General features: G+C 35.0%; 5 protein-coding genes across 12 annotated transcripts; 3 read left to right on the top strand and 2 right to left on the bottom strand.

Annotated features, from left to right (window-relative positions):
• Positions 1-12,767: 12,767 nt before the first annotated feature.
• On the top strand, positions 12,768-15,684 carry LOC107813004 (uncharacterized). Of its 2 annotated transcripts, none has more exons than XM_075234663.1 (8): positions 12,768-12,904; positions 13,196-13,260; positions 14,319-14,366; positions 14,445-14,491; positions 14,829-14,895; positions 14,975-15,018; positions 15,124-15,181; positions 15,266-15,684. In XM_075234663.1, the coding sequence occupies exons 2-8, from the start codon at positions 13,216-13,218 to the stop codon at positions 15,314-15,316; spliced, it is 360 nt and encodes a 119-aa protein (XP_075090764.1). In that variant the 5' UTR covers positions 12,768-12,904; positions 13,196-13,215; the 3' UTR covers positions 15,317-15,684. The 2 variants fall into 2 exon arrangements, with proteins under 2 accessions (XP_075090764.1, XP_016493689.2); XM_016638203.2 differs by having other exon boundaries at positions 12,901-13,118.
• Positions 15,685-16,498: 814 nt separating this feature from the next.
• Positions 16,499-34,983, bottom strand: LOC107813008 (uncharacterized). Of its 5 annotated transcripts, XM_075234661.1 has the most exons (22): positions 34,656-34,982; positions 32,313-32,543; positions 32,183-32,228; positions 31,894-32,099; positions 22,422-22,546; positions 22,251-22,295; positions 22,086-22,167; positions 21,917-21,985; positions 21,680-21,850; positions 21,510-21,575; positions 21,151-21,219; positions 20,920-21,042; positions 20,637-20,710; positions 19,566-19,832; positions 18,816-18,892; positions 18,601-18,677; positions 17,956-18,072; positions 17,844-17,886; positions 17,639-17,685; positions 17,202-17,260; positions 17,075-17,126; positions 16,499-16,890 (listed from the first exon to the last, which is right to left on the bottom strand). In XM_075234661.1, exons 4-22 carry the CDS (start codon positions 32,059-32,061, stop codon positions 16,852-16,854), a joined length of 1,770 nt encoding a protein of 589 aa, XP_075090762.1. In that variant the 5' UTR covers positions 32,062-32,099; positions 32,183-32,228; positions 32,313-32,543; positions 34,656-34,982; the 3' UTR covers positions 16,499-16,851. The 5 variants fall into 5 exon arrangements, 4 of the variants coding, with proteins under 4 accessions (XP_075090762.1, XP_075090760.1, XP_075090761.1 ...); XM_075234659.1 differs by having other exon boundaries at positions 31,894-32,228; XM_075234660.1 differs by having other exon boundaries at positions 31,894-32,228; positions 34,826-34,981.
• Positions 34,984-39,137: 4,154 nt separating this feature from the next.
• LOC107800219 (putative phospholipid-transporting ATPase 8) lies at positions 39,138-47,044 on the top strand. 3 transcript variants are annotated; one of them, XM_016623369.2, is made up of 12 exons: positions 39,138-39,479; positions 39,965-40,378; positions 41,370-42,733; positions 42,973-43,083; positions 43,218-43,494; positions 43,622-43,710; positions 43,793-43,901; positions 43,975-44,184; positions 44,310-44,435; positions 45,320-45,418; positions 45,854-46,045; positions 46,221-47,044. In XM_016623369.2, exons 2-12 carry the CDS (start codon positions 39,989-39,991, stop codon positions 46,776-46,778), a joined length of 3,525 nt encoding a protein of 1,174 aa, XP_016478855.2. In that variant the 5' UTR covers positions 39,138-39,479; positions 39,965-39,988; the 3' UTR covers positions 46,779-47,044. The 3 variants fall into 3 exon arrangements, with proteins under 3 accessions (XP_016478855.2, XP_016478854.2, XP_016478856.2); XM_016623368.2 differs by lacking the exon at positions 39,138-39,479 and adding an exon at positions 39,608-39,740; XM_016623370.2 differs by lacking the exon at positions 39,138-39,479 and having other exon boundaries at positions 39,854-40,378; positions 41,370-41,579; positions 42,138-42,733.
• Positions 47,045-62,430: 15,386 nt separating this feature from the next.
• LOC107800218 (uncharacterized) lies at positions 62,431-63,270 on the top strand. Its single transcript, XM_016623366.2, has one exon. The coding sequence runs from the start codon at positions 62,431-62,433 to the stop codon at positions 63,268-63,270; it is 840 nt and encodes a 279-aa protein (XP_016478852.1).
• A 6,989-nt stretch (positions 63,271-70,259) lies between these two features.
• Positions 70,260-71,045, bottom strand: LOC142171976 (uncharacterized). The gene is made up of 2 exons (XM_075235714.1): positions 70,788-71,045; positions 70,260-70,721 (listed from the first exon to the last, which is right to left on the bottom strand). Exons 1-2 carry the CDS (start codon positions 71,043-71,045, stop codon positions 70,260-70,262), a joined length of 720 nt encoding a protein of 239 aa, XP_075091815.1.
• Positions 71,046-72,089: the final 1,044 nt, after the last annotated feature.

Below are 72,089 nucleotides of genomic sequence, written 5' to 3'. Positions count from 1 at the left end.
AATAATAGCAGTATGGAGCCAACCAATCCGGCTCGGTGTAGAATACACATCCTAATTGGGCCTAGGAATGGGCCCCAATTCAACTTTGGTCAACCACCAATAGATAAATAACCTCCGAAAGTCTACAATGACTGAATCATAACACATTCTATCACCTGGTTAGATCCGGCCACAACTTCACAGTCCACAACTATGAAACAATCTGCTACTGAGGACTCCCAATCCCCAATTCCATAGAACACACGAATCACCATATTTAATTCCACCTCTACCGGCCGAATGACTAATATCTCTCTCATACACAATCATCCCATGAGAAATATTTTAAAAATTCTTCTGTGCCACCTGGAAAAAATTTGAATATTAGCAGTCGATCAACCGGGAGAGTGCCGCAATACCAGTGAAGTACCCATAAATCAAAACACACTGCCCCTTCTGAAATGTACACTCTCATCAAGCCATACCAAATAGTAATATCATTTACCTAGTCATCTGAAACCGTCCATACTACCTAAGAATTTATGCCATTCCCTTCAAAACAGAACTGTGATCTTGTACGTGTAAATCATATTCCCACACAACACAACACATCTATTATGCCATCATATGACAAGCATAAGAATTCCATTATCAACTCTGAGTCACTAGCAAATTACATACCTTATTAGTCAGAAACCTCCTTCTTGCTTCTTTCTAGGAGGAAATCATAACACACAACACGTTCTGTACACCGGTAGAAAATATCCGGTTCAAACCATGGTAGAAACCATCATGAATACTTTGAAATCCATATGCACATAACCAAGCTATCTGAACTGAATTCCTCTAACTCCACCAAGCCACACAGGTTGCCAAATCCGAGAGCATTGCCACGAAACCCCTGTAGATACTTGCCACGTCATAAGTACCCAAAGAACCGATCATACCCATTACTGTGCTAACCCAACCTACTACCAAGTTGTCCTATTTCTCCAAGTCCTTTCCAAATTGCCTTCAAATTGCTACTTTTTCCTTGTTAGAACACTACTATTCTTAACTAAAACTTGCCCCACGAACTCTAGCATAGAATCACACCGCCCTAAGGCTTATACGCCGTTGAATTCCCTTTTTATGTATCCCAAAGGTTCCACAACCAAAATGCTTACTCCGATGAGACCTTATGTGAACCTAAAATTGTTTCCTTCACCTTCTTAATACTAAAATGCATAATTCACAATGATATAAAATGCCACGAGTCTCGACACCGGTTAATGCAACTCCTAGTTTTCTAGACATATATATAAATCTTGAATCCATTGGAACCATTCTTGAGAGTCATCCACTATACTCAAATCTCGAATTAACCGATCAAACGGACCGAAATGACCTGTGCCCCATTAGCACACTAACACCCAAGGGAAATAAAGAGTAACCCACACTCCTACGCAACCGAGTAAATTTCCGCTCCATGTACACTACATTCTTCGTGAGTAACCACTCAATTATTTTATGGTCCTCCTATAACCATAGAGTGTAATACAACTTGTGTCCAGAAATTCCCTTACTCGAGTCATCCTCGATCTCGACCTCTGCAAGTCATAACTGATTCACCAGTATACCCCGAACCGAAACTAATACGACACATAATCGTACAATCAACTCGTCGATAGCAGACTCTCCCACTTAGCCTTAAGCCAAGATCTCGCACCGTTAACCCGCCAGACTTCTCGAAATCTTTTATTAAGCTTTTCATGAACATTCTGAATCACCAGCCACAATCACACACGCGACCTCCTACCGGGTAGCAAGTAATATTCCTCGTAAAAGCTTCATCAACATCATGCCACCGCTAACTGCACGCAGGAGATAACCCACATGTGGAATTCCTTACTGATATCTCCCAATGACACTGCACTGAGTGCAACGACCACGAAATCCATAAATTCTCCTGAGTTCATGCTCACCCACCATTTGTATAAGTATGCACTTTCCCTATTGACATCAACTGTACGTTCAACAATACCTTCCAAACTTAAGTTATATTGCACCTGACACGATAATCAGATCTTCACGCCTCCCTTCATTTCAAACACACTCCTTTCTGCCATATTAAATCTTCCTTTGTACAGTAACCATCACTCCAAATAGAGTCTGCAGGACAAATCACATACTAACACAATTCCAAACCATTATACACTTTCTCAAGGCGCACGACTACCCTACAAGTGAATTCATATGCTAATCTACCACTCTTACTTCGGTTAAATCATCTCCTTTAAGAAACTTCTCAACCTCCACTTCTCCTACTTGTCCCGCTAGTACTTCAACCACCACAAAATGCTACCCGTCATGTCTTCCCTCATACTTTGATGCACAATCTCTGTCGTACCAAAACCAATAGAATGTTACCAACTCTAAGTCTCTTCGAAGATTATCTTTCTCGAGCCATCAACATCAAAATACCCATTCGCAACCACCATTACTACACAGCCACTTACTCTTCTTGAGTCCAACCCATTGACAGACATGAGAATTTAATTTGCCCCAAAATTTAACAACGTGAAAGATCCTTCAAAACATTCACGCTCGAGACCGTAGGTCATATCAAAACCAAAATCAAGCACCCAATGGCCTTCCTTTACATTTCAAAAAAACACTTCTCGTCACATTCGAATCGTCTTAACACATCCCGCGGTCATATCATACCGCCATTCCACCACTCATCGAGCCACAAATTCTACTGTAGGGCCATCACCGGACATATGATTCTAACTGTACAAGTTACAACTGAAGCTACCGAGCTTAAGCTGCGGTCTAAACCAGGCCTCAAGTCCTCCAGACTAGCCCAATACCAAAACACATAATACACATCTCGAACCTCGTTCATAGAATCACAAGCCAGCGATGCACAACTAATACTGAGCGCTCATGTGCGCATACGAATGCGTGGAAGGAATTCAAGGAGTTATGTTCCAAGCTGAATCAATTCTGCACGATAGAATATAAGAAAGTGAAATTTTCCTAAGGGTTCTGCAGCCTCTCGAAGATAAGTACAGACGTCTACGTACCGATCCGCAAGAATCTACTAAACCCGTTCATGACTCGTGAGACTTATGTAACTTAGGCTCTGATACCAATCTGTCACGACCCAAAAACCTAACATGTCGTGATGGCACCTATCGTGGAACTAGGCAAGCTGACTCAATCCAAAACAAACTGATATTTTCATTTCAAGGATATTAAGCATAAAAACCTTCGTAAAAGAGTTCAAATCAAAACAAAAATGCAGAAAAGAAAAGCCTAACATCGGGGTGTCACTAGTCATGAGCATCTACTACAATCTGTCTAATAATATCAAGACTAACTCAGCCTGAAAAAAAGCTAAATATAACTAAAGGAAGATAAGAGGGAGAAGAGCAGGGCTGCGATCGCCAGGCAGCTACCTTGCTATCCCCGGGAAAAATCTGCAACTAGAATAGTCAACAGGCGCTACCGTGTCCAAATAGGCCTGAATCTGCACACAAGGTGCAAGGAGTAACGTGGATACTCCAACTCAGTGAGTAACAACAATAAATAAAGACTGAGCAGTAGTGACGAGAAATAAGCATATAAAGTTCATATCATGAAATCTCAGTAAAATACAACATGCAAAATCAATGTTTGAATCAAATCATCTCGTTTTAAACCTAGTTCCAGTAATATCATTTAAAGATATTTTTCAACAGTTTTCAAACAGAGGCTCAATGCAAAGGTAAGCAAAAGTGATGAAATCATAAATAGCCCCTCGAGTAAAACATCACTCATATACAGCCCCTCGGGCAAACCTCACAGCTACTCATGCCTCTCGGGCATACCTCACAGTCACTCATGCCACTCGGGCATAACTCACAATCACTCGTGCCACTCGGGCATAACTCACAATCACTCATGCCTCCCAGTTAGTCAGTACTCGACACTCGACACTCGGCACTTGGCACTCGCACTCAATAGATACCTGCGCTCACTGGGGGTATGTACAGACTCCGGAGGGGCTCCTTCAGCCCAAGCGCTATATCAAGCCAAATCATGGCATAAATCACACATGCCATCGGCCTATATCAAACATGTTGCGGTGTGCAGCCCGATCCCATAAATATCCTCACAGATCAGGCCCTCAGCCTCACTCAGTCATAAATCTCTCAAGTCACTCGGGCATTTCAGTAAAAACAGGGTATGCAACCCAAAACAACATTTATGCATAAAAACCGAGTAATAAAAACTGAGTTATACAGTAAACAGGTATAACCATGACTGAGTATAGATTTTCAATCGAAAATAGTGAGAGGATAGTAAGAAAAGGCCCCTAAGGGTCCACACAGCACTGGCACAAGGCCCAAAATATGGCATTCAGCCCAATTTACAGAAACTCTTTCTAAAACATATAAGTATCATATAGTTTCAACAAAATATGCAACTTTACAATTGCTACGGGATAGACCAAGTCACAATCTCCAATAGTGCACGCCCACACGCCCGTCACCTAGCATGTGTGTCACCTTAAAATAGTAGAATGATACAAAATCCGGGGTTTCATACCCTCAGGACTAGATTTACAATCGTTACTTACCTCAAACCGATCAAATCTCTACCCCGAAATGCTCTTGCCTCTCGATTCGGCCTCCAAGTGCTCTGAATCTATTCACAATCAATACAATACCATCAATATACGCTAATGGAATGAATTCCACAAGAAAAATTATCAAATTATCCCAAAACCCAAAATTGGCTCAAACCCGGCCCTTGGCCCACATCTCAGAATCGGGTAAAAGTCACAAATTACGAACACTCATTCACTCACGAGTCCAACCATATTAGTTTTACTCAAATTCGACTTCGAATCAATATTCAAATCCCAAAAATTTATTTTATGAAGTTTTTACAATTTTCCCCAAATTTTCACCTCAAAGTACTAATCAGATGATGAAATCATTGATATATTCATGTATATTAACAAAATTCGAGTTAGAATCATTTACCTCGATGAATTTCTTGAAAATCCCACAAAAAATCACCACAAACCGAGCTCCCTAGGTCCAAAATATGAAATAATGCCCTAAACCCCGTTTATAAAGTGCACCTCTGGCCTCCCACTTCGCGGTCCGCGAAATTTTGAGCGCGGCCACGCTTTTGGTGGCCGCACTGCCAGGATTTAGTATTTTGGCCATAACTTTCTCTACAGATGTACAAATGATGACTTATTTTTCTTTCTGGAAACTAGACACAAAGGGCTACAACTTTCGTTTTTAAATCATCTCAAACTTCCTTGTAGATCAAAAGATATAGGCTTCCGAAGTTGGGCCACCGGATCTGCAGAACTTCCAAGCGCGGTCCGCGAAATTCTGCCATGGTCCGCAAAATTCCAAGCACCAGAATCATATCTGAGTTTTGGAAATGCCCGAACTCGCTCAAAACTCATCCCGAAACACACCCGAGACCCCCGCGACCTCAACCAAATATACCAACCAATCCTAAAATACCATACGAACTTAGTCGAACCTTCGAATAACTCAAAACAACATCAAAACACCCAATTACCCTCGGATTCAAGCCTAAGAACTTCTAAACTTACAAATTCGACAACCGATGCTGAAACCAACTAAACCATGTCCGAATAACCTCAAATTTTGCACACGCATCACAAATGACACTACGAACCTACTTCAGCTTTCATAATTCCATTCCGACCCTGATATCAAATTTTCCACTGCCAACCGAAATCGCCGAAATTTTAACTTTCGCCAATTCAAGCCAAATTCCACTACGGACCTCCAAATCACATTCCGGACGCGCTCCTAACTCCAAAATCACCTAAGGATGCTAATGAAACCATCGGAATTCCAATCTGATGTCAAATGCTAAAAGGTCAAACTTGGTCAACTCTCCAAATTTAAAGCTTCAACAATAAAATTTTTCCTTCCAATTCGATTCTGAAATACATGCAAACCAAAACCGACGATTCATACAAGACAAAGTACATCATACGGAGCTACTCATGCCCTCAAACAACCGAGCAAAGTGTAAATATTCAAAACGACCGGTCGGGTCGTTACAGTTGTAAGTTTCCACCTTCTTGTCGTTTGCCTCGAACTTCTTTTCCCCCAACTCAATTCGTTTTGTCAGTTCTTCGAGCATCTTCATGACTGCAGGATCGACCCCCAATTCTTTCTCGCTCGATTTCCTTGAAGCCGATTCGACCCTGTGGACAATTCCCTGGGGACGGCTCGGGCTTGCTCGGTGGGTGATTCTGGTATTTGGAGCTGGGCTATTGCTGCATGTTGAGCCTGCAATATTTCGAAGATCACCCGCAGGCTGATCTCGTCCTCTTCGCCGCCATGTGTGCTTTGAGCGGCTGATCGAACATCCCTACGGACGCTGCCCTCGAGATCGACATCCAAATTTACGTTGATGGCTACATGCGAGCTGACGTCGATTGGGTCTACAGCCGGAACTCCATCGAGGCCAACCGGAGGTACGTCGTTCTGTGACGCTATGTTATTATTTTTGCCGTGATGACCGAAATCATTATCCACATGTAGGGGTGTTGGCTGAGAGTTCGACATTTTGGTCCTATAATCAAAGATACTCCAAAGAATAAGTATAAAATAATGTGTGTTATGAAAGTTTGTACTAGATAATCACTATTATCCTTAGTCCCACGGTGGGGGCCAAACTGTTTACCCTCAAAATCTGATAACAATTGAATTTATACACGATTTTAAGGATATGTGATATAACTTGATACAAATTAAGAAAACAGATTGATATTGAAATTGACAATAAAAGAATAAATGCAAACTACACGAATTAAACAACCTTGGCCTTCGAGTTCTATCACCCTCCAACCAAGAAAAGCTTCAATTGATGTAGGAACAAAATAACAAGATGATAAGAGCTAGAAATGACAGTATATTGCTTTTTTCTATGTATTGCAATGTGTGTTACAAATGATCAGACCCTCTTTATATAGTAGGGGGTCCTACTCTTGATACAATTCTATACAAGGTAAAAAATCTCATGAATTGCTAATTAATCGGCCTCTCCTTGATACGTGTCGGGATTTCCGGCGTGATCTCCAACCGAGCGCGGATATTTCAGCCTTCTGTTATTTGGCTCAACAATTTTCCCTCGATCTTGTTAGGTCTCAATCTTGTTCGGTCCCGAGGTCACGAGCTCAACGATGTAACTTCGTACCTTGGTTCGATATAACTCGAAATCGAGATCTTGTTCGGTCCCGAGGTCATGTTTCAGTCTCGATTGGTCACACAAGAGGCGAACCCGGTTTCGACTGTATACGGTAGTATTTTTTTTATCCCTATGAGATGGTGGGATAACTAATCCTGGATAATCAATCATGAGATAACTTGTTTCCCAACCAAACGTCCCCTAAAGTATTTGGATATTGCTTACAATAATTATATTTATTAAATTACATTTTTTTATAAATGAATAACTAAAAAGTGCTGATACCATTTTTGAACAATCTTAAATTGCTACAGAATAAACTACAAATAATTGATGAAACTGTTACAAGTTCAAAGAAAAAAGATATAAAAGCGAAAACTAAGCTACGTATTTTAAGCATTTTCATGAATTTAACTTTTATTTCACCCTTGATCAACTACTTTCGTTTAAATATTCTTCAACAATTTAGAAAATTATATTTTTGTAATGTAAAAAGTGGAAGTTTAAGATGGTTCTTATATTCACACAAACAAATTTATGGGGGTATGACGTCGTTAGTAACATACACTAACAACATGGGTGGTCGTTGTGATGAAAAATTCAACTAAACGGATGCCCTTTAAATTTTAAAACTAGAAAAGTCGGTCAGTATAGTTTAACCAGAAAAGGAAAGAATTTAATAAGAGAAACTTAGTGAAGAGTTTATCAAAAACGAGACCATTAGAATCAAATCTAGAACCAAACAAAAAATGTTCATATTTATTAATACTAGTTTTAGAATACGCGTTTTGGGCGTGTACCTATATCAATCAATATATAATTTTTAAAAATTATATAAATATTATTATATAAAGTGTTTGAGTTCTTGAACAAATATTTTAAAAAATATAAGTTTCAAAAAAAAATTAATATTTATTTTTTGTTGATATTATGATGAAACCCAACCACATCCCCGTGTAAAAGTTTCCTTCATTGTCTTTTATGCTATATCATGATATAATTTATTAATTAATATACGAAAGTAGAACGCCTACGTACATAGTAATTAAACAAATCCGAATAAGGTTGTGATTCTTTTTAAAAGGGTGCTAACATAAAGTTTTAAAGGATTGTATTTTGTTTACCAATTTAGTCGTTTGTATGAATACAAAATATATTTAAAATAAAAGTAAGTTACATCTTAAATTAATTTTAATAATAAATAATTGTACTAAAATAAATGCCTTGACAAAAAATGAAAAGAAAAAAAATCACAAACAACAGAGAGACGTCATAAAAGAATACAAAAGCAAAATTTCATAAAAGCTTAAGGAAAAATAAGTAAAATCTCATTTGATTTTAAATTATAAAATATTAGGAGTTTATCATAATTCACATAAGATAAAATTTAATAGCTAAATTTTAATTAATTTCAAAATTCTAAATGTTAGAAGTATAATTAAATAAAAAAAAATTCAATATGAAATCTATATTTAAAGGAAAAAAGATTGATTACGTGCCGCTTGGAGAGATAATAAAATTTTGACATAATGCATCATAAAAATATTTATTTAACTTATGCAAAAACATCAAAGCTTATGTGAAGTGCAAGTGTACGTTCGTGTTTTTTTATGGTTGCATTATATGTTACAGCGTAATACACATGTATTGCATGTCAATCGTTATAAAATTAAAATTTTTAAAAATATATATTAAAATTATATATAAAGTCTCAATTTATATTCAAGCTTTTGTCGTCCCTGATAGCTTATTTTTATTACTTTCTGTGGATCCTTGGAAGAAAATATATAGAGGATATCTTACCTCAACTCTACTCACTTATATATCCATTAGAATGTAAAATTTCTAAATATAAGAGGATTATTAGACGATGTCATCCCAAAAGTATAAAATTATGTTTCTTACCAATATAAGCTTAAATTGCTGCAAAAAGTCTTTTTGTACAAAGGTATACATGTATATATAACCAAATACAATAAATTTATAATAAAAGCAAATACAATAAAATTAAAATAAGACCAAATACCATAAATTAAAATAAGCCAATCACGTCTTATATAAGAGTGGAAAACAAAACAGTTACCATAATTGATAACTTAGATGGACTCAATTGTTCATTTAATCAACAACATAAAAAAGTTGGAACTATAAAAGCTGATATTTGACATGTAAATCTAGAAATTTTTTTATAACTGAAATACTCACAAATATAATAAGAATAAAATTCAGATTCAAAGTGCATTAGAAACAAAGGAAGAAACTTACAAAGCAAGTTAAAGAAAAAAAAAATAAGAACTTGACCACTATTGTAGTCACCTACAACCAAATTTTTGTTTTACGGTACGCAATAAGAATATAGACATTACAGTATAGACGATGCATGATACAAAATGCAATGATCTAAAAAGTTATAAGAAAAATATTATAAATAAGTAATTGTAAACTAATAATTATACATGAGATATTATAGTCAAAATCAAAAGTGACAAGCACAAATGAATTTACCTTCGCAGAAGTTGGCACTGTCACAAGTTTATGACTAAGAACGTGGACTATTGGCTTCTTTTATAGAGGTGTTCCTCCTTATTCTAAATGGTTTTGATTTTAAAATTCGAGAAAATAAAATTGACTTTGTTTGGTAAAAGAATTATAAACCTAATATGACATTAATTACTTTCTCCTTATTCGATATTAGTAAAATAATACTAAACCTAAAGTAATAATAGTTGCTGCTCCTTATCGGTTTTGGTTCTAAAATTCTAGAAAATCAAAAATTGACTTTGTATCTTACGGAAATTATGGTAAAATAATACTAAATCTAATGACATTGATTGCTTCTTCTTATAATTGTATCATACGTCAATTATAACTAAAAAAAATACTAAACATAAACTAATATTAATTACTGAGTGAATTTGGTAAAAGAATCATAAACCTAACATGACATTAATACTATTAAACCGACCCTTTGATAAAATATAATACTAAAACCTAAGGTAACATTAATTGCTGGACAATTTAATTTTGGTTTTTCTAATTTGTGTCTATATTTATAATTTTATCCAATATAAAATACATTTACGAATGGCAAAAAAGACGAACGATATTTCGCTAAGGGCATTCGTGCTTTTAATATAACTAGTCTTTATGTTCGTGCGTTGCACGAGAAATGCGTATTGAAAATAATAAACTTTCAATCGCTTATACTGTTGAATATGCACAAAGTAGGAAGTTTAATAATCAATTCTTTAAAATAAAAATAATATAATATATAATTCAAATTAAGTTATCAATAACATTTTTGACATAATATAGGAGAAAAAAATGGAACTAATTAAATATTTTAGAATCACAATGTTATATGATTAAAATTGTAAACTCACTTTAAAATACGATATTATTCACTATTGTTTGTGAGCGATGCTGAATATGTATGAAATTCAACAACTCTTGTTATCAAAATCAACTCATTAATAAAGTTTTGACACAATCTAAAGATAAAATGAAACTGAACATTTTAAGAATTATGTTAAAAGATTTAAAATCACTTTGATAATGCAACAAACACTTATGGGAAGGTATATTCAAAATTTGTGATCACGCCACAAATTAATTTTGATAACCTGAGGCGTAAATATTGCTATTTGTGGTGAATTTTATACTTGGTTTTGTGGAGAAAAATTAAAATATATCTAATATTTGACTTGTTTTAGTTCCAACCCATAATTAATTTCCCGAACTATAGATAATATTTTCTTCACACTTGATTGTCTAATATTTATAGCAAGAACTATAGATAATGAATATAGAATTTGATTTCCATTAAAATAATGAATGGACGAATACGTTTTCTTTACGAAGTGGACTTTAAGAATGATATTTTGACTTGGAATCTACAATATTTGAATTGATTTTTTTATTTTTAGGCATTAATGTTTAAGATATAATTTAATTATGGAAGGGTATAATAGGTAGCTAATATTTTAAGAATATTTTTGTCATTCAACATTTAGCGTAGAACATTTGTGCTTTTATAATAATATAGATAGATATAGATAAGTAATTCCCTATACTTTTTTCCAAAGTTATGTCTACGCGACAAGAAGAAAATTTGTCATTTTATCTTTTCTAATTACTTCACGGGAAGAGATGTAGAAGATAACAAAGACAAATGTTTAGGTAGCTTTTATTTATAAAATGGAACCTTTTTAACACTATAACCATGAAATACTTGTTTTATACTGTCTCCGTTTAAATTAGATAATGTAATTTGACTTGGTATAAAATTTAAGAAAAAAAAAAGATTTTTGAAATATGTGTGACTATAAAAGATTTGTGTGACTATAAAAGATTCTCATTAAGGGTAAAATGGGTAAAATAAAAAATTTTAAGTTAAATTATTTTCAAATATAAAAATATGTCATTCTTTCTAGAACGGACTAAAAAAGAATGTGTATCATTTAAATTAAAACAAAGAGAGTATCAAATTAGTGAATACATGATTTGTATCATTTACAAACATTTTTATCATTTAATTATTATAAACTCATATGCTTTTTAACTCAATCTATCACTTGATTATAGTAAATTAATGCGGCCTCCCGTAAATCGTAATCACCGTACGTCATTAAAAGAAACGGTCTATAAAGCAATGGCTTTGCCAGCAAAAGAAAGTGTTTGCAATAAATTTTCAAGATATGAAAAATAAACTGCAATCATAAAATAAGAAGAAAAAAAATTTACTAATTAATTGTGAGTACAATTTTATTTTTTAATTATTCTCTCTTGATTATCTCAATGATTCGAGGGTTGTAACAACATATTTCTCGAATGTAGGATGGGCAGACCTCCTGGAATGTATTTAATTTTTAGCTTCTTGAACTATTTGATTGTCAAAAGTATTCAGTCATATTTTGATCTCTTTGTGAATATCCCAAGAGTTTATGGGAATTTTGAGACGGCTCTTCAAACGAATATGTATCCCTTTTATATAGGTGCGAGTTAAGTTTAGGGTAAAGTAACCTCCAAGCAATCCTAATAGACTCCTAGGATTTCAAGAGTCCTATAGTATCTTTAATTTAAAATTTAGCTTAATCCGTTAAAATTTTGACGTATGGAGGAAGCTCTTGAATTCATTTCAAAGCTAAGATATTTCAATGTAGATCACATCTTGTTGTTTCTCCACGTGAATTTTTTAACTGACATGATTTGCGGGTTTGCAGGTAACTTGTGTGTTTTTCTTGTTGTCTTCATTTCCACTATCTGTTAATGGCAACGCCCGCTGATCAGGAGCATCTTTTGTTTTTCCTATATCCATTTCTTTGTTTTTAAAATAATTATTCATTATCTATCAACGATTATGAATCAATTTTTTTGAAAAGAAAACAGAGGGAAGAACCATTTTCTTTTTTGTCGATCATTTGCCACCTTTTGTAATACCTCATTAAAAATAAGGGTAGTTAAGTAAATTGCAAAAAAAAAAAAAAAGAGTATGTAAATGGGCCTTGACCCATCAGCAAAGTCATAGGGCATTAGGAGAAGGAAAAAACAAAAGTTAAAAAGGATTTGGGGGGAAGGGAACGCGGCCCAACTACTTCTGTTCCCGGCCCAGCAATGGGACTCGGAACCCCTCGTCTTCGGGAACACGCCAACGGCAAAGCTCTCTTTTTAACTCCAGTTTCTGCTTAAAGCTCAATTTTTCCAGGTATTTTTGTGCTTTCTTCAATTTTTTTCTTGCAACGGCCAAGCAATGTTTTTGAATTAGAAAAATAAAAATGCAGTAGACAAGTAGAATTGTGTTAGCAGTGATCGTGCTTACTTGCAACTAACAAGCTTCTCTTCTTTTTTTTTGTTGAACAAGCATCAAATAAATAAAAAAGAATTAAGAAAAAGGAAACAAAGACATATAGAAATTGGAAGTTCGTTGCGATTTTCTTGTGCTTTTAGTTTCATTTTCTTATTGTAAACTGTAAGTAATTTGCTTTTCTTTTGTAAGGTGGAATAGTAGAGGAAGCTATGGACATACCGGTCCAGCACAAGAAGCTTGCACTTGATATTAAGGCATGTCTCGACATTTTACCCTTTTTACATTGGAATATTTATACTATCCCTTGCAATTTCTGTAATTATCTATGATGCCTTTCTTAGAATGGACTTTTTTTAAAAAAAAATTCCTGTGTGATTAAGCTATTCAAAATGAATGTCAAGTCAAAACTTCGAAGAAAGGATCATATTATGGACAACACCAACTAGTTCTGAATGATGACTGAGTTGATTGGTTGATATATGCCTCCACATTTGAAAAAAAATGGTAAAATACAACCAGAGGAAAAAGGAAAAGAGAAAAGCACAAATAGAAATCCTTCCTTTGAACATGAGAATGAGATATAGGTAAGGGAAGGCATAAAGGAGAAAGAAGAAAGGAAAATTTTGTGACTTTGTCAGTTTGCCGCTCGTCATGTTGGAAATGGAAAACTAAAAAGTTTGGTGGACAATATTTTCAGTGGTATGAGGTTTATGTACATACGCTATACTTGACAGTATGTGTTACATGTGAAGCTGAAGAATGCCCTAACTGTTGTTTATTGGTGTGTACAAGATAACAGTAATTGTGCCTCTATGCCAAGCAAGTTGGGTTCAGCTATTTTTATCGGCTTATGTGTTTGCTAATTTGGAAAATCTTGTCATTTAAACTATAATCCTTTCTACTTTTGTTCGTATGTATCAAAGATGTGTCTGCGGATCTCTGTGTGTGTGTGTGTTATTTTACTAAAAATAGTATGAAGCTTGCTTTTGATTGATTCTGTTATTTCTGGTTCCAAAATTTGTCACAGAAAGAGCTGAGGAGGATTATATTCTGTGTATTCATGAGTTGAGCATAATGTTTTTTGTTCTAAAATGACCATAGTTGGATTGTATGGAGATATATCTGGAAATCTATACTTGGAGGCAAAATAAGAAACACATTAGGTTTAGGGAGATGAAGAAACATCCTTCAAGTTTGCTTTTGCTGGAGAAAAAAAAATTAATTCAGTTGAAATGCAGCTGTAGTGGAAAAATGTTTCTAGTTTTTCTATTCTCTTGAGCTAAATTATCTTACAAACCTCTCATGTATGCAGGGAAATAAAACAGATATAGTCATCTGTGCCTATGATGACCATTTTCTGGTGAGTGGGGAACACCTGATTTAGTTTTGAAGTTGTAGTCACGTGAGAGCATTTCCGAACCTTTATTGTTGTTTTCAGGTTATAGCTACTCAAATAGGAAGTATGGGTACAATTCTGCATGCCAGGTCTGCATCTTTTTCGGAACTGTTCTTGCTTAGAAATTGCCGTTTTTCAGATTTCTTTTGATAAACGCATATTTGGTTTGGGCAGAAAATCAATTTTTAATTGAAGCCTGTCGATACTCTTTTTGTGATCTGTGCTATTTAAAATCATTGTATCTTTTTGTTCCTATTAAGTCATATTTGCTTTGGAGTTTCACTTGTTCTTCCTATTGCTGTAATGAGAATGACTCTTCAGATCTTGTAGCTGCATATTTGAGTTGTTTTCATTATTGATCTCGTCACTCAGTTGAAAAGAGTTTTTCCATACAACAGATGTAAGGTTTGTAGTTTTGCTGTGCAGGAAGGAGGAAGGGGTGTTGATCCATCCAACCTTTAGTGTTTCTGTATTACTGGGTAAACGCGATGAGGTAATTTAGAATATATTGCAACAATTTCATGTCCTCTCATGTATGGTTATCAACTTTATAAACTGCATTTTGATTGCAGCCCATGCTAGTTGCATGCGCTCGGCAGATTATTGAACACATAAGGTATGTGTGGAAAATAAAGTTTATGATTTCCATTATTTGTGAAGAAGGATGCCTGAATGAGAGATTGATTTCTCTTAACTGTTCTAAACCTTGCTTAATTTGCAGTAGCACAGGTTCTTCTAGGTCTTTGGTCTTGTCTCTTGGTCTACGAGACCACTCTCTGGTTGGTAACGTGAAGATATATTACTCTCTTTTGCACATAAAAGTGTTTCTTCCCTTTGATTCATGGTCCTCTTTTTCTATGCAGCCCACATTGAAAGGCATTGTTTCGGCTGTGACTGAGAACTGCCTTTGGTGACCTTGACTCTGTCAATTTTGGATTCCTCATATTTTACGGACCTGTTGTAGCCACAAGAGAGAAACTTAATTATTATCTCAGGCTGTGAAGTGCTTATGCTTATTCATCATTGATGTATTATTGTTCTACTACAGCAAGACTCTAAAAGTTGAGAGAAATTATTGACTTGCATTGGTTGATAGAAAATTTGTAACAAGTGTGTTTATATAGGCATCCTCATTGAAAGAGAAATAGCTTTTCATTTCTTGTTCACCTGAGAACCTATGTAATCATCGTAATATTTTGGCACCCAAGGAACTTGCCCTCTTTCCCTTGTGTCCACTTAGTGTCTTCGATTTTGCTGAAAGGACTTCGTTGAAAAATTGAAATCTATTGTTTACATTACATTTCGATGTAAGAATCTGCTCTTTTTTTCTAAAATTCTAATGACTATTATCTTGTTATGGTGCAAAATCCTCGTCCTTTTGGGAACTTGTTGAACTCTGTAACAAATTTATATATATGTCATAGAAAGGTTGGAACTTTTCAATCCATTCGTCACCGTAGCTTTTGGTGAATTATATCCAGTTGTGATGTTAGTCAAATAAAGGCTGAAGCTTAAGTATATAACAAGTTGTAGTATAGTGGTAAGTATTCCCGCCTGTCACCCGGGTGACCCGGGTTCGATCCCCGGCAACGGCGTTTCTTTTAGGAAAAAACATCTTTATTGTATTTTCTTCCGATAGATAAGTAGGAAAGAATGTCTTTTTCTTGTTAAAATTTAAAAGAAAATCCATTTTTCATTCTCTGCTACTGCCACCAGGCAAACACGTGAGCGCAAACTAGTGTATTAATCTAGATTTTAAGCTCAGAAAAATTACTATATTCTTCAATTTTGTCGTATTACGTATGATATAAAAAAAAAATCAGTTAATATGCTTAAAATCGTAATAACCCCTGCCTCATTTTAACTCCCGAGAAGTGAAAACTGGAATATTATGGGATCAGGTAGTAGGAGATAAGTCCTCTGTAGTACAGTGCAACTTCTTCTTTTTTAAATTAAGTTAAAAAATATATCTTCGTGTATTTCAGTAGCTTTTTAGAAAACCAGGGCCCTTTACTTTTCTGCATGGGAGTACCCCAATATTCAGCTATGTTTAAGAAAAAAGAGGATAGATCTGACATAACCAACAACCCAAAACATCAAAGCAAAGAATCTCAAATGCAATAGAATAGACTCTTCCATACAGGTTTATTGGTCATACTTTGAAAGGAGGACCTAGGTTTTGCGGGGTGATCAACACAAGTAGCTACTTTTGCTCCCTGATTTTCAATTAATATTGAAAGACAACTACTTAAATACTATACCAAAATGGTATATTACAATAGATCATAGATATTCTGACAATGAATAGCATCTCAAAATTTGGGTGCCTACTTTACATTCACATATGGTACACAAAAATAACATACGACACATTCGCCCAAGTAACTTAACGATGTGCCTTAGCACGAGCATGAGAGAAACTTCACCAGCCATTTTGGTGCTACCTTCTCTATTCTTTCTTTACCACTGTATTCAATTTCTTTTCCAACTGCAAGACAGAAATGACAACTTCAGACAATCATGTCGTCAACGGTTACATGGAAATTTTAATATAACGTGCAAGCAAAAAGAAGCACCACATTTTCATTTCAATTTTTCAACTACGAACTAAAAATATTCAGATCTTTGAAAGAAAATAAAGGAAAGCATTTTCTAACAATTCTGCTACATACCTGAATATTCTTCATCTTTTGTCTCTGCAACTCCTCCACAAGACTTCCAATGCTGAAAATTGATACAGTTGAACATTACAAAGCAACCAAGTTTAAATACGTCATAGACCTTAACTCTATATCATACCTTTGTTGCATTTGAATGACCATAGATTGCAGTTCTCTCTCCCTAACAGAAGGAGACATCTGCAGAGTGGCAGTGCTGATGTTAGAGGATGCAGGAGGCCATAAATCAAAATACACCACATGTTTTACCTCACACTCATGGATGGGATAGGGCACATCAACCCCCCTACCCCACCTACCCTAGTAATAAAGTTCTAACCCCTTAACCTTCAGTTGGCAAAAAAAGTTAAAACTCAACATAAACCCCACACATCATATCAACGGTCATAGGGATAATTCGTGTCTTCTTTTTTAACAGTCCTAGGGCTCAGTATCTCCACCACACTCCATTTCCCTAGTCTATTCTTCTTATCTCTTATTAATAATTAAAAAGAGTAGTTTTCTAAAATGATGTGCCACCATTTCTAGTAGCTTACTACATAAGGAACAACCAGTTACCTGCGGAAGATCACTGGTCCCAGCTTCAGCCAAGTCTGTAGGGTTGACTGCACCAGATGTAAATAACAAGCTAGTTAAGGGCAACATATAAATACAGCTAAAATCCAACATCGAAAGGAGAAGTAGCTACAATCCACATCCGACAAAGTTATGCACACCCAGTAGTGATGGTCAAAATGTGATGATTAAATGTAAATACACTTACCAGATGCTCGCTCCGCAAACTTGATCAGTTTCACTATTTCCTCCTAACAAGATGCAGAATGGATTAGCAACAGATAACAGAGATGCACACAATTTAATGTAGTAGAAATTACCCTTTGCAAAGTATTCTGTTGTAGAATGCATTGCAATGATGGAAGTAGTGAAGCAACTAGATTGCTTGGACTAGTAGAACCTCCATGACCTGGGTTAAAGAAACAGCTTGTAGGTTCCTGAACAAATGAAAGAAGGCAATGGTTACGAGGCCATCGCCCAAAGAGAGATTGTTGCCTTTGACACTAACCACGAGAACACCAAATAGGGAGGTTTATGCTGAAACTAGGAAAACCCATACACAATGCAACTCATTTGACAAATAGAAAGGAGACAGCAGCTGAAAGCACTAAAAACGAATCACATGATTAATTATTTTGTGCCCATATGTCACAAGAAGCAAAGAACTATGGCCTTACACAAAAATGCTTCACTCCTCTCAATTAAGAGTTATTTCATAGAAAAATTCAGAATCCGACAAAACCATAGAACGGATTTCTCCCACACCAACCTGGAAGGATTTTTCTTTTTTTTGTTGAAATAAGCAAGAGAAAGCATGGTGCAATGTATGTATATTTGGCATTAGCCATTTCGTGTTAATTCACATGTATTAGAGACAGAATCTGGCTGTTGAAGCAAAATCCCCTTCCACAATGCAATATTATAGCTGATCGGACAATCAATACAAGATACTACTAGATGTATACCTTGGGACTCAGATCTGCTGATGTGACTTGAAAACGTCCCTTGCGTTGGACGACAGCTCCTTCTGATGCATCTTCTCCTGCGAAAAGCATATTCAGAGATGAAGAAGAAAGGTGACAGACCAAATTCCTTTATAAAATAAGAACTCATAATAATCTGCAGGAACTTGTGTTTTTATAACATCCCCGTCTGAATACATTGTCGGAGACTGGATTACCTAAGTCTTTCTTATGTCGATACTGCAATGGACCGCTATAGTTTCGTTCGGCCTGGTACTTTGGATGTTGATATTCCCTACATATAGAATGAAACAACATAACGCAGCTTGAACCAACAATTTACTGCTTGAAATATGAAAAATATAGACTCTAAACCATCGCCAATAATTGGACATTATGTAGCCACCTATGCCTCATATTTTCCTAGATAAGGGTCTCCACGTAATCTGAAGATGATGCGGCATCCAACTAATACTTTATACATGCCGCTAACATCAAAACTCAAACCATGTAGGTCATAAGTGGAACAATTGCAGTCTAGAGAAACTATCATCTCTGACATCAAAATGTAACTAAAAAATGTGCTGGAACATGAAGCACCACACTTCTTAGAAGCAATTAAGTTGACACCACAGAACTAGAACAGTCGAAATATTCAGAACCGTCAAAGCACAAGAATCCCACTACTTCCTCGATTGCAATTATTCAGTAATCATTTTATTTTCAAGTAACTTACATTTACTTCAAGAACAAGAGTCGTTTATCTTGGGATCGCACATTGTGACTACTGACTACTCTTACTTCTTAATTGAGAAAATTTCGTGATCTACCAGCATATAAGTAGTATTACCAGCCTATTATAAGTTTATAATTACCTTCATACATATTGCAACTTCTTTTTCTTTCAGAAAACATTGACCAAGTCTAGCAGTTCAATGGTGAAAACAAATAAATATACATATATATACCTCTCGCCATCAGTAACAACTTTTTTGGGTGAAAGAGCATTATCCTGTAGCAGTGAACCACTAAAAAACTTTTTATGCCCTGGAATAACAGAACGTGGCAAGGAGCTACTCTGTCGCAGATTCTCACCATCATCTTTTCCATTGTCTTGGTCCTCAACTTTTGCCGGTGACAGCATAAGGTTCTGCTGATTAGACTCTGATTGCATAGCATCTTCCCAACTTGGACTACTACCAGTTATGTCATCTTCGCACACATCAAAACACCCCCTGCATCGAGTACAAGATGTACACATTAACTTTCACAGAGTAACATAAAACTAACAAGTCAGCAATGTAATAATTACACTCTTGCTGGACCATTTCAGGCTTAACCGACTTTCCTTTTTCCTTTGATAATCGGTCCTTTAAAAAACTTGTGCTCACTTTCTACTCAGTGAACAGGTAATTTCATTCATCTGTCAATCTGATGTAAGCATGCTTATCACAGGAGCAAGAGCTTGTCGGAAGAGATTCCAGAGAAAATAGAGGTCGGACAACATGGTTTAACTCAATGACAACCAAAAGTTTTATTACCTTTCTTTATCGAACAAAAAAAATTAGAACCAATTCTTTTAACTCTGTGAGATAAGAAAACCTGTCATAGAACGTATGTTATTCAGTAGAGGCATGCATGGCTGTCATGAGCTCCATTTAAGCAGTTGGAATGTGCATTAGAATTCGCAGGACTTTTATGCTAATTCTATACCTCAGATAATTATACACACAGCACTTACCAAGACTCCACGAGCACATCACATTCCTGAATAATTCAGTCTCAGCAAGACAAACATACAAGGCATAAACAGGGTTGTGCTTCCAAAGAATTCAGGAATGTGATGTGCTCATGGAGTCTTGGTAAGTGTTGTGTGTGTGTATAAGGTATGTATATGTGTGTGCATATATACATATCTGTATACACACACATACACATTTGAATGATGAAACCAACCAGCTCTAATTTGGTTGGTATGACGGATTTAATGTCGAGTGCCAACAGAAGTAGCAGAACAAGGAAAAACACAATATTCTTACTTGAGTGCTTGAAGAGGCTTCATAGGAAATGCAGCAAGTGAACTGTCCAAATCATGATCATCATTCAGCTCATCCTGAATGGAGATATCTACAATCATAAATCTGATAATGGAGGACACATTTGAAGATTTTATAAAAATATTCACTCTAAAAGAGATAGCAGACTGGAGGCACTTGAGTATGATAAGAGTTTGAGAAAGTTTAAAAAGAGAATTGTAAATCCGTCGAAAAGAATAGTACACACAGATAGCAACTAGTACTTCAACATGGTTAACATGAATACCTCATGAGAAACACTTGGCTGATTAGGCCTTTCTGCTATAGAACCAATATCACCATTCCCCTCCCGCAGCTTCCCACTAGTACTTGAATCTTCAGCATCTGGAATGTCGTCATAATCCGGAAGCTATGGACAGCAAAAGAAAAGGATGAACAAATTTAACAGACATTGATATGATATTGTTACGTTGTTAGCTAAATAAATGTTTTTATTGAATGGACAATAAGTACATACCAGCGCAGCTTGGCTCTTCAGATCCTCCAGGTTAAAATTCCAAGCACTGATACCACGAATATACTCTTGCTGCATCAGTGAAAGTTCAGAATTACATTAAAATTATGATTTTTATTCGCGGGGGGGGGGGGGGGGATCATTTTTTCGTTTTCATTTGACATACAAAGTTAGCTACTCTAAAAGATTGAAGCGTGTATAAATAAATAAAAAGACTCGAAACAAATGGTTAAAAAACCATAGTGACAAAATGCCTTAATTCCTGCACTACAACACAAAATGATGCTACAGCGATATGTTTGTGAATCGTGAGATTTCTCTAGCACCCTCAGATCTGCAGTTTAGGCCCATTCATTTTTCACCTGTGATAAATGATCCTTGTCCTCATACATTGCCTTGTTCTGTAAGAGATAATCTGCTTCTTTTGCCTGATAGAGCAGTTGAAATTGAAAAATTCAGAATCATAAATTACTTTCGCAGAATTGGGAAATGCCATCAGCTAGAAAAGCAAAGTATAAGATGGGCACAAGACCTTAAGCATCCTAAAACGATCACCTAGAGGTGGGAGGCCATCAAGGATTGAACGTGCCAAATAATCATTTGATCGTGCTTGTTTAAAGAAAGGGTGCTTCAAAAGCTTCTCAGAAGATGGACGCTTCTTTGGATCTTTCACTAAGCAAGCAGCAACCATTTCTTTAAAAGACTGCAAAAGCACCAAAATTCAGACCCAACCTTAATATGAGTGAAAAGTTTTGTCAAACAAACAAACCTTAGAGAATCTCTTGTCCCGTTCATAGTCAAGGCCTGGGGGTGCATTCTGTAAGGTCATCAGCAGAACCTGAATTATGAAGGAAGAAAAGATCACAAAACAACGAATTTCCAGGAAAACATGGAAACACTTCCATGACTATTTTGTATAGCAAAGAACATCCATCAACCTTCATGGGTGGGTACTTGGAGAATGGCGCATGACCATGAGCAAGTTCAAGGGCTGTTATTCCAAACGACCAAATATCTGCTCTGTTAATTTGAAACAACTTTTAGAAGGTACGGGAGGTGACCTAAAACCAACAATAGAACCATGATGCAGATCAGATACTTACTTAAAATCATATCCATGCAGTTGCTGCATCACTTCGGGAGCCATCCTGATTAAGATTTCAAAAACAAAACAAAAAAAAAAGGAATTGCAGTTACAAGTAACAGAGTCTGTGCCTATCCTGATGACACTACCAAATAAAAACCACACCTCACCACAGCCCTGGGAAACTTACCAGCATGGAGTTCCAACAAAAGTATTTCTTGAACGTTGCCTATCACCAGTATCAAACATGCAAGCTGCAACTCCAAAATCTGCCAATTTAACAGCACCATCGGAATCAATCAAAATATTCCCAGCCTGCAGAGAACATATACTAAAATAATGAGTCAAAGCTGAAAATTGGCATAAGCAAGCATGCTGGAGTCGGCAAAACGAGAGTAGCTCAGATGATTTTAGCTAAAAACTATTCCCACATGAAATTAACTTCGCCAATTTGATTAACAGTGAAGGAAGAAAATGCCATTGTCAGGGAAAAAATAATGGAGGAAGAAGAGCAAAGAGAAGAGAAACTTAAGAAATTTGATCAAGACCACATGTTTTTGCATTTGCTGTAGGACAAAATACCGAACTTTGATATTAAAGAGGCTGAAAATCCTAAATCCTACACGTACAAAAAGGAGGCATCACCTCCCCTTTTCTTCAAAAATGGCAAACAATTAGTAAAGAATGCTATGCAACTGCTTCTTTCTTTCTTTCTTTTTTTGGATGAAGTAAGAATGCCATGCAACTGTTATTACACAGAACCAGGTAACACGGTGATACCTTTACATCTCTATGTATGTGTCCATGGTAATGAAGATATACAAGGGCTTTGAGGACCTCACGCAATAATGTGGCAATTACAGGCTCCTCAAAACCATCAGGATAAGAAGATTTCATAATATGAAGGCAAGATCCTCCGGCCATGAATGGCATGACAACCCAAAGGCTGTGACCTGCAGTGAAGGTAATGCTGCTCGGTGGGCCGGGCCTGAACCGGACCGGACCGGGCCCGCGGTCCTAACGGGCCTGGTGGGCCTGGTGGGCCGGTCCTGGGTGGGCCGGTCTTGGTGGGCCTCTGAGCCCGTCACGGGCTGGTCTCCATGGTTGAGCCCACGAGCCCGGGACCGTTTGGCCCGGGACCGGCAGGCGGGCCTGGGCCGGTCCTGGCGGGCCTGGCGGGCCCAACGGCTATTTTAAAAAAAAAAAAAAAAAAAAAAAAATCAAACGGCCATATTTAAAATCTAGCCGTTTGGGCTGAAAATATGACCGTTTTTTAAGTTAAAAAAATGGCCATTTGGCCCCCAAACTTTATTTTAACCCCAAACTTTATATAATTACACTTTTCCCCATTTCTCAACTATAAATACCCCCTCATTCTTTCATTTTTATTCACCAATTCATCAATATCTCTCAATATCTCTCAATCTCTCTCAATCTCTCTACTACAATTACTTAATTTATTGTTGAAATTTCGTGAAAAATTGTGAAGTTGTTGAATTGAAGTTTTCAAGTGTTCAACGATTTTCAATTTTCAAGAAGTTGTTCGGCAATCCGGTAAACTCGTTTCAACTCTTACGTTTTTATAATATATTTTTGTGTGGTTTAGTTTGCATAATTATAATTAATATGGCATTTACTTTGAAAAAAATGTTTGGTAAAGGAAAAGATAAAACCGGTGAAAGTAGTGGCCAACCAACTACCCTTCCCCCGGCTCCCCGACCTAGAAAAGATAAGCAAGTTGAAAGTAGTCGCCAACCTAGACGTCCTCCTCCTTCCGTAATTCTTGATAGTGATCACCCTTGTTTTCAATTTACCGATAGTGAATTTTATCATAATGTTGCACCAGGTGATAGATTAGATGATGAAATTATGAATGCTCTTTATCCTAATGAAACCATCTTAGAAAATAATGAGGAAAATGAGGATGATGATGAAACTCAAGCACCGGATTTAGATGATACACCTACTAGTCCTCTTAATAACCCAAGTGATGCACCGGTCGACCCACCTGTAGAAACTCCTACTTTTAATAGAGAACCTGCTAAACGCTTAGAAACATCATTAGTTTGGAATTTTTTTACTCAAGTAAGAGAAAAAAATAAGGCTAAGTGTAAAACTTGTGGGAAATTAATGTCGCATAAATATGTAGGAGACCGTAGCGGCACAGGTAGTTTGACTAGGCACATAAAAACACACCCTAGAGATAAGGCTAGATTTTTTCAAATGAAAGCGCATCTAGAGGGGACAAGTGTAGATTCTGCGATTAACCCTAGTACAGGTTCAAATCTAGTTCAACCAGGAATTAACACTGTCACTGGAGGTATTTTATATTACGATCCAAATAGAGATCGTGAAGAATTAGCAAAGATGATTACTGTTATGTGCTTACCTTATACTTTTGCTTCTAATCCTAATTGGGTTCATTATATTAGAAGAGTGTTTAATCCTACTTATAAAGGTTGGCCTCGCGCAACAGTTAAGAGTGATATTTATAAATTCAAACATGAATATGAACAATATTTGCGTTATTTATTTACTCATATACCTAATCGGATTTCTATTACTACTGATATTGGTAGAAGTGGTAATGATTGTGATTACCTAACTGTTACAAGTCATTGGATAGATGAAGAATGGATAATGCAAAAACGCATAATTGCATATAGAATAATTAATTCGCGTCACACAGGTAAATTTATAGCTAACACTGTTGCAGATATTTGTAGATATTTTTGCTTTAGCGATAAAATAATGGCAATTTCAATGGATAATGCTTCTAGTAACACCAGTGCTATAGGCATGCTTACAACAACACTAAATCCTGCATTTACTAATATTTTCCATGTTAGATGTATTTGTCATATTTATCATTTAATTGTCGGTGATGGTATGCGAATATTAAACATAGAAATTGAAAAGGTTAGAATGGCTCTTAATTGGCTTTTTTATTCAAACCGTAGAAGTAGACTTAGAGAGTATTTTAAAAAATGTGATGAATATGGCCTTAGAGAAAGAAAGGTTCCTAAACCTTGCCCGACTAGATGGAATTGTATGTACGAAAGTTTAGTAGTAGCATATGAATATAGAAACCCAATTAATGCAACGTTTAATTCTCGGGTAGGTGGTGAAGATGATGATGAAATGCTTACCACTCAAGATTGGACTAATGTTAAAATTCTTTTAGATTTTTTAGAACATTTTCAAATTGCAACAAATGCATTTTCTGGGCAATATTATCCTACTATTTCAAACTGTTTAGTTTATATTGCAGCACTATCTGATTTGTTTGTTGAATTTAGTGAGGGTGGGGATATTTATGAACTTGCTATAAATGAAATGAAACAAAAGTTTAAAAAATATTTTTTTCCTATCCCTCCTATTTATGGTCTTGCTGCAATGCTAAATCCTACAATGAAATTGGGAGGTCCTCATTTTTGGTATTCAAATATTTATAAGGCTTTAGATCTTTCAAATGAGGAAATTGCGACACTTGCAGATGCAAAAGCTTCAATTAAGATTAACGCTCAAACAGTTTATAATGCTTATCAACTTGCCTTAGAGCATGCTAGGCCAACTATTCCAACCCCTACTTCGTCTAGCTCACAATCCTCTAAAAGAGTTGCGGGCTTAAAAGCTCTTAAATCTTGGACGGAGTTCAGGGGGTCTCAAGGTGAAAATTATGATGAAACTTCACATCTAAATGAGCTTCAAGTTTATTTGTCTCAGGGACTTGAAAAGGAGAATCCAGACGGCTCTTTTGATCTTTTGGAATGGTGGAAGGCAAGGGAAAAACATTTTCCTGTTCTTGCAAGGATGGCTCGGGATATTTTATCAATTCAAGCTTCAACTGTTGCATCAGAGAGCGCTTTCAGTCAAGCAAGACTGCAAATAGGTGATCATAGAGCGTCTATGAGGGATAGCTTGGAAAAATCAGTATTGTTTAGAGATTGGATCCGCTCGGAAAGAAGAAACTTTGGAATTGCAGAAGCACAACCGGCGATAGATGAAGCTTATGAAGAAATGATAGCGGAACTTACGGAGGATTCGGCTTCGCCCGGAAGTGGTGATGAACAAGCTTCTTTTCCACCACCACCAACGCAACCTCCTCCGAACCTTGAAGGATTTATGAGATTTGTTAGAGATAATACATAGAATAATATGTAACTTGTATTTTGGCACATCTTCCTTAGTTTTTTCCTTCTAATGGTGGTATTAGTACCTTGTTGTGCTCATTCCATTGGGGGAAGGATGACTAAGAAAGATATGTCATTTTTTGGTAATAAAATTTATTGCTTCTACCCATGAGCTTCTTTTCGCAATATTTCTTTGTCTATACTTAGAATTATTTATATGCTACAATATATACATAATATACAATATATATACTACAAGAAAATATATTTATAAGATACAATATATACATAAGATACAATATATATACTACAAGAAAATATATAAGAGAATATATATACATAAGATACAATATAATATACTACAAGAAAATATATTATGCTACAATATATACATAATATACAATATATATACTACAAGAAAATATATAAGAGAATATATATACATAAGATACAATATAATATACTACAAGAAAATATATTATGCTACAATATATACATAATATACAATATATATACTACAAGAAAATATATTTATAAGCTACAATATATACATAAGATACAATATATATACTACAAGAAAATATATAAGAGAATATATATACATAAGATACAATATAATATACTACAAGCAAATATATAAGAGAATATATATACATAAGATACAATATAATATACTACAAGCAAATATATTATGCTACAATATATACATAATATACAATATATATACTACAAGAAAATATATTTATAAGCTACAATATATACATAATATACAATATATATACTACAAGAAAATATATAAGAGAATATATATACATAAGATACAATATATATACTACAAGAAAATATATTATGCTACAATATATACATAATATACAATATATATACTACAAGAAAATATATAAGAGAATATATATACATAAGATACAATATAATATACTACAAGAAAATATATTATGCTACAATATATACATAATATACAATATATATACTACAAGAAAATATATTTATAAGCTACAATATATACATAAGATACAATATATATACTAAAAGAAAATATATAAGAGAATATATATACATAAGATACAATATAATATCAAGAAGTGATATTTATGCATGACAATTTAGTGTTTTACTATTGTTTTGTTATTTTCTTTTTCGTCAAGCACTTTAATAATTAGATATACATATATACTACATATTAATATAGCCATGATACTACAAGAAATTGTCTTTAAAAAAAAAAAAAAAACCCGCTAGGCCCGCGAAGCCCACGAGCCCGGCCCGTTAAGCACAGGACCATGTGGGCTTAGGCCCGTCACGGGCCGGTTCCACCCATTAGGCCCACGAAGACCGGGACCGCCAGGCCCGGGACCGCCAGAGCCCGGGACCACGAAGCCCGGGACCGCGAGGCCCGGCCCGTTAGGCCCACTAAGGCCCGGGCCCGGGACAAAATACAGCCCTAAGTGAAGGAGCAGTGTGCACGCAATACATTTGCATGATCAATCAAGATCATGGTCTGCACCTCTCTCCGGATTCCATCCTATAACCACAAAAACATTCCGGAAGTCTCAGCAATTGAAATGAGCATATGTTTAGGCCCAAGAATGCTCCTTAAAAGAAATTCTTTCGAAGATGCCATCAATCTACATTATATTAAAAGCACAAAGGCCCTTAGCGAAATGCCGTTCGCCTTTTTTACCCTTGAAAAACTAATTCCAGTTTGGACAAAGTAGTAATTTAAGTTATTTTCCTAATATATAGGTATAGTTATTTAATTGCTTCTCTAATATTTAGTACTTAGAAATTAACTAAATATGCATATTAAATCTTTCCTTATTTGAACTATTATATATGAGAAAATTCTAATATTTAAGGTTTAAATTAATTAAAAATTTACCTATATAAATTTTGTTCCTATTTGAACAAATAGCTAAATTTGGACGTTACCTTCATGAATGTGAATCACATTTTAAGGGGATGCTATTGATTTATGAAACAAAATATAGACCATATTTAGATGTAATTCGAAACCTTAAAACTGTGAAACTAGAACTTTAGGAGACAAATAGGTAGAATTTTTTTTGTTTCTAACAATATTGATTTCATCATATTTTTCTATGTTTCTATCTAGATCTTTCAGCAACCAACTTATAAAAATAATTTTCTGCATTTTTCTTTTGTACTTGGACACTGAAGAATTGATATTTTCTTACGAAACGATTACAAATTTCCTTTAAGACCTACATTCTTTAAAGTTATTGAAATTCAAATTTCCAATGGACTACAACATACGTTGGACATTGAAGTCAATTAAAAGTTTCTCAGAACTATTGGTGCTAAAAAAAGTATATATATATATATTTTATTTTATTTTTAAAATCCCTTGCGGTCGATCTGTTATAAGTTTAATTTTAGTATAGCTTTTACAAAAACAATATCATATATTTTCTGTACTTATAATGTAATATGCACTTATAAATCCATTGTCTTGGCATATACTTTTTTAAAATGATATACGTGAGATGATACGTGCCTTTTTTATCCTTTAAAAATAAATTTTATATATTACAAAAAAAAAATTATACACCGAATTATAATTTAAGGTTTTTTTTAATATTTAGGTCTTTAAAATTAACTAAAATTTTGCTTATTCAAGTGTTCCTTATTTGCATTAATATGTAAGAAGACCTAATATTTATGATTTTAAAATCAATCAAAGTTCATCTTATATAAACTTTTTGCTAGAATTTCAGTACCATAATTTTATTCTTTCTAGGACAGCCAAAGAACTTACTAAAAATTGGTATTTTTAAGTTTAATAAATTGTTACTTCCATGCTACTTTGTAATTTATTTAGGTTTAGACGTTTAGTTTGTTTTGTGTATATTTAGGGCATTGCACGTTATACGTGGCAAAATAACATTACGCTTAAAATTGCAAGAGCTACTAAATAATTTAATTTTATTAAAAAAACACCTTAACATACTCAAAATACATCAAGCAGACATATATTCTCAGAAGAATGTATATTAAGTTTAATTTTTTTCCTAATAGAAAATATTACTTCTTCTATGTTTGAATATTCTTTTTCATAGAATTACAACCAATTAATTTTATATAATTTTATTATCTTAATAAAAACAAAAAATATAGTGCAAGACCAATTGAAAATTATAACTAAAATCGATAATGTCGGTCGGCACTCTTTTGATGTTCCTTATTCTTAATTATGGATTTACAGACGACCATAGAATTAAAATAAATTAATTCTATATAATTGATTATCTTAGTAAAAATAAAAAATAAAAATAGAAAAATATTTTGTTTGTAGCAACTTGTTTGCCATATTTTTTGTGGAGTTCAACTATTGTTTTCTCGATCAATGCATCTCATATTCTTATTACTTTACTGATTTATTTTTTTATTAATTAAAAGTTTAATAATATATATAAAGAAAAATATTATTATTTTCCTTCATAATTACACTTAAATATTTTAAAATTGGGATGAGCTAATATAAGAATCTGAAAAAGGTAAAGAATTATTCCTTTACTGTTAAAAACAAATATAGTTACTTTTTTAATTAACTGATTAGCAAAAGAATTCAATTCAATTGAACTACATATTAAGGCCTAATATTTAGGAGTTTAAAATTATTCAAGATTAAAAAAGTACATTATGATATTTCCATAAATGCGATAATAATTTATTTACATATGACTTTCTAGATATATTCCAATACATGAGGTGTTTGATATCAAAGATAACAAGCATGAATAATAATGTTACATTCTTTGAAGCTACATGATATTTGGTTGGTTGCAAGTTGCGATAATACAAATTATATAGAATTAATCTCTCAAAAAGCTATATCATCTTTTCATCTAATTTTAATATTTTATATATATATATATATATATATATATATATATATATATATATATATATTCTTGCTTTTACCTAACCCGCTTTTCTTTAACAATAATAAATTATATGATAAATAGTCATGAGTGTGGATAAAATTTCTATCTTTCTTTTCAAACTTAATACAATAAATGGAGGGCATCGGGTTGGAAGACGTTTAATTGTATAGGAGTTACACGAAATTGTAAAAGTTGGTGCAATAAAAATTGAAGTTGAAAAGATAGAAGGCAAAAAACATATCAAGTAGACCAAAAAAGAGGAAACAATGAAGACCTATAACTTATAAAAAATTAAAATTGGAAAATAAAATTATTATTCTTTAAATAGTATAAGCTCTAACTCTTCTTTTTTTTTTCGCCAAAAATTTACAATTTTTTGTAAATACGAAGCAACTTGTGCTGACACATTATTTAACATTTAGTTCAAATTTTTAATCGAAACTATTTAAATTCGATTAAAACACGACATTAATATTATTTATATGATGAAGAATATAGTTTATCAACAATTTTTTATTATTGACGCAACAAACACGTGCAATGCACGTACTCTAAGACTAGTATGAATAAAATGTTCACAGGCCGATACACGATTACAATGTGGTAAATTCTGCCTAAATATAGAAACCATGTGTCACATACTACACAAGGCAAACCAGTAAGAACTTTTGATTTTTCAGATCTAATTTGGATTAAATCTATTTACTAAAAGATGGACTAATCTAAGGAAGATTCATGAAAAAAAAAAAGAAGAAAAAAAGAGATGATGGCTGAATTGCAGAAAGTAGAGTAAAGGAAAACGAACCAATTGAGCCCCATCTTCCTTAAAGCTAGTAATAAGAACCTGGGTACATTTTGTTACAAACTTTATGCATGACCAAGGCAGTGATGAGAGACCAAGATATTTACTCAAAGGAGTAGGGGCTTCATTAATAGTACAGACAGTGTTGTCAAAGGCAAAAGGTTTAAAAAGGGTCAAGTCTATCGGAGCTTTAAGCGCAAAGCGCAATTAAAGTATGGGCTTTAGTTACAAAAGGCGCAACGAAGAAAAAAATAAAAATATATATGTCATGCAAGAAAGCAGTGACAATTTCATTCATAATGATTTCCTCAACAATTTATATATCTTTTTGCCAATCATAGTTATTGTTTTGTACTGCTTTATTCAAAATAGAACTTATAGGCAATGAGGCGCACACCTCGGTGCCTTGCCTACACTGAAGCGCAGCCTAAGTGAGGCGAAGCGCATACCCTGAGCTTTCTTGAGTTTCAGGGCTTAAGCGCGCCTCAAATGAGCCTTTGACAACACTGGTACAGACTAATACATGTCTGTACCTATAGAGGACGGACCAAGAGACTTGCTTCCTTATGTAGATGGATCAAATACGTATAGTCATGCAACATTCTTACAATATTGCCAATTTTTTTAAGAAAAAGTAACTTCACAAAAGGTAACCAGGTAACAAGAAAATATCTAAAATCAAAGAGCAGGTCTTTGACAGCACTGTTCTGAGTAAATTCAATACCACGGTGTTTGCTATCTAACATATATCTAAAAGACATGTTTAGATGGCATCACGTGTAAAATCAAAAACAGCAAACTTACCAGGTCATTGTTGCACTTTTCCAAATCCAGAACCTTGATTGCAACAATCTCATTAAGAGGAATGCACAGAGCCCGATACACAGTTGCACTAACACCGTCTCCAACTTCTTCATATAACTTATAATCTTTCGCATTGACAGGGAACTTTTTCTCTGATAGTTGTTCCATAATTGCTAGTTATATTGCAACATAAACAACCTCAAGCACTGCAGAGAAAATAATGTGAGGCTTCTTCCAATTATATAGCATTTTGCTTGTGAACCACAAGATATTTTATAGCTCCAGCTACCTCATGGGAAGAACTTCCCTGAGAATAACTTCAACGAAATAAATTCCTGAAATGCACCAGATCCAATAAGTCGACTTTTATACAGATTGACAAGTCTTATAACCCAACAACAGCGATTGCAATGACTTGCCTTGATCACCTTCAAACACAATACTGCCTGTGCTACTCATTAACACTTCAACATTAAGCCAGACGAACCTAGCCAATATATTCCGTGAGACCGCTCACAGAGATAAGCTAATATTCAGGCTGGGTACAATCCAGATACACGATGAAGTGGAGTACCAAAATAGTAGAATGCTAGAAGCAATCTGCCACTAAAAGCTGAGGCCTGAGTTAACTCCAGAACTGATAAAGCAATCTGCCATAACAAATGAAAGAAGATAATAAAAACAAAAAAACTGAAATAAGAAGACACACACAAGAGAGAGAGAGAGAGAGAGAGAGAGAGAGAGAGTGAAATCTAGCACCCAAAAAGTTGCCAAATAAGTTAACTAAAATTTTCAGCTTCTTGAAAAACAATTGCCCTTTTCTTCAGTTGGGATAGTAGGAAATTTCAATTGCATTCCATGTTCTCATATATGCAGGGCTAGTTTGAATTCATTTTACTGACTTGACAGTAATTTTGACTCCCGATGAATACATGTTGACTCGTGGATGACTTGTACTCCAGTCTTCCCACCAGAAAAGGATAAAATGGACAGAAGGTATTTGGGGCAGCCTATTGAAAAAGGAAAACAAGATCATCTATGTGAAACGTACTTATTTTTGTCGTCACATTTTCATTAAACCCACTAGGAGTTATCTTTAAATAGACTAGTATATTAGGTGGCATTTGCTTCAAAAAAAATTGAAAAAACTTGTTTTGGATTAAAAAAAAATTGCATGTTTTGCAAATAAAAGGAAAAACTGTTTTTCAACCAAAGAGCAACAAGGAGAAGTTTTTCAATTTTTCTTTATAACCTAGAAGTCCCCTAAGCCAGTGGCGCACGCTCACAAACCCAATGATTAATGGGCCAATTCCTCTACCATTCTCCACTTAAATAATAATACCATTGCGCGGCAGGGATTGAACCCATGACTTTGCGCCTAACCCGCATATCACAAGTTGAACCCATGACTTCGCGCCTAACCCACACATCACAAGTTGCGCTCTTATCACTAGACCATAGCCTTCCGGCATTTAATTTTTGCAATAACTGAAAGTATTCAAAAATTTTGCAAAATTTAAAAACTTTTTATTCTTGGTGGTTTATTGAAGAACAGTTTTTGCACCAAAAAAAAATGTTGAAAGATTCTGGTTAAGACTCTTCAGCAAATTTTTGAAAGCAAGCACACGAGTTATTTGAACTAATAGTTTGAAATGCAAAAAGATGGAGAAATTGGTCAAAGAGATGTCATATTAAACCGAGAGTAACATAAAGTATAAATAATTTAATAAATTGTTTTTTATAACGTAATACATATAATAAAATTCATTAGCAAATGAAAAGAATTGTTGTTTTAGGAAAATATTGAATTTTTCTAACGAATTAAAATAGTAAATAGATCAATGCATTTGTGGTCTACTCTACCCCCATTATCCCAAATACTCCCATTTAGGTGCTTTTTATCTAGTACTGAAGACTCTTTAATTTGGGACCACATATGATACCCGAGCACTGCAAACGGGGGATGCAAGAAAACTACCAACTTGACCCTCAACCCAAGTTTCATACATTGTAATTCACCAACTAACATTGCCAGCAAAATTTAGTTGAGGCCCCCTTAACATAGAAAGTCGTGAGCAAAAGTCCCTTCAGAGATTAGGCGACTTTCTTGTGTTATTTCACCCACTTTATGTCATCTTTGTGAAAAATAGTGAAGAGGCAAAGCAAAAATGTGGCTTTTTCTCGCAAGGGCAAGCAGTGTGTTTAACTACCATGTCAATTATTTATTCATCAAAATATCAGCTTGAACTTTCTAAGTTTTTAAATTAATCAGAAATGGCAATCAAACACTCATCCTACATCAGAAAAAAGATAAGTGCAGTTAAAAACTTCCCACGAATCATGATACTACTCAATCAATAAAGCTTTTTTTCCAAAATCAGAAGTTCATAAAATGTCACTAAGCTTTTAGAAAAACTTTGCTTCTTCAGTTGTCGATGTCTCCTGCGAGAGTACATTCAGCTAATAAAGCAATTAAGTCAACAACAGAACAGCAAGTCAACATCTAAAATCAGCAATCTGAAAAACAAAGTAGAGTCCCAATAACTCCAAGTCCAATGCAGCTGAATCAAATAAATCGCATCAAAATCTAACATTTTGTAACATTTCAACATATAAGTAACACTAAATGAATCCAATAAACAAGTAAAAGTGACAGATATTGGACCATCGCTGATAATTATGAAGTTGAACGACTATAACTATCTTAAATCTGACACCTGGACAAGTGTAACATCAAATTTCAATCTGAAATCAGTACAGACCTAGGGTTCCGATGCAATAGAGGAAATTTCGAGAGCTGAATCTAACTATAGAGAATGAAATCCGGTGAAAACGCCGCCGTTTTTGTAAGGTGAATTGGCGATGAAACCGTTCGACTACTCCGCCCTTGATGATGCTACTATTAGAATCTGAAGATATAGTTCTTTCTTACCTTGCAGTTAGTCGTCCCCTGTTCTTCTGATCGAATCTTCGCCGTTTATTGAAGAGGGAGAAAATTTCGGCGACAGTACATAAAAGGACTTCGGTTTTACCTTCGATGAAAAAAGGAACGTCTTTTGGGAAAAGAATCGGAAAAAAAAAAGGGGACTGATATTTTGGAAATAATAACAGCACTATTGAAAAGGGGACTCATTGAAAAGGTATTCCGTTTTTCAATTCTTTTTATTTTTTTCTTCTCTGTATTCCGTTTTTATTTTCAATTTTGCCTAAACATAACTTATAAGGAGGTTTTAGGCCTACCTGGCCTTTTACAATATTCAATTTAAGAAAATATTAGACATATATTTATGTGACCGAAACATTGATAACATGTAACTAGCCTTGAGAAGGTGAACAATATTATTTGAGATTATTGTTTATTATTTTCAATACGCATTTCTCGTGCAACGCACGAACATAGAGATTAGTGCTATATTAAAAGCACGAATGTGTTTAGCGAAATGTCGTTCGCTTTTTTTACCATTTAAAAATAGAGTTCATACTTGCCAAAATAGTCATTCTAACTAACTCCCTAATATTTACGAATAATCATTTAATTATTTTCCTAATATTTAGGAATAGTCATTTAATTTTACTAAAAATCTTTCCTTATTTAAAATATATAAGACTCTTAATATTTAGGATTTTAAAAATAATAAAAAATTTATCTTATTTAAATTAAGAATAACATACTTTTCATATTGAGATAATATGAATTACGTATATTTTTTTTATGGGCGTGGGACTCATTTGAGGGACAAATAGTAGGTTTATTATTCAAAATTTTAAATCAAAAGATCCAAAAGCCATTAGTAATGCATTTTATTTTGAATTTATTTTTGAAAGAATTAGTTTCGAATTTTTAAAAAAAAATTCCTTGGTTTTAAATTTTTGTTGTCTTTTATACTTTGTATGTATTCTGACTCATTATTATCTTTAATTATTAATATAACTATGAAACTCGTGACAAATATCAATGTTAATAGTAAGATTCTCATAATAAAGCCATCCAAATAATAAAAGAGATCATATTTCAGCAAAATTATTAGTGAATTAAGAGAGATAATATTCAATCAGTTGAATTCAAGTACCATCACTAAATATTATAGAAAGTTGAATTCAAGTACCCTCACTTAATATTATCAATGAATAACTTTTAATTAGTTAACTATAATTTGCTTTTATAATTCAAAAAAATAAAAATTTATATGCAGATAAAAATAGATATTGCAAATACTAGTATAATAATTTATCTGAATGCACAATACATGAAATGTTAATAGATTTTTATACCTTTTGAGAATTATATTACATAATGATACCTTCATGTTGGTTAAGATAATAATAATAATAATAAATATTAATTTTTACCTTAGTTTGTATGATAATCATTTTATTTTTTTTCAGAAATACATGTAGTTGGGTTTAAACAATACCCATCTGATTGAATTATTCGTATGATAGTTAAACCTAATAATATAGAGGCTTTTATTTTTTGTATTTTTCACTTTGATTTTCAATAAGGAATAAGATGAAAATTATATTATGTATTTGAGAAAACAGAATTTATTTTTTAAGGTCATGAAGAATATAATATTGTTACAAGATATATTTGAGTACGAGTTAGCATATTATTCTGTCACGTCGAGCAACTAAAGTAAATGCACAATTCGTATACAAAAATCATGATAAGACATTAGAATAAGTATATGCGATGTACGTATTTCTTTGAATCACAGGTCATCCCCAAAAGGGATAGTTTCAAGTACCTTGGGTCGGTTATTCAGGGGATGGGGAGATCAACGAGGATTTCACACACCGTATAGGGGTAGGGTGGATGAAGTGGAGGTTAGCGTCTGGAGTCTTATGTGACAAGAAAGTGCCACCGATTCTCAAAGGTAAATTTTATAGAGCGGTAGTCAGACCAACTATGCTGTATGGGGCTGAGTGTTGGCCAGTTAAGAACTCACATATCTAGAAGATTAAAGTAGCTGAAATGAGGATGTCGATGTGGATGTGCGGGCATACTAAGATGGATAAAGTTAGGAATGAAGATATCCGAAAGAAGGTGGGCGTAGCTCCCATGGATGACAAGTTGCGGGAAGCAAGGCTTGGATGGTTCAGGTACGTTCAGAGGAGAACCCCAGATGAGCCGGTGAGGAGGTGTGAGTGGCTGGCTTTAGTGAGTACGGGGAGAGGTAGAGGGCGGCCTAAGAAGTATTGGAGAGAGGTGATCATGCAGGACGTGGCGTGACTTTAGACTACCGAGGACATGGCCCTAGACAGGAAGATGTGGAGGTCGAACATTAAGGTTGTATCGTAGGAGATCGTTGTACATATTTCTACGGTGCACCAGAGTGAGGCTAGCCTGTTAGGACTCAGTCTTAGACTGTTAGTGGTTAATGTTGAGTCACACTACTTTTTTGCTCCACTTAGTGCCGAGTTGTATCCACTAGTTATTGTTTTGATGTTCATCTATTTTTTGGTTCTGGTGATGCTGTTATTTGTTTCATGGTTTATTTTGATGGTGCTGATATATTGCCTCTTTTTGTCTTCTTGAGCCGAGGGTCTTTCGGAAACAACCTCTCTACCCCTTGGGTAGGGGTAAGGTTTGCGTACACACTACCCTCCCCAGACCCACTAGTGAAATTTAACTGGGTTGTTGTTGTTGCATCATTTTCAAGAGCTTGTACTTTTTAAAATTTTATTTTATTAACTCAATTATATATGTTAATAATATTTATATAATTTTAAAAAAATTTATACTCACTGATATGAAGTACACGCGCATTGCGCATACTCTAAAGCCAGTTATCTAAATTTTACAGAAGTTATGTGAAATTTATGCATTATTAATTTTATTATAAAATAAGATATAGAATAAAATAGAAAAATTATTAATATATTGATTAAAATAACTAAAAAGACAAAAGATTATCCTAGTATAGAGCAACCTTTTTATTTTGTTTGAGAAATAGTTACATATTTTAAATATACTGTGTACTAGTAATTTTATTCATATTACGAGAAGAAGAATACGCATTAATTCTCCTGAAGGAAGTGGCTCCCTACTACAACTTACAAAAGTCTAACAAGAAATAATATGTGCATTACACTTATTGCATTACTAATTTTCGAATGACTTGGCTAAAATAAAAAAACTCTTTAATATTATTATATTACTTTGTAATTCTTTAAGCAGTAATGAGTAATGACTTAAGGGAGAAATCAGTACCGATCAAAAACACTCTTGATTTAGGAAGTATAAATGAAATAACTAAGACGTTGCCCAATAAAATTTGAAATTTAAATAATTTCACTGAATGCACAACGAATACGTCAAAACTTTGTTACTCATACTATATGTAATATGTGTACTTTGGTGGAAGTTTGAAGTTATCTCAATTCTCTGTCTTAAATTGTAACGTTCACAACTTTCCATTATTGGAATGCATTAAGTTCACGGCATTGCTTGCTTGGTAGTATAAACGGAAAAAATCATAAATATGTAAATTTACTTTTGACCATTCTGTTCAATTGTTATTATTATTATTTTTTAAATCGTTGTAATAAGAGCATATGAAACGATTGTCGGTATTACATTCACTCATAATACTGTTCATGCTCCAATTAATTAAACAAATAGATTTACTATGCTAATATGAATTAAATTTTACAATATGTGTGATAATTTGTTTACAAACGGCCGAATTTATGAGCGATCAATTTTAAAAAATCACAGAGATCCAATAAATTTGCTCAAATTCTAACACTGTAAAACATAAGTTATTTCACTTGTTACACTCAACAAAGCTACATAATTTTCAACCCCAATTTTTTAAGAAAATCAGAAATTTAAGAAACGTGTGTGCATCGAGATTCTTCGAATTGATAATCAAAATCAGATATAATAAAAGGAAGAAATAACGAACATCTCAAAACTATGATACCATAAAATTCACGTTAAAAAGTTAAAATTCTTTTTTGACTAGCATTGCTTAATTGTTTTTCAACCAATTCCTTAATACTACTGTTAAAACTTCAACAAAATTTAGATCTCGGAAAATATATAAAGGGAATATGCTTTTTGAAACCCAAACTAAATAAAGGAACAGCACACTATGATCTGCAATGGTCCCACCAAACAGCCACCTCATCAACTCAATCACCGTACATCTTCGTTGAAGCACGCGCCTCCTGTCGGAACGGTTAGAATATACGGCGTCGTCCACAAAAAGTACTCAGGTACATTACGGTCGTGAACTACGGTCGTTGTTACTTTCGAGTCTTTAAATTGTTAAGATTTATATCATCAGCCACGTGTATGGTTGGATGAATCCACGTCACTAATAGTCCACGTAGTCAAAGTTTCGATATGCCAAAAGTGTGCTATATTTAGCTGCGAGTTCACTGTTCATTCTCTTTTACTTATGGAAACAGCAAAAAACATAAAATTGACACATTTCGTTGGCCAACTACTTATTTGTACTAGAAACTCCTCACTTTTTTTCTCCTAACTTCAACCAAATCACTATCTGGAAATTTATAGAAACAAGAATTATCCTTTTGAGTGAATGTTTCTTTATTGGTCCACGTAAAATTTACAGGTTGGTGTTTAGACTTTTGAGCACATTTGTCACTACACCGACAGTGGAAGCAAAGGATTTTTAGTACTTGAGACCAAAGTTAAGAATTTTGAGGAAAACTAATTACTAGGGTTTACTTTTCTTGACACTCCATCGTCAGTTTTGGTATTTCGGTAATTTTTTTTTTGGCAATTTGAAGCTAAGTATATGAGAAAAGATGGAGCTTCACGTTAAGAACTCTCCCATTTTTGTTATTTCAGTGTTTTGTCTCAGTGCCAAGCTGTAAGCAGTACTCCTGTGTCAAGTTCTTGTTAACACTTGGAGTTAATTTTTTCCTTATTTTGTAACGTGTTTTTTTGTTAGCCAAGTTTCTGGAATTTAATGCGAGGATTAAATTAGTATAATCAATGTTTTAATAAGTGGTGGTAATAGTAGTTTGAGGAACTTCTGGGATTTTTTTTTTCTAGTGTATTTATTTATTTATTTATTTATTTATTTTTGCTTAGAATTGGGGAATAGAGTTGGAGAAAATGGCAGGTGGAAGGAGGAAAATACGGTTCAGTAAGTTATATAGTTTTTCATGTATGAAGTGTTCGTTGAGGGAGGAACATAGTCAAATTGGGAAGAGGGGATTTTCGAGGATCGTGTATTGTAATGATCCTGATAATCCAGAACAGGTGCAGCTCAAGTACAGAGGGAATTATGTTTCTACTACAAAGTACACAGCGATTAATTTTATACCAAAGTCATTGTTTGAGCAATTTAGGCGGGTTGCAAATATATATTTTCTTGTTGTTGCTTGTGTTTCATTTAGTCCTCTGGCTCCATATACAGCCAGTAGCATTCTAGCACCTTTGTTGGTTGTGATCGGGGCAACGATGGCGAAAGAAGGGATCGAAGATTGGAGGCGTAAAAGGCAGGTAAATTCTTGTTGTATTCTGATGCTCTGAGCATTTTAGACTCTGTTTTCCTTGGTTGGATCAAATAGTTGTCTTTGATGTTTCAGTCCTCGTTCGTCAATCACTGATTACATTCTATCTTTGGTGAAAGTTAATCACTAAAATTAACTTTTTTCTGCTTGGTTAAATAAGCTAGGATTTAACTAGTACAATGCGGATGGGCAACTAATGACAATGACTTTAGGGAAGTGTTAAATTTTCACAATGAGACTACAGATAGCAATGTTTTAATGGTAAGTAGATTCTCATTATCTATTTATTAGTAGCTAGGAAATATTACTCATAAAAAGCTGGAACAGATATGTAGTGAAACACTTTTCAACCCCCAAAAGTAGTGAAGCAATATTTATTGGGTTATTGGCATGTGAAGATAATAAGAGATAGCTGCAACGCCAACCCCCAGTACACTTGGTTTTTGAACGATCTCCCACTCGCATTTAAACAGTGACTTGTAGGTTATAATGTGTCATATTCAGTTGTCCCCAATTGAGAGTTACTATCAAACTTCAAAAAGAAACCCTATATGGAAAAGAAGAAAAAATAAATGCGGTGCCTTTCTTGACTCGCTGGTCCATATTTAATTGGGAAATAGAAAGATATTTTCTCAATCATAAACATTGACTACTGGATACAGATCAATCATCTTTCAGTTTATTTCCCTATTGGGCGAACACACGTTTTTCGACCTTTATATTCCCCAGTGAAGAAGTCTGGAGGTCATGTCGAAAAACTTCACTAGGACTTTCTGATGTCTTTAGCTGTGTAAATTGCAATGTTTCATTTGCTCTTTCTTTTGGATCATTAGTTTGCTCTTAGTCTATGTTGGCATGCCTTTGGTTTTGGCAGTTTGACAAAAATATGTTGGAATGCATTTTGATTGTTGTGAGCAAGTTCAGGTATATATTCAATGGTCTTTCTTGTAAAATTTTAATTTTTGATGCATCTTTTTCAGGATATTGAAGCCAATAACCGCAAGGTAAACGTATACACTGAAAATCATACTTTCCAAGAGACTAGATGGAGAAGTTTACGCGTTGGTGACCTTATTAAGGTGCACAAAGATGAATATTTCCCCGCTGATTTGCTTTTGCTTTCATCAAGCTACGAGGACGGGATATGTTATGTTGAAACATCTAATCTTGATGGAGAGACTAACCTTAAGGTAAAGCATGCATTGGATATCACATCCTCCCTGCACGACGACTCTTCTTTTCGAAATTTTAAGGCTGTCGTCAAGTGTGAAGATCCAAATGAAGATCTTTATACATTCATTGGAACTCTGAATTATGATAATCAGCAGCATCCTCTTTCAGTGCAGCAGATACTTTTGCGAGATTCCAAGCTACGGAACACTGATTATGTTTATGGTGTGGTCATTTTTACTGGTCATGACACGAAAGTCATGCAGAATTCTACTGATCCTCCTTCTAAGAGGAGTGCAATTGAGAAAAGGATGGATAAAATAATATATGTTCTTTTTGGTACCTTGATTACAATAGCTTTTATTGGATCTATCTTTTTCGGGATTGAAACTAAGCATGACCTTCGTGGTGGGAAACTAAGGAGGTGGTATCTTCGACCGGACAGGACAAGTGTGTTTTATGATCCCAAAAGAGCTTCACTCGCTGCATTTTTCCATTTCCTGACAGCACTACTGTTGTACGGGTACTTGATTCCTATTTCGTTATATGTGTCTATTGAGATTGTGAAGGTTTTGCAGAGCATCTTCATCAATCAAGATAGGGAGATGTACTACGAGGAAACAGATAAGCCCGCTCATGCAAGAACATCGAATCTGAATGAGGAACTTGGGCAGGTTGACACTATACTCTCTGACAAAACAGGCACCTTAACATGCAACTCCATGGAGTTTGTTAAATGTTCAATAGCAGGTGTTGCATATGGCCGTGTTGTGACAGAGATAGAGAGGGCCCTGGCAAAGCGGAAAAGAGATGGAGCGGTGCAGGAAGTAGGTGATGCTTCTAATGACGTGGAGGAATCAAATGACACTGCCGTTAACTTGGAGATATCTATTAAAGGATTCAACTTCAAAGATGAGCGTATAATGAATGGTCAATGGGTCCATGAGCCTCATCAAGACATGATACAAAAGTTTTTCAGAGTGCTGGCGATTTGTCATACGGTTATTCCTGATGTGAACAAGAAAACAGGTGAGATCTCCTATGAAGCAGAGTCACCAGATGAAGCTGCCTTTGTCATTGCAGCAAGGGAACTTGGGTTTCAGTTCTTTGAAAGAACACAAAGCAGAATTACACTGCATGAGTTGGATCATCGGAGTGGCAAGGTGGTTGACAGGTAAACCTTTGATTTGTTTTTTTTTTCTTCTATTGGAATCTTACATAGTTTCATGCAGTGAGAAATTTCATAAGCATGGAATATCTAGTTATAAAGTTTCTGCGCTATTTCATTCTTTTCTTATCAATTGCTTTTGTTTTTTCTTTTTGGAACAGTCTATCAATGGATCATTGACTCATTTTTACCCTTTTCCTTTGTTAGTTTTATTGCTTTTTGCATGACTTAAGTCTTCATTTCAGATCATATCAGCTCCTTCATGTCTTAGAGTTCAGTAGCTCACGGAAGAGAATGTCTGTAATTGTAAAAAATGCCGAGAACCAGTTGTTGCTCCTATGCAAGGGTGCAGACAGGTCTGTATCTCTTTTCACTGCCCTTGCATATGTCCTTTTTTTTTCTATCAAGTGATCAAATATGTGATTCAAATCCTCCTGTTCTGTTTAATTTAGACTGATTTCTTCTTGCTCATAATATTTCTTTTCATTAGTGTGATGTTCGAACGGCTTTCGAAAGATGGGCGGGCCTTTGAGGGTATAACAAGGGAACATCTTAGACAATATGCTGAAGCAGGATTGCGAACTCTAATTGTAGCTTACCGTGAGCTTGATGAGGAGGAGTTCCAATCATGGGAACAAGAGTTTTTGAATGCCCAAGCCTCTGTAACAGCAGACAGAGATGCTTTGGTGGATGCTGCGGCTGACAAGATTGAAAAGGACTTAATTCTCCTTGGTGTTACTGCTGTTGAGGACAAACTTCAAAAAGGGGTGAGCTTTAATCTTGTGTTATACATTAGTTAAAATCGAACGGAGCTTGCAATTTCCTTTTTTTGCTTTTGCCTTATACATCACTTGTTGTGAATCATTTTCCAGTCCTAAGCTGACTGCTCTGCAGGTCCCGGAATGCATTGATAAACTTGCAAAAGCTGGGATTAAGATTTGGGTCTTAACTGGTGATAAGATGGAGACGGCTATCAATATTGGGTAGGTCTTATTAGTAAAATGATGCAACTTCTCTGTTTAAACCATGAATTCCATTCTCATTATCTTTCTGAATGTTATGTAGGTACGCTTGTAGTTTATTAAGACCAGATATGAGGCAAATTATTATTACTTTAGATTCTCAAGACATATTGGACTTAGAAAACCAAGGAAACAAGGAGACTGTTGCAAAGGTACAGGATTGTGGATTTGTTTTGCCTACAATAAAACAAAAGTTACGTTTTTCACCAAGTTCAACTGTCTTAGGTTTCACATGATAGCATCACAAAGCAAATAAGAGAGGGAATATCACAAATAAGCTCAAGCAAAGAAATTACTGCATCATTTGGTTTGATCATTGATGGCAAATCATTGTCATTTGCTCTTGACAAAAAACTGGAAAAATCATTCTTGGAGCTTGCAATAAGTTGTGCATCTGTTATTTGCTGCCGCTCCACTCCTAAACAAAAAGCTCTTGTAAGTGCCATCCTATGCAGTTTCGTATTTGGAGAATTTTGTTCATTAACTGTATACAAAGTTTGTTGCACATCAGGTTTGTGGGCCATTTGAATAATCTGACAAAAATCTTTAAAGATATGCAGGTTACTAGATTGGTGAAAGTTGGAACACACCAAAATACATTAGCGATTGGTGATGGGGCAAATGATGTAAGCATGCTCCAAGAGGCTGATGTTGGGGTTGGCATCAGTGGCGTTGAAGGAATGCAGGTAACTTTTTGCGTAGTTCTTCCTCTTTTGCATTGTTCTTTTTCCTTCCTTCCATTTCTTAGTGTTCGGACCCTTGCTTTTCCTTTTCGTCATTTTTCCATTTCGCTTTGCCTTTTCCTTGTCAGGGCGGATACCGTTCCTCTAGTGGGGGTTGGGGTAGGGGATTAGTTAGTGTAACTTATGCCATCCTGGTTTTCGGTACATATTGCCGGATCTGTTCTCCCTCTTGAAAGCTCTGCTTTGGTATGTTTTTATTCATCACTAGTCGTAGCTGTGGATAATTAGGAATTGATGTGAATAATCAAGTGGTCGAGACTTAATGAAGTTCAGTGAGCTAATTTTTGGAAAATGGAGAGAAGAAGAAGCAATGGAAGAAAGGTAGTTTAGTATTTAGTTGGAGCTCTTTTTGTGTGAGTCAGTTTTCCTTTTGCTGAGAACTATTCCTATTTGAAGCGCCTCATAACTGTTTCATGATCCTGAATAACTGACTAATTCAGATCAGTGAAGCAATTTATCAGAAGGGGGTCTTGTTTTTCTGTTCTGGATTAGTTTAATCAGGATTCAAGTAACTGCTGAGGTTTTGTCGTTACTAGGCTTATGAGGGGAGATTCAATGTTCTAGTACAGAATATAATTTCTAGCATTAGTAAGATTCTCGGTGATTGTTGACTTTAGCTGAAGATGTAACCCTGTCTCTCCTCTCATCACTTGGTGCTGTTTCTTTTTGCATTAATATTACTTACGAAGACTGTCTTTTCTTGTCTCTCTTGATGGACTGTGATTTATAATTAAGTTGTAGTAGGCAATATGAGCGCAGATTCTTTCTGCCAAACAATTTCCATGTTCGTCAAGGAGTTAAACTGATGATGCTGCACTTCTTACTAGGCTGTCATGTCAAGTGATTATGCAATAGCTCAATTCCGTTTTCTTGAGCGCTTGTTGTTGGTCCATGGCCACTGGTGCTACAGGAGAATATCAATGATGGTAAGTATTCCCCATCCTAGGAAATTTTAAAAAGAAATCGGATATGACCAGAAATCACATCTGACATTTTGCTCATCTTGGAGCCAATATGCACCAAACAAAAAATTGATACCGAGTCTTTTTTTTTTTTGGTTTAAAACTTTCTTTGTAAAAAAGGAACTGAGGTAACATTTGCGTAATTGAGGTGACTATTTTTAGTTTAGCAGGCATGCGTCATAATTATTAAACAGGCGTACACTTTTTTGAAATCGTTAAGAAGCATGACACATGTTACATATAAAAAAGTGAATAGCAGTTTACTTACCGCTGTACCAGGGGCATGGGTTGCAGTTACGAATATTTTGTATTTTGCTGGCTGATTGAAAGCAAAGTTTCATGATGGTTTTGAATTAGACATTTATGACCTCCTGATATCACTTTTTGGGATGGTTGCAGTTGTGCTACTTCTTTTACAAGAACCTCGCCTTTGGGTTGACCCTTTTCTGGTTTGAGGGCTTTGCTTCTTTCTCTGGCCGACCTGCTTATAATGACTGGTATATGTCATTATATAATGTGTTTTTCACATCGCTTCCTGTGATTGCTCTCGGTGTCTTTGATCAGGATGTTTCTGCACGGCTATGTCTCGAGGTCGGTCTCCTATTTTGTACTTCCTTTTAAGCACCAACAAAGTTATGTTTATTAAAAAAAGCTACTTCATATTCACCACTTTAACGTGTTCTTTGATCTCTGCTGCAAGTGGTTGTAACTTAAAAAACTAAGCAAGAGGGCCACAACCTTATCTCTCATAGTATTTCTTTTGCAGTTTCCTAAGCTCTATGAAGAGGGGACAAAGAACATTCTCTTCAGTTGGCCTCGCATTTTAGGCTGGATGTTAAATGGTGTTATCTGTTCTATGATCATCTTCTTTGGAACCAACAATTCGATCGTGCATCACGTATTCCGGAAAGATGGTCAACCGGTTGACTATGGAGTATTTGGAGTGATAATGTACACTTGTGTGGTGTGGACAGTCAATTGTCAAATGGCAGTGTCTATCAACTACTTCACTTGGATTCAGCACTTTTTCATCTGGGGCAGCATTGCGATTTGGTATGTGTTTTTAGCAGTTTATGGCTCTCTTTCCCCTATAATATCAACTACAGCATATCAGATTCTCGTGGAAGCTTGCGCTCCAAGTCCGTTCTATTGGCTGGTCACTCTTCTGGTCGTCGTTTCCTCTTTGTTACCATATGTTACATACAGGGCATTTCAGACTGAGTTCCGACCTATGTACCATGATCAGATTCAAAGGATACGATTCGAAGGATTAAACAGTGACTTTACTGAGGAGTTTAATGGTAGAGGCAAAGAAAAGATATAGCTTTCGGAATAGATTCACTTTGTCACAGGTTGCTCCTTAATAGTATGTAAATTTATTTAGTGTAAAGTAGATAAATAGTGTTGTGTATAAGTGAGCGAGGATACTAACATTTCAACTGTCACGCCCCGACCTTGAGTAGCGCGACCGGCGCTCAACCGAGATACTCCGGTCAAGCAAGTTTGTACAATGCCTCCTACCCAAACTCGCCCATGAATAAAGAGAAGATATATTTCATTAATTAACCATTGAGAGGATTTTATGAACAATACCAATTCCATTACCATTATTTGCTTCATTCATAATTCCTAAAATATATTATACATTCATAATTTGAAGTGGATCATGTGATACAATTACAACATATCTAGTTTGACTCTTCCAACACCACCACACTATGTTTACGGAGCTTCTAAGTACAACAGAAAAGTAATATGGAAGTGTCGGCGACAAGGCCCCGGCTATACCTCGAAACACCAAGTACAATGCCATGTGACATAAGGCCCGGAATAGAGTATGGCTCACCAAAGTTTGCTGGATAGAGAGTAACTGCTAACGAGGGTCAAAGCTGTCCGCTGACGAACCACCTGCATCTATTGAAGATGCAACCCCCCCGGCAAAAGGGACGTTAGTACATGTGAAATAGTACTAGTATGTGAAGCTAAATGTCCTCTTTAGAAATAGAATGCCAATATAAGAAGGGGAAAACCGTGGAAGCAACAAGTAACAATCAATGATATCCAAACGTCAAGTTATAACCGAAAAATTTTCAAAGTACAAAAATATTATTATTTTTTGTTGGGAGATCATTAGTATCGATATACCATCATGATTTTAGGACGGAGTCCGAGCACGGACTGATTGGCTAGGCCGTCTCACCCAAAGACATCCAATCACAGTCATAATCACAATCACAATCTCTACACAAAGCGGCCCTGCCGCCTCACCCCAATGTGTGCAGGTGGAGGTGTAATCACAATCACAATCTCTACACAAAGCGGCCCTGCCGCCTCACCCCAATGTGTGCAGGTAGAGGTGTAATCACAATCACAATCTCTACACAAAGCGGCCCTGCCGCCTCACCCCAATATGTGCGGGTGGAGGTGTAATCACAATCACAATCTCTACACAAAGCGGCCTTGCCGCCTCACCCCAATGTGTGCGGGTGGAGGTGTAATCACAATCACCAACATGTGTGCGACATGGCGTCTGATCTCGACCTGATCGGCTAGGTCGTCTCACCACAATGCCGTGTGGATTGACATCACCATTTGCTAGCAATCATCTCATCCCAATTAAGGGGAATATTCTCTCACATCAATCTCATCCCAAATAAGGAGAATAATCACACGCACTCCTACACCGACACGTGTAATTTCGGGGTTAGGTTATTTCAACCTACCCTTCCTCGGTGACTAACGATACTCCCAAAAATATTTTTGCTTTACACACAAAGGCAATATAAATACAAATACATTCACCTCGTAACCTTCCAGACCATATATAGCCTCATTAGTACTTTTAGCCACTCACAACATTATTATTTCATTGGCTCTCTTGGCCATACATATGATTCCTCATTCATGGCACGTTAGCCGTATTTCATATTCATGACTTTTCATGATCATCATCACAAACATTAACATATAGAATATTTCGAAAATCATAACTTTAAGTTCATCAATAGTGAATGTTTTAAACACAATAGATCCCTTTCCAAAGTATGGAGCACAATGACTTGTAATCGCAACACAAGTTAAAAATCATAAACGAGTAATACACCGTATCTTTTTGAAATACTTCTTCCTAAAAGGCAATACACAATTTCAACTCATGAGTATGTAAGAACTCAAATCACATTGAAAATATTTATAAAGGAGAGCATGGTGATATACGATTTAAACATGACTTCAAATCAAATGCACTAGTTACAACAACCATGGCCACGTTTTATATCTCACTCTCATTTCTTTCACTTTCAGGCATATTTATAGATCATCATCAATAAGAGTATTTGGAATCAAGGCCTTAAGCATAAATATAAACAATAGAATTCTTAGGCGCATTGAGTTTTCTTTCACAATTGAGCATAATAACTTGCAATTTAAACATGATTTAAAATCATACTATATCGACATATTGGTCACACTAGGATACATTCCCGACAGAGAACACAAGATGATAAAAAAAATTTGGTGCACATTTTTAGTATATATCTTTCAACACAAGCTTATTCGAAATAGTCAAATATATAAGGAATAACTCGGAACATGGGAATTAGGAACTTGGGCCAACCATACTTGAACTTACGGAAACATCATGGAATTCGATTCCAAGAGAGAAGTTTAGCCAATATACATTGTTTGAGCTTTACGTAAGTTACTACAACATCCCAATACTTCTAGCAATAATAATCTATAGGAAGATAGCAAAAATCGGATATTAATTAGAAGAATTCTCATGGTGTAACTCTCTTAGGAATTTTGTCAAACACCTATAATGCAAACTTGAGTACAAAGCTCTACAATGGTAATCCCTTCCTTCCTCAACCAATTTCAACAAGAAACTACCCGATATAGTTTAACAACCCCACATACTACCTCCTATTGGCACATGCATGTCCTATCTCCAACCCCACCCTAAATAAACTTGCATGGATGAGTAGGACAAGAACTTACCGGATAGATGATGGAATAATTATTGGCTTCCATGATTCTTGAAGATTGGGATAAGAATGGATGATTAGAATGCTAGGCCTTCTTCTTCTCTCTCTAAAATACTCTTACTTCTCTCTAAAACATCATATATATGCCCCAAAATGAGCCCCAAAGGCTATTAATCAAAATGGGGTCGGGTTATAAAAATAGAAAAATGGACCCTCCGAACTCAAGTCTGCAGTCGCAGAATGGACCGTAGAACAGATATGCGGCCCGCAAAATCGACCCCGAAAGTGATGCCAAAAACTGGGATGGCATGGATCGGTCTGCGATCCGCAGACCACTTATGCGGCCGCAGAATGGACCACAAAATTACCCAACGAAATTATTCATGCTAAATATGCGACGGAAGTGTGGATCGCATAATGGACCGCAAAACGACCTTTCAAATTTAACAAATTTTTTGCTTAATTCCGCGATGATTATGCGTCTCGTGGAGTGGTTCTGTGGTCGCGAACTTGACCGCAGAACTGCCTTCTTCTGCCAAAAACTTTTACCAACTCTCCCATGCATTTTTCAACCCAAAAGTCCGTACCGCGGCGAGCTTACCTTCGAATATATTAGCCCACCTCGGCACCACAAAACTCGAATTCCTTGACAAAATTTTACGGGGCATTACATCAACTGTCATTTTTTGGGGTAACATATACTATAATCGTTGTAACATTCTGAAGCTTCATCAAATGTATAGTCTGTTGGATTGGCTAGAATTAATGTTATTTGATAGGAGATTTTATGTTTTAGCAGATGCGAATAATGAAATTTTAGAATGCTGATGAACATTTAGTAAGGATGATTGTAGGTTACAGAATTAAAGGACAATCTACTTGCACAAGTTTCATCCCTAGGAATTGATAAGAAATAAGAAACATTTCAAGGTGATTTAATTTCATACAAATGGAGTAGTAGTAGGAACTATTCCTATTTCGATCTAGTTACAAACTAGAAGAACTAGTTTCGTTAGGGACCTATCACAAGACTAAAAATCTTCTTTATTACGAGAAATAAGATCTTTTTTCTAAAGAGATTCCAATAGATATTCTATTCATGGAACATGACAAGTAAATGTTCATTAATTTGCATCTGGTTATTCACCATGTAGAGGAGTATGAATTTCATATTGCCAACATATGAAAAGAAGTATAAATATCGTTACATATAAAATGCTCGCTAATAATTAGTGCTGCGTCTTTAAAATTGTTACCCTCCAATTACACTAGTTAATTCACTCAACGCTTTCCTTCAGTTCAATGAGTAAGCCAAATAGACTTGCAACCAAAACCTTATACCAAACATATTTGAGTAATTTGTACCACTACTTAAGAATTAGAATCACGCCAACCGAGTAGTGTTTGCAGAAAGAATATAGCTTATGTAAAACAATTGGTGAATTAAATTATGAACCCCAATGAACCGACAAGGTAAGCCATTTGGGGTCCTTTATTACATGTTGATACTATACATGCATAGCATGATAATTGATGTTTTAGGTGAGCTAATTTAATTGATGCTGATTTAAAGCGGTAACAACAATAATAGAAGGACTGCACTAAATGCACAAAATGCTTTAAGGGCACTTCACCCACAAATATCATTTAGGGGTGTGGTGGAATGAATAAGATCCTCCGTCTTTAACTAGAGATCTCGAGTTCAAATTCGAGGTATGAAAAAACTCCTAGCAAAGATCACTTCTCCCTTTAATGAGTGTTTACCCGTAAAACGGTACAGTTAAATTTGTAACATGGTTTATAGACGAGCAAACTGACTTGATCCGAAAATGATAAATAAACAAGATTAAAAATAAGACTTAGCGATTAAAATCGAAGGAAATGACAAGCTTGGCTCCGACAACAGAAATAAAAATAATGTAAAAGAGCAAATAAAGTTATTTCCGATGCCAATTACAGTTGTTGTTCACGGTACTGGTTGTTACTTGATTTACTTTTTATCTGTCTTCGGTTCCACGTGTCACGCTATCATTCGATCATTCATTATAAACAAATTCTACCTAATACAGATAGTCCACCTACTTTCCAGTGGCATATCTTTGTGTCACCGGAAAGTTGGTGAAGATCCCTTTCTTGGCGGAAAATCTTCTGAGAACCTTCTGAATAATCTCTGACGCTTGAAAGAATGCACGTTTTCTCACATTTAATACCCCCAACATGTATTGCCTGACGATTCAACAATATTTCCGTCGATTCTCGAGGTAATCATGACCACGATTTTGTTGTCTATACTCTTTACTTATACTCATCATTTTACCTCTTTCACTTCCAAAACTTTCATAAGTTCATCATCTTCTTTGCACTTAACCTTCTTCTGCTTTCATCTTTTTCTGACTTTCTATAAAAAACTTCACTACCTTTTTACTACCATGGCTTATTTTACTGAATCTTTCAAAAACTCTGATTTTCTCTTCGGTTGAGGCCCTAAGAGACACCAAGACAAAGAGGTTGATGTTGACACTGATCCTCCCACAGTAAGCACCATCATACCCAAACACCTGAGCATCGCCAATGAATTCCAAGAGAAGTTTTCATCTGCGTCTCCACGAACTTGGGCCATTAGCAGGTATCCTTCCTCTATTCGCCCTTCCAGTATTTCTGCTGTGAAGGAGGAATACAACTGCCCAAACCTTAACATCATTGCTCGATACATGATAGAGCGAGTTACCTTCACCAAGGACGGTTTTACGTATGTCTATACGTATCCCTTCACCTTGGGTCTGTTTTTTTTGAGCGGAGGGCTCGACCCCGTGATCTTGGAGTTCTGCTATCGGTACTAGGTCTGCTTAGCACTAGTAGGCCCTTTTGTATGGTGAACGATGGCTTGTCTACACTAATTGTGCACGAAGACTGAGGAAACTCTAACTATGGCACACATAATGAATCTTTACTCCCCCAAAATCTTCCGTGAGGGACTAAAATATTTCAGCAAACATGGCTACCACGCCCTTCTCACTAGCGTGGATGATGACAGTGACTGTGATGGATATCATCCCGACCACGACTCCATCATTTCCTGAATCATGGAATCGTTCACGTAAGTTTGTAATTTATTCATCTCTTTCCTTCGTAAAAAGACCATTTCACATCATTGTTGACCTCTTTGTTTTCATTGTTTTAGCTACTTGGTGGACACTACCAAGGGTTCAAGGCCTGGACCAATGGGTTCAAAATATTCTGGATATATATATGAGATTCTGTAGTAATATCTCTGAAATTATATTTCTTGCTCTTAAGTCCTTTCATGAAACTTTATTTTGATGGTATTCCACTGAGTAGGCTAATACTTATGATAAATATGGCATGCATGTAGGGTCTTATTACCTCATGTCTTCATCACAATGCGATCTTTTTTGGTCATAGCTAATACCACATATTTACATTAACACATTTCATATGATAAATATATACTTGTATATTTTCCCATTCTTCATGGTATCGTTGACCTCCTCCCTACATATTCTATAGGAATTTATGACACATTATCATGTAGTCTTAGAATTCTTGTACTTCTCAATATCCAAATCCGTACCATAACCGTTTTCAATCATTGTTTTGATCCTTACATCGTACACCTTATATGTATAACTTTCCAACAACTTTAACTTAGCCCATGAGCCATTTCTATATTTATTTTTCTTGAATCATAAGGATCCGTTCACTCACAAGTAAACTGCTCTTTCAATATCGGGCACATATAGAGTTGCTTTGAGATCATTCTTAGAAATTCTCAATTTTTTTCATCATTTCAACATAATAAAATAAGACATACCCCGACTAAAAAAAACTCAAGATTATTATTCCATATCATTTTTTCCCCTTCTCTAACAACCTATATTGCTTCTTATAACCTCCAAGATTACGCGTTTTGTGCATCTCATGCCTTAATATGTTCACGCTTACCTATTTAAGTTCACATACTTTATCCCCGCGTATCTTGGTATGCATAATTAGAGATTAACTTTTATTTGTATCACATTCATCATCTGGAGGAACTCAAGGTTGTCATTCCCATCTTTTACATATGGCATGCTTCGTCTATCCTCAACTCGTACTTATATGTGGCACTTTATTTCTTATGTGCCACTTCTATTTCATATGACACCATCATGACGATAACCTATCATGCTTATGGAAAACCTGATGTCAAGTACAATTAAGGGTCATCTCTCTCGTCTTGTAACATTCCCTTTTCGAATGATCAAGAAGTCCCCTTTTTCTTTTTTGGAAAGGTGTCTTTGGTCATTATTGACACTGTCTTAACTATGCCAAACTTCTTATGAGTCATACTATGTTTACCACAAATTTGACTGATTCACATTCACTTGTCAATTAGATCCATATTACCTCTCTATATCATGTCATGATAATTTAAGATGCAACATCTTCATTTACAGTATTCTTTTTTTTGTACCTTTTCTAAACTCGTTAATGATGATTACCATAGTAAACAGTCCCTCCAACATCTTGACTAACGATCTTGAATTGAAATCTAGGACCTAATATAGGTTCCCTTATTTACATCCTTTAGTAAAATTCTTTATAAGTCAGGACACCATCCTGACAATACTAGCTGACATCATCACTTTATTTTCTTCCATGATTTCTCAGTATTCGACAAATAATTCTTGTTCACCAAAGTCATACGTGTTTACTGTATCAGTCCCAATCTATTCTCGACTTAACCTTCCATTTTGAACAAATATGATACTCTCTGGCTATTAGCCCAAACATCTCGTATTATAAATTGAACATTGAGCTTCATTCTCGTCACTTCAATATCTTCCTCAATAAGAAATCAATACGATCGAGAATCTGTACTCACTTCAGACACAAACGCACGATATAGAGTACGAAAAAAAATAAAACTCCCTAGATGTCATTGTAGCCTCCCCGATATAAGTGTGGCGGGCAACACATCGATAAGAGGGACTCTACTTGACACGGATCCATAGACTTCCTAGGACTCAACTTAGAACCTAGAGCTCTGATACCAAGTCATGTCACGACCCAAAACTACGTGGCCGGCACCCGACACACTACCCGACCCGAGCGAACCAAACCATGTGATACACCCAAATCATATGCATAAAAATCAATTTAACTGCGGAAGCTCCTTGAAAAAAATCATATACATTTTCAAGTTAAATAATAAAATATTTTCTAATTCAAAATCACACATGACGTCTTTCATGATAATAACAATGAGATTAAGTAAAATAAATATACTTTCATGTATGTCGTGTACAACCCCGTTATTACAACCTTTCACAACTATCTATGGAGCCTCTGTACCAAGAATAGAACCAACGGTTGGAGTAATTCCAACAAAATAAAATGAGAAAGAACATGATAGCTACCACGAGATAAAAGTGGTGCTTCATAATACCTCAGAAAGAGAGTCATCCTAGCCTGATTGCATGCCACATATCATACATCATCCTGAAACATGTAAAGTAAGCAGGGCCCTAGAGAGGGACCCCTAAGGGCTGAGTACATCACAACAGTACTCAATAAGTGTCATAGACTCTCTCTAACTTAAGTTCTTGGGACAATTAAAAATAATGCACCAATATTTGATATAAAACGATAAGAAATTTTATCAATTCATGACCCTTGTTATTTTAAATAACAACCAAGTGAAATATAACCCACAATATAAACTTTTAAAATATTTACATCAATCGAAGATTTTGGATAAAATCATGCAAAATCGTTCTATTTGCTTTAAGTCATCGAAATCACTTTTGGCTCCTTAGGCCTAAAAATAAGAAAATCATCCTTACCTTTCATTGGGAGTACTATATTATCACCGACATAATAAGGTCAACTAGGTTATGTACCTAGCGGCAAGTATCATATACCCTACTTGCTCAGGTCGTCTCATCGTAATGCCATACGAATTGACTCAGCCATGCTAATAATAGCTCAAAATAGTACTCTCTCGAGGGAGAGCACTATGCCGTAGTCTATACCACAAAGTGACCATCTACGCCTACACTGGCATGTGTAGTTTCATGACAATGAACACGATATATCCGAAGCCAATTTCGGTGAACACAAGTAACTCCCAAAATATTTGATACTTCAAAAATAGATTCATAGCATAGTAGCCTCAAATGATCTATTTTTATCAAATCATAGCATTTACAGAAAATCTAAATCATTTGAACAAAATTAAAGTAAATAACCTTTTACATGCTAAAGCCTTTAGCAATTTAACATCAATCTTAAAAGATATCACAAGTGCTATTTTGTTCGTCAATTTCCAAAAAAATACTTTCCATGAAAATTATCTTTAGCACTCAAAATATATACTCTTGCCAATACCTAAGTTTTGATAAAAACTTATAACATTTATCTTGAGTGTCATTTTGCCAACAAAATTTAAAATAAAATTTTATAATAAAATATGACACTACATATGCAACATAATATTTTAATACATGGAGACATCCGTACTTCTTTGTCCCCACAAGCACATTTGTAAACAACTTAAGTATTAACTCGAAACATGCTTTTAGAGAAAGTCCCTCAAGAAGAGTAAGTTTTAATCAACTTACCTCGCTTTTGCTTTATTAACATTCACAAGCTTTCAATCCTCCTCCATCATTCCAATGTTGATTAAAATACTCAACATCACCAACAAGTCGACATCTATAATTAGATATCCTAATTACATGAGAATATGACCTAAGATATTGATCAATATTTATATATGGCTCATAAGTTGGCTACAAGCCTCCAACAACTCAAATCGCTAAATAGTTTTACATGCTAGACCATTCAACTTTATTCTTACGTTTTAATACCCTTTCGAAGTTATTAATGATACTACATCAATTGTTTATTGCCACAAAGTTACTATTCATCGTCTTCCATAATCAACACTTGCAAAATATACAATTCGGGTGATTACTTAGTTGATCACTTCCATCTTTTGCTGACAAATAATTTCATAGGTTCATTGTATTCATAAATTTCTTCACCAAGATTACCATTCATCTTCTCTCTTATTTTCTCAAAAGTACTATTCATGCCATGAACTAGAGTTTTATAATTTAATATTTCAACCATTAAAACTTGTAACAAATGCTTCAAATACTTCTAACTACTCATAATAAATGAGTTTGAAGCATTGGAATTACCTCTAGTAGATCAATCTTGAAAAATCACAACTTTGATAATTTTTGTGTTCTTGAGGATTTGATGATGAAATCTAGTATTTTGATGTAAGAATGATGTTATAACTCATGTATATTGAGTAAGGATCAACCCAAAATATCAATAACAACTTACCTTAGTTGATTGGACTTGATTTGAGCTCAAAATCGTCTCTTCACCATCAAGAACCCTAACCCCCAATACACAAAATACTCTCCTACCCCGATTTTGTATTCATTAGCCCAGATTTCTGGGTTTTGGATGCGGCCCTGGATGCTTTGCATCCCCACTTCACTCATCTTTGAAGCTCAGATGCGGACTTGGACGCTATGGCAGCACTTCACTGTCAGCCTTTTTTTCGGACGCGGCCCCGGATGCTTCGCATCCGTAGACTTCTCTGCTAGCCTTTGGTAATTTGGCCATAACTTCTTGTAGGAATGTCCAAATGACATACGGTTTGAAGCGTTAGAAAATAGATTCCAAGATCTTTCATTTGATAGGTTTTACATCACATAAATCCTTATATATATATATATATATATATATATATATATATATATATATATATATATATATATATATATATATATATATATATGTAGATATGCTCGTCCAAAGTTTTGTCTTGTGCGTACTCATTTGGAACTTTAGTCTATCATGTAATTTCCAACTTAACTTGGACTTAGGGCTATCCTTAGACCCCACATCACTTATAATATGTCTCGTACACTTATTATCATATTCAATTAATATCCATCATATTAATAGTCCCCGTATGCACATAAAATAATATAATTAACGCACATCAACTTTCTTAATAACGCTTAAGTACTTCGAAATTTTGCGGGGTCCACCCTCTCCCACCGAGGGGATGCATATGTCTCTCTCCCCCGGGCTCCGGCGGCGATAACCCTTAAATTTTTTTCTTTTGTTGCTTTTCTTTGTACTTTTGTAATTATGCCAAACTTTTCATCGGTTTTGGCACCTTTGATAAATAAATAGGATTTTTTCTTAAGTGTTGTGCAAGATATATTCTCTTTGCGTCAAATTAGTTAAAGTTTCGGGTAAATTGTAATCCGACAGCTTTTGATTTCGGACATAAATTCTCCTGGAATCAACCATTTACTATGAGAGTTTCATAAGAGAGGGCACTCTTATGTTTACGGTGCTCTAGAAGAGGACATATCCTGTTAGTTATGACACAAGAATTCAAAATTTTTTGTTAACTTTCAAATGATAAAATCAACTCATCGTTTGAACAAGAAACAAGTTAAAAATAAAAGGACTTTATTTTGTTCCTTCTATCTTTAATACATAAGCATTTATTTGCTAAAAAAAAAAAAGAAACTGCCAATACATGTGCCTAACTTGTACAACTTATTTATATGGAGCTGGTCATACAGTCCTCGATTTCGATGAGACATTATTGTTCCCGGTTCTTGCAGTCCCCGGTTTTCATGGCAATCTTGTAGCCGTATCTTATACTATTCCCCCCAACATTCGAATGCGAAGTATGCAAATTAGAATACTAGAAGTCTTGCTTCGTTGGGTGAAACACTTGTGAACTGTTGAATAGTCTTTGATTCGATGGCAAGCTTTGCTTCCCGTTAGGAACTTGCCATCGAGACAAAGATTATTTAATCATCCCGTGGTAGTTTATCATTTCAATGCCTCGTCATTTAAAGGTCTTATCCTTGTCGATGCCACTCCTCTCGTTGTATGCTTTTCATTGCTGCCTTGTTAAAAACCTTGTCAGAAAAATCCGATTGGGATAAAACTGATCAAAGGAAAAAATAGTGCAGCACATACTTTCAGTATTGGTAGGATCCATCAGCAGTAATACTTTTTGAGGTGAGTCACATTCTAATTGCTAGGCAATTTGACTCCATCTTAATTTACCAACTCGTACGATCCTTTACCGGTGACAGCTGAAATCCGGTAGGGGCCTTCCCATGTCGGACCCAGCTTCCCAACATTGATTTCCCGAGTGCTCCGATTCACCTTCCTCTGTCTTCGGTTCCACGTGTCACACTATTATTTGATCATTCATTATAAATTAATTCTACCCAATACAATGAGCCTCGACGTGAATCTAAATTAGTTAATACCCCAAATTAATACCGAACACCATATAGGAACCAAAAAAATTAGCCAAGGATCATTAAATCTCCATATCCCCTTCAGTCTTCACCGATACGTTTGTCGCATTTCCTTTTCATCACTTGTCGTTTTATTAGTTTGGTACTTTTTCTTTGCTCCGAATAAATTGTATATTTATACATTTTAAGCATTATCATTATATTTTGTTAGTGACTTTAAACTACATTGTTTGCTTAAATTCGAAAATATCCAAAAGCTTTCTTCCACATTTATTTTATTTCAATATTAGTACTGACATATTGTCGTTGTGCCATACTTAGAAAGAGTTTGAGAAAATGACAAGCCTCTAACCAATGTTTGATGTGATTCGTCTAAATCTATTTTTGAATATTTACATGATGAATAGTTGAATACCTCAGGAATAATTCAACTGATTTAGTCATTGATGCATCAGCCGCACATCAAATTAGGCTTTCTTGTATATTATCGAATGTAATACCGAAAAAAATATTTTACCTTTTATGAATGGCATAAACACCCAAAAAATCTTGATGCCCACGTGTGAAGTGGTTCTAACTAGGAAAACCACTTTCTTTTACTTGTCATCCACTAAAGGAAAACTAGTTCCACGCTTCTCAATTAGTATAAATATACGTGCCAAAAAAACGTCAACTGACAACTAACTTGAGAAAGAAGAACGAATTTTACGTTTAAACAATGAGAAAATTTTCCACTGTCAAGTTACTTTTTAGTTACAAAATAAAAATTACTTAGAGGTCGGCAAAAATCTATTTTTAAAAAAAGCTTACTGGTTTTAAATTTATATCACAACTATTCTTTACTACTATTTATCGAAATTTACTTATTGGACTAATAGTCTTTTTGGCCAAGCTTCTCAAGAGGAAAAAATACTTTTTTTTATCTAACTTGAGGTGTTTAGTCAAGCTTTTTTAGGGAAAAAAATATTTCTTCCCAAAAACAGAAGCAGAAGTAGTTTTGACTTTTCTTCTCACCAAAAATATCCTTAACAAAATATAGTATATGTCAAAATAATCGTTAAACCTAATACTTAGGATATTAATGTATAAATATTTTTTATTATTTTTAGGATAACTTTCTAATATATAGTGACTTTAGGGGTGAATGCTTTTATATTTGTTGAATGATTTTTAATATATTAAACTTATATTAAAAGAATTTAGTACTTTTAAATTTTATTTTCATATTTTACTTAAATAAAATGAAAAGATTTAATTATTGCCTGTAATAATAATTTTTTAAGATTATTTATTTACTTATAATATTAATTATTAAGTAAATCTATTCATGTCCTTATTCATAATTTGATACTTAAAAGCACTTTCTGAAAAGCTTGGCCAAACACAAATTATTGTTCAAAAGTATTTTTCAGAGTGATTAGCCAAACACAAACTGCTTCTCTCCAAAAGTACTTTTTTCAAAAGCACTTTTAAAAAAACACTTCCCAAAATAAGTTGATTTCTCCAGTTTGGCCAAACAGGCTATAACTTAGGTTTACATCAAGAAGATGAAAGTTCTTCATACCTAAAACTAAAACGCGAAACCCCTTGGAGATAGGGGCGGCAAATAGGCGGGTCGGGTTGGATATAGGCGAGTCGAAAATAACAAAAAATAAATAAACTATCCGATCCAACTCATATTTAATACGAATAAAAAAGGGTTAACCGGCGGATAATATGAATATGGTAATTTGTGAAAGAATTTCTAGTCTCCCAAACTTGAAAAATTCTCAATTTGAGGCTTTACAAATGTAAAAGTTAAACTCATTAGTTATCCATTGGTTATCCATTTTTAAGTGGATAATATGGTTCTTATCCATATTTGATCAGTTTTTAAAAAATTCATTATACAACCCATTTTTAATGGATAATATGGGTGGATAATTATTTTTTTTTAACCATTTTACCACCACCAGGGCCGGCCTAATGGCCAAGCAAGTAAAGCCGTTGCTTAGGGCCCCTTATTTGTAGGGGCCCCAAAATTTTCTAACAGTTAATGTATTTGTCCATTTTTTTAACAATATTAAGTATTTGAAAAGAAAAAAAAAATGCAAGTTTCAAGGAAAGGAGACCGTTGGAGAACTATTGGAAAAGGAATATATTTTTGGGATTCATGCCTTATTTACGCGTGAACATTCCACAATCTTGCCTCATTTATGTACCATCATTATTATAAATGGGCCCACATTCTTTTTATCTCCTTTTATCTTTATCTGCAAAAGTATATTAACTTTTACTCTTCTATTGTTCCTTTGACCATCTCTACATTTCAGTCAGTATCACAAAATAAAAGAGCAGAACACAAGTACCATCTATTTTATTTGTTCTCAAGTATTTTGGCGTTACATCAAGAATTTTGAAGTAGCAAAAGCTTATCAAATTATTTATTTGTTGAATCAGGTTTGATTGTTCTATATTTTATTATTTGCATCTACTTTTTAATTTTTTTGGATATATTTTCTTGTAAGTATATATTGTCTTTTTAGTTATTTATTAGAGTTTTAATATGTCCAACTAGAAAATATGAATGTGGATGTTCAAAACATCAAAAAAGGAAAAGGATTGAAACTCTAATACAATCCCAAAAAGGAGCACTTGATAAATTTGTAGTGAATAGTAAAAATTCTAAATCAGAAAATGTGAAAGATTTTATGATGAACAAATCACTAATATAATTGAGATAGAGAATAATAAAATTCAAGAAGAAGAGGAAGGAGGAGAAGTTGGCGAGAAACCTAACATATATCCTCAAGAAAAATAAGAAGTTCTAAATAAGTTGGATAATTATACTCCTAGGAACATATATGATCCTAGTCAATGGACTAATATAGATACAAAGTTGAGAGATCTATTGATATTAATTAGTAAACATATTCTTTATCAATAGAAAAAGAATTATTAGAAGAAATCGATTATAAATAAATTATTAATAATTTCGCATCTCAAAAAGTTAGAAAAAAAAAATTTCAAATAAAATTATAAATTTTCTTCTACAACAAAAATTTTAGGGTCCCTTATTGAAGTTTGGCTTTAGGCCACAAATACCATTGAGCCGCCCCTGAACACCCCTACTTGGAGATCTATATCACTTAGATATAAGAATCAAATCCAAATTAAAGACACTTTTCTTTTTTTTTTCCCAACCTTTTCTTCCTTCTCTATTCATAAGCTCATCGTAGTCCAAAAATTAGAAGAAAATCTTTTACAGTCATCCCGTTAAAATCAATTAGTGTTAACAATTTATTTGTGTAAAGGAACCTAAGAAAAGATTAATATCTGTCTACGATCTTTAAATTGCAGACATAAGATATTTTTCCAAAAGAAGTTAAGTTGTACGATTATGTATTAAAAGTGTAATAAATATTTAGACATCTGTTAGGCTAAGTTACATTTATGGTAAGTTACCAATAAATGTTCATTAATAGATTATTGACTTAATTCTATAAATATTTTTTTAGCTCATCAAATTTAAAATTCTTTAAAAAAAGAGAAAAAGAAAAAACCCTCGTATAAAACCCCAGCTGGAAAGCCTGAAACAGTCCGCATTAATTCTCTCTCCATTAATAAGATCGTAACTTACAGAGACCCTAAACGTGCACCAGTTAGTTACTCACAGAGACCAGACCACATGCAGGAAGAAGAATTTTTCTGCCCTAGCTTTAGCAGCTATTCCTCAAATAGAGCGGCGGAGATTGCCGCTAAAATCTCCGATGAAATTGAACGCAATTCTAAGGTGGCGGAGCAGGCGGAGGTGGAAGCGAACGCTGGCGAGGATGATTTTGAATTCTCTTTGGTATGTGAAAATCCAGAAGCTTCGGTTGGGGAATTCTTCTACGACCGTCAAATCCAGCCTGTTTTCCCCGTTTTCAACCGCGATCTGTTACTAAACGTTGTTTCTTATGACGTAGATCACAAAGGCGGCGTTGACGGCGAATCGTCGGAAAATGCCAATAGTTCAATCCAGGTTTCGTTAAAGGATTTGTTTTTAGAAGATCGCGAACCGCCGTCGTCGTCGTCATCGGAGGTCGATGAGTTGGAAAGTGTACCTCCGGGAACCTACTGTGTATGGAAACCGCAGATAACCGAGCCTTCACCGAGCAGATGTAAGAAGAGTAATTCAACAGGATCGGCGTTTAAGCGGTGGAGTATTCGAGATTTGATGCGTCGGAGTAATAGCGACGGGAAGGACAGTTTTGTATTTTTAACGCAGGAAAAAGGAACGAAAAACGAAACTTCCAAAACAAAGGACTCAGTTGAGGCATCGAAAGTAACCGGAAAATTAAAGGCAAAGGGAAGTAGTAACGTCGGAGAGAAGGCATCTTCGTCGGCGGCTGTTTATTTACGGAACCAAGCGGCGGCAAAGGAAATGGATAAGAATAAGAGGAAATCATACTTACCGTATCGGCAAGATCTGGTAGGTATTTTCGCAAATGTTAACAGTTTAGGGAGAACTTTTCCACCTTTCTAGCAAACTCTATTTACTCCTTCAATTAATTAATTAATTAATTAATTATGTGTATGCGAATATATCTTAATTAAATGAAGAGCATGTGCTGCGATACTGATCGATTTTCGATTTAGTTGTTAGGAAATTCTACTGGTAGTAGTAATAAATAGTCCTACTATTACGAGAAACGCTTTTTCCCAAAATTGTCGGTGTAAATGAATACATATCACTTTACCCAATTGAAAGTGCATTTAATTTGGTTGTGAGATGGGACTCGAGGAAAGATCGTGGTTCGTCAATTCTTCCGGAAAACCAGGAGCTAAAAAACCGCGCCAACAAAATATTGATGACTCTTTATTTATTTTTATTTTTTTGAACTTTCATTCTCATCAAATAGAATTACATAAATTGAAACAGGAGGAGAGTATTTGATTTTCCTGACCTAATATCTGAGCTACCAATTCTAACACCAGTTTTAGGTGTATTATAATGATCAGTTCTATGGCTGATTTTGCATTGTTTGTTTGCTTAATTCGATTAGAACATAGAACAAGTTACTGTTCACATTTTCCTTTTATATTTATGTGGCGTTTACCAAACTAATGGTAATTGGTTGAACAGTTTTTTTCCACTCGTTGTTCCACTTCACGACTTACTTCCATAATGATATACGTTCTAGCTAATCAAAAGTTTGGTAGGCTACCATAAATAAACAATTCACAACTACAATGAAAAAAGAACTATATACTATTGAATCCAGCCTTGATTTAAGAATTTTCTAAATATTATATAAAAATGATAATATGACAAGATTATACCAGCTGGGTACAGGAAAATGTTCAATAAATCCCTAATATCTTAACTTTATTAGGTTTTGCAGTCACGATTACAGGGGCAGAGTTCAATAAATGTTCAATATATGTGTGTGAGAGAGAGTTGAATCCCCTTACATGTGTCAATTTAAGTCCAAATCCATCCGGCTGGCTCAAGGTTTGCCCGTTCATTGGCTCGCTCATTGTTTTCCAGCCCAACTCATTTCAGCATATCTAAACTTGGATGGATTTTTGGGTCCAAATTGATTCATGAGCAACTTTATTAAAATATCTTTAAAGTAATTCTTTTTTGTTTGATATGTTATATATGATCATAACAAAAAAAAAATCTTATTTAATAATTAAAAAAAATAAAAGAAAACAACACATATTAATTAAAGCTTTGTAAGAATTGATTGAGTTGGGCTATTGAGTTGGGCTATGACCCAAATTTTAGCCTATCTTGATCCGGTCAATCTCAGATCAAGTATTTTGTGGGCAGAGTCCTTATCCGCCCATTTTGACCGCCCAAAATTAGTCCAACCCCCAATCACCCCATTTACCACCCTTAAATCCCCTTATCGTCTTTGTTTTTTTTAAAAAAAAATCCCCTGACTTCATCATGAATCACGAAGTCAGAGACTTGGAAAAGATGACTACAATGTTAGTAGTATTAACGTATTTTCACATTGACAATGACTACCACTCAAGAAAAGTAACTCTTCACATGCATTCACTAGTAACTAGTAATCCGTTTCTGTTCACTTAAAAGGCACCATTAGAATCCGCCATATTCTTAGGTCATTGACTTGGATTGTACAATAATGTACTTAGACCTAACGCCTAAAGCGATTCCATGATCGTTTGTCCTTCTGCCGTCGATTTGGACTAAAGCATGAAAATTGACGTTTATAATTGAGCATTCCATTTATTTCTTACTTTATGTAATACCATAGATTAAGAAAAATGGAGTACTTATTTGATGGGAAATGTCAATTTATCATATCTAAGTTACATTTGATTTTGATAATAGTAATGGTATATAAGCAGGAGATTTAATTGTCTTTTCTGTACCTAGTTTATAGAGGTTTTGAGTTTCTTGTCCAGTTGCAAAATTTGGTACTTAACATCTAAGATAGAGGTGTTCAAACCAAACCGAACAGTCAAACCAAATCGATTAAAAAACTCGACAAAGTTTGGTTTGATTTGGTTTAGTATTATGGAGTAAAAAAACTTGAATCAAACCGATATATAAATATTTAACTTTTATATATACTTTTAAGACTTTATATAAAATTTTCTTTAAAAAATATTTAGAAATATTTGGGATCCTCTCATGGGATGTAATATTTATATGAAATATATTTATTTTTATTTACTTTAAATAATGGTTGTATCACTTTCTTATCAAGTATTATTAAAATGGGCCAGTCATCTCTTTGTTCTCCATATTCATATACAAGATTTCTTATATCTTTTTCGAATTTGAAATAGTATTTCAATAATTTAAAATTAAATAGAATATATCCTTATTTAGGTATCATATTGATTTTTATGTTTAATTATTAAATTCGGTTAACCTTGAAAGCATATATCAACGAAAAATTATTGTCAGGCGATTAAGAAAATAACTATCATGTGTTACTAAAAAACTCTTCCATAAGAGCATTTTAATAGATAATATATTTGTCATTTTTTTTTAATTTTTACTAAACATATATTCACTTATTAAAACTTTATCTATAACTTTAACAAAGTAATATTGAAATAATATTTATGTAACAAAAAAACTCAAAAAATACGAAACATTTGATAAAACCAAACCAATCCAAACCGATATAATTGGTTTGGTTTGATTTTGAATAAAAACCGAACCAACCCGGTCCATGTACACTGTGAAAATTCAGAGACTATGAGGTGTAGACTCCATTAGAGAGGAAGCTCGAGCTAAGGCTGTTAGCTCATGGCTGAGGAGAACGTTCTGGAATTTGAGAGAGAATGTAGGAATGCAAAAAGTAATTTCATTCACTGTAGCAATTACAATATATACACGTGAGTGGAGAAGTGTGACTAACCTAACAGCTGGCAACAACTCATTAACAACTAGCAACTAAACTACCATTAAGCTAATTGACTAACCGTAACTATCAAATTAACAACATATACATAAATATGCTTAGTCAATCTTAACACCCCCATCAAGTTGGTGGGGAAGAATTCACTGCCAACTTGCCAAGGATGCTGGTATGTTTGATGCCTGTCAAAGCCTTAGTTAGAATATCAGTAATTGATCATTTGTTGAGATGTGATGAAGAGTGATCAACCCATCTTGTATCTTGTCTCTTACGAAATGACAATCAACCTCTATATGCTTTGTACGCTCATGAAACACAGGATTCCTTTCCATGTGCACAGCAACTTGACTGTCACAGAAAATAGGAATATGTTTTTGGCATGTATCAGTTAATTCTTCCAACAATCTCTTTATCCATATTAACTCACCAACTACCTTTCGAATTGATCTATATTCAGCTTCTGCAGATGACAAGGAAACTGTGTCTTGTTTCTTTGATTTTCAGTTGATGGCACTCTCTCCAAGCAGAACTACATAGCCACTCACAGACCTCCTAGAATCAGGCCAAGGCAGCCCAATCTGAGTCACAATATGCTTTTAAGGTGCAGTCAGGACTGTTGGATAAGAAAACACCAAGTGTGAGATCAACTTTTAGATACCTAAGAACATGTAATGCAGCTTTAAGGTGTGGTTCTCTTGGTGACTGCATAAACTGACTTAGATGTTGCACACTGTATGTTATGTCAAGTCTTGTATTTGTGAGGAAGTTGAGCTTCCCCACAAGTTTCCTGTAATATGTGGGATCTGTCAACATGGATCCTTCAGTTGCCTTCAACTTAACTGTGCAATCAAGAGGGGAAGAGACTGTAGTATATCCCAGGCAATCATACTCCTTCAACAAATCTGTAGCAAATTGTCTTTGTGAAATAAGTACTCCATCATTCTTATATAGCACTTCCAGACCCAAGAAATAATGTAGCTTGCCCAGATCTTTGATCTTGAATTTGTTATGTAGGAAGCTCTTCAAACCATTGATCACTTCCAAATTTGTCCCTGTGAGGATTACATCATCCACATACACAACCACAAATACAGTTAAGGAACCATTCTTCTTATAGAAAAGTGAGTAATCATTAGTTGAATACACAAATCCTTTTGAACACAGAGATTCTGTCAATTTGTCATACCATTGTCTGTTTGCTTGTTTTAGTCCATATAAGGACTTCTTCAATTTGCATACAACACCTGGTGTGTGAACTTGTAAACCTTGTGGGACATCCATGTACACTTCTTCATGCAAATTCCCATGTAGGAAAGCATTATTTACATCTAATTGAAAAAGGTCCCAACCTTTCTTCACAACCACACTTATTAATGTTCTGACAGTTGTTATTTTGACAACATGGGAGAAGGTTTCCGTGTAGTCAATCCGTACCTGCTGTGTGTAACCCTTAACCACAAGTCTTGCTTCGAACCTCTCTATGCTTCCATCTGCATTGTGTTTGATCTTGTACACCCACTTGCATCCTATAACTTTCTTTCCTGCAGGAAAAGTTACTAAATCCCAAGTATGATTAGCATACAAAGCCTCAAATTCCTGTGTCATAGATGCTTGCCAAGCAGGATTTATGGCTGCTTCCTCATATGAACATGGTTCACTGTCATGTGAAATGTTCCTCATAACCTGCTGACTGTTCTGACTCAAGGTATTCAGGGAGACATGTTGGTTTTTGATAAAAAAAGAATTGAGTGAATGTATATGTTGAGAGTTGTTCTTCAATGTTAGAAGGGAGTAGACATATTCATTTAAGTATGAAGGTGGATTATTTGCCCTAGTAGATTTTCTAGGTTCTGGTAACATGATGGGAGGATCGGGTACATGATTGGTGGCAGTATTCAGATCATCTGTTATGAGTGACTCACATGAAGGTGCAGGGGCTATGTTATGTGGGGAAGTAGGTACAACATGATCAACATATATAGGAGAATCAGTGACAGAGTTGTGTGTGTGATTCTTATCCTGTAGCTGACAGCTATCCAAAGTATTAGTTTGATAACAGTCATCTATGATGTTGGGCTGAGGGGATGCATAACTTGGACTCGAAGTTATCAGGTGTAAAACTGAAGGGAAAGTGGAATGATTAGGAGAAATAGCAAATGGTAAAAGGTGTTCATAAAACTATACATCTCTGGAAATGTGTATCCTTTTACTAAGCAAATCAAGTACCTTGTAACCTTTTGTTCCGAAGGGGTATCCTACAAATATGTGTGGGTTGGCTCTTGGTTCAAATTTGTCTTTATGAGTTTTAAGGGTGGTAGGATAGCATAGATAGCCCAAGCTCCTCAGATGGGAACATGTGGGTTTCTGTTTGTAGAGGATTTCAAATGGGCACTTGTTATTTAGTATTGTAGAGGGGAGTCTATTTATCAAATTTATTGCAGTTAGGATGCACTCTCCCCAATACCTCAAAGGCAATTTAGACTGGTACAATAGAGCTCTTGTTATCTCTAAAAGGTTTTTATGTTTTCTTTTGACCACACCATTTTGTTGTGATGTATAGGGACAAGTTCTTTGGTGAATAATCCCTTTGGTTTGGTAAAAGGTCAGTGCTTCATTGCTGGTGAATTTTATCCCATTATCAGATCTAATGGTCTTGACTGACATTTGGAACTGGTTTTCAACCGTGCAAACAAAGGTTTTGATAGCTTCTAGTGCATTGCTTTTGCAGCTCAATAACTGTATCCAAGTAGATCTACTACAGTCATCGACTATAGTTAAAAAATACTTGTAATTATCATGTGTGGCAAGGTGGTAAGGGCCCCAAAGGTCTATATGTAATAGATCAAATACTTGGGTGGAAGATATGGTTCTTTGTGGATAGAGAAGTCTGCCCTGTCTAGCCATGGGATAGACTGAACAAAAGAAAGGTTGTTTGGGTGCAAAATTGGCTGGTATAGAACAGATCCCCTTCATTTTCACAAAAGGTACATGGCCTAATCTGTTGTGCCACAAGTAATCAACATAATTTTTGCATGATTTGAGACAGACAAAGAAATATTATTAGAACAAACTCTCTTATTATCCGATTGGTAGTTATTTACAATAGGAAGTGAAGGTGATTTGAGCTTGTATAACATCAGAATCACTACTGAGACTCTCACCAAAATAGACTCTTTTATTGCTTGACTGGCAGCTATTTACAATTGGAAATGGAGATGGTGAATTAGTCTGCACAATACTTGCATCGTGACATGAATTAGAACTACCAGAACTGAGTAAAGAAGTTGAACTAACTAATTGGCATTTTGAGCAGAGGAAATACAGACCATTCCTTGCTCTACCAATCTCCAGAAGCCTCTTCATTGAAGGGGCCTGCAATACACATATGTACGCAGAAAAATTAACAATGGATTTGAGTTGTGATGTTAATGAATGAATGAAAATGAGATTAAACGTGAAACTGGGAACAAACCAACACCCTGTGCAAGGTCAGCTTTGGACTAAGAACTGCATCACCTATCTCTGTTACTTTAACCCTATATCCATTTGGGAGAGTAACTAAAAAGGGGTATGGCAAGGTTCTAGTATTAGTGAGTAGATTTTTGTTATATGACATGTGGTTCGAGGCTCCAGAATCTAAAATCCAAAAATTAGCAGGTAAATGGGAACATTTATATGAAAGATCACCAATAATTTCATCATAAGTACATCAAGCCAATATACCTGCGAAGTTCACATCTCCACTTGTGATATTATTTGAGGTCTCAGCTACAGTCCCAAAGTGAAGTTTTTCCAGTAGGTTCAGCAACTGATTGTACTGTTCTTTCGTCAAGTTGGGCGCATTGTGGTTCTGATTCTGACCTCGATTATCAGCTACATCAAACTCTCCACGCAACATTTCTTGAGATCCTCGATGAACATTTGCAGCAGATGCTGTGTTCCTGCTTCTTGTGAACTTGAAGTTCTGTGGGAAACCATGTAACCTATAACACTTTTCTTTAGTGTGGCCTGGCTTTTTGTAATAGAAACAAAATAAACGTGGACCTCTGTTCCCTGATCTATAGGCATTATTTCCTGCTTTGTTTCCCATTTGATTGTAATTTGTTCTAAAGCCACTATTTGCTTATCCATGAACGTTTAATGACGCAGATTCCAAACTTAGCTGACTGTGTGGTCTAACTTCGCGTTGTTCTTCCTCTTGAATTAGAATAGAGAAGGCTTGTGCTATCATGGGCAGTGGGTTCATCATCAGAATACTTCCTCTTACTACAGTATATACCTCATTTAAGCCCATCAAAAATTGAATGAGTCTCTTATCTTGTTCTGCCTTGTGCATATTTGCCTTTGCCCCGCAGGTGCACTGGCAATTGCACTGAGTATTCGCACTCAACGTTTGTAATTCCTCCCAAAGCTTCTTCATCTTTGTATAATAGCCAGTGATGTCCAGTGAGCCCTGGGTCAAGTCATTGATTTCCTTTTGAAGTTGATACATCTTAGCTCCGTTGGTCTGGTCATACCTATCCTCCAATTTCTGCCAAAGTTCCTTCGCATCATTTACATACTGTAAACTGTCTGCTATGTCCTTCTAAAGTGAGTTCAAAATCCATGAGTTGACCATATCATCACACCTTTCCTATTGTACGTAATTTACAGAATCAGCATTAGGCTTTCTACATTTTTCATTAATAAAACCTATTTTGTTCTTCACTGAGAGGGCTCGCAGAACTCCTCTTCTCCAGGAACTATATCCTACTCCATCAAAAGGTATTGGTACCAAGGTCGATCCAGCATTTTCTGATGGATGCATATATAGAGGATTAGTTGAATCCATGACATCTCTTACCAAATTGGGTCCGTTATTTTCAAATTGATGAACAGTTGGGTCAGCAATATCCTCTTCTCCGGCCATGATTTGAAGTATTGAAAGAGAGAGATGAAATTATACTCTAACAGAAAAACAATGAATCAAATTGACGCAGAAAAAGGAGAAAAATTGATTTCCAGATTTTGGGAAACCCTAGATTTATTGAGTCAGTGAAATCGATTGAATTTATGAAATCGATTGAAGATTGAGTGAGAACTAAAGCGGAAAACAGAGCTCTGCTCTGATACCATGTGGAAATTCAGAGACTGAGGTGTAGACGCCATTGGAGAGGAAGCTCGAGCTAAGGCTGCTAGCTCATGGCTGAGGAGAACGTTCTGGAATTTGAGAGAGAATGTAGGAATGCAAAAAGTGATTTCCTTCACTGTAGCAATTACAATATATACACGTGAGTGGCAACAACTCATTAACAACTAGCAACTAAACTACCATTTAGCTAATTGACTAACCGTAACTGTCAAATTAACAACATATACATAAATATGCTTAGTCAATCTTAACATACACCCCTAAACTAAGATTCATAGATTTTTTGGTCCAGCTCATTTTAAGACGCACATAGTATCTTAATTTTTCTTTTAAATGTATACAAAGGAACATCCTCTTTGACGACAGTAATTATAGAATTGCAGTGAGAACTTAAGTAATCTTGGACCTGACAACTCAATCTTAACCTTCATATTAAGACCTCATTGAGTAAATTATCATTTCGCTTTTGGAAAATAAACTGATCTTATAATTAAGATGTACTTTATTTGACTTTCGTTGTATTATTCAGAATTTCTGATTGAGTCTTTCTGCCTTAAATCGTAAAATCACTCCGCATAGTTCACTTCGGAAATGGTTAACAAATTATCGCTTTGATTTTGGGATATCAGCTGGCTACTTTTTTTTTTTTTTTCAAAATTAAGAAAAAATTGTGTTAAGCACACTGCACGAGCGTCTACTGTCCGAAAAAAATACGCTTTGAGAAAAAAAATTCGTAAAAGAATACTAGCATAGCTGGAACTATCGATTTGTGGGAGTATGATTTTTAAGAGAAGAAACTCAAAATATGAACTATTTGATAAA

The sequence above is a fragment of the Nicotiana tabacum genome, chromosome 17 (assembly GCF_000715075.1).
Source record: "Nicotiana tabacum cultivar K326 chromosome 17, ASM71507v2, whole genome shotgun sequence".
Taxonomy (NCBI): Eukaryota; Viridiplantae; Streptophyta; class Magnoliopsida; order Solanales; family Solanaceae; genus Nicotiana; species Nicotiana tabacum.
Note: the sequence above shows the minus strand (reverse complement) of the source record. Positions and strands in the feature narration are given on the sequence as shown.

What these genes read in the sequence shown, in the direction of transcription:
- LOC107800219 (XM_016623369.2), top strand. Translation starts at nt 39,989, where the DNA reads ATGGCAGGTGGAAGGAGGAAAATACGGTTCAGTAAGTTATATAGTTTT. An exon ending in AGTGGCAAGGTGGTTGACAG is followed by an intron (nt 42,734 to 42,972) that starts GTAAACCTTTGA and finishes TCTTCATTTCAG; the next exon opens with ATCATATCAGCTCCTTCATG. An exon ending in ACAAGGAGACTGTTGCAAAG is followed by an intron (nt 43,902 to 43,974) that starts GTACAGGATTGT and finishes CAACTGTCTTAG; the next exon opens with GTTTCACATGATAGCATCAC.
- LOC142171976 (XM_075235714.1), bottom strand. Translation starts at nt 71,045, where the DNA reads ATGGCCGGAGAAGAGGATATTGCTGACCCAACTGTTCATCAATTTGAA. An exon ending in GAAAGCCTAATGCTGATTCT is followed by an intron (nt 70,722 to 70,787) that starts GTAAATTACGTA and finishes AACTCACTTTAG; the next exon opens with AAGGACATAGCAGACAGTTT.
- LOC107813008 (XM_075234659.1), bottom strand. Translation starts at nt 32,061, where the DNA reads ATGGAACAACTATCAGAGAAAAAGTTCCCTGTCAATGCGAAAGATTAT. An exon ending in AAGCCTCTTCAAGCACTCAA is followed by an intron (nt 19,833 to 20,636) that starts GTAAGAATATTG and finishes TACTCGATGCAG; the next exon opens with GGGGTGTTTTGATGTGTGCG. An exon ending in GTTGTTACTGATGGCGAGAG is followed by an intron (nt 18,893 to 19,565) that starts GTATATATATGT and finishes TTCTATATGTAG; the next exon opens with GGAATATCAACATCCAAAGT.
- LOC107813004 (XM_075234663.1), top strand. Translation starts at nt 13,216, where the DNA reads ATGGACATACCGGTCCAGCACAAGAAGCTTGCACTTGATATTAAG. An exon ending in AGCTTGCACTTGATATTAAG is followed by an intron (nt 13,261 to 14,318) that starts GCATGTCTCGAC and finishes TCATGTATGCAG; the next exon opens with GGAAATAAAACAGATATAGT. An exon ending in CCTATGATGACCATTTTCTG is followed by an intron (nt 14,367 to 14,444) that starts GTGAGTGGGGAA and finishes TGTTGTTTTCAG; the next exon opens with GTTATAGCTACTCAAATAGG.
- LOC107800218 (XM_016623366.2), top strand. Translation starts at nt 62,431, where the DNA reads ATGCAGGAAGAAGAATTTTTCTGCCCTAGCTTTAGCAGCTATTCCTCA.